General features: G+C 44.9%; 3 protein-coding genes across 3 annotated transcripts in view; 2 read left to right on the forward strand and 1 right to left on the reverse strand.

Moving 5' to 3' along the window:
• LOC308173959 (uncharacterized protein) overlaps window positions 1-6,094 on the forward strand; it is a gene marked incomplete at its 5' end in the record, with an annotated part of 11,517 nt that extends 5,423 nt beyond the window's left edge. Inside the window, 6 exons of the mRNA XM_080549012.1 lie at window positions 2,770-3,389; window positions 4,009-4,104; window positions 4,329-4,562; window positions 4,722-4,881; window positions 5,194-5,253; window positions 5,419-6,094. Coding sequence (XP_080405138.1) covers window positions 2,770-3,389; window positions 4,009-4,104; window positions 4,329-4,562; window positions 4,722-4,881; window positions 5,194-5,253; window positions 5,419-5,945 — 1,697 coding nt within the window. The 3' untranslated portion in view covers window positions 5,946-6,094. The remainder of the gene's footprint in view (window positions 1-2,769; window positions 3,390-4,008; window positions 4,105-4,328; window positions 4,563-4,721; window positions 4,882-5,193; window positions 5,254-5,418) is intronic.
• Window positions 6,095-27,798: 21,704 nt separating this feature from the next.
• Window positions 27,799-38,208, reverse strand: tnfaip3 (tumor necrosis factor, alpha-induced protein 3; the record flags this gene model as incomplete). Its single annotated transcript, XM_080548808.1, has 8 exons — window positions 27,799-28,065; window positions 28,400-28,608; window positions 29,127-30,265; window positions 30,676-30,856; window positions 31,353-31,523; window positions 32,039-32,180; window positions 32,658-32,848; window positions 37,905-38,208. The coding sequence occupies 8 exons, from the start codon at window positions 38,206-38,208 to the stop codon at window positions 27,799-27,801; spliced, it is 2,604 nt and encodes an 867-aa protein (XP_080404934.1).
• A 21,291-nt stretch (window positions 38,209-59,499) lies between these two features.
• olig3 (oligodendrocyte transcription factor 3) lies at window positions 59,500-60,291 on the forward strand (the record flags this gene model as incomplete). The annotated part of the gene is made up of 1 exon (XM_080548810.1): window positions 59,500-60,291. The coding sequence occupies one exon, from the start codon at window positions 59,500-59,502 to the stop codon at window positions 60,289-60,291; it is 792 nt and encodes a 263-aa protein (XP_080404936.1).
• Window positions 60,292-72,089: the final 11,798 nt, after the last annotated feature.

Below are 72,089 nucleotides of genomic sequence, written 5' to 3' on the forward strand. Positions count from 1 at the left end.
CTAACCCTACCATGTGCCTAACCCTACCATGTCCCTAACCCTAACCCTACCATGTCCCTAACCCTACCATGTGCCTGACCCTAACCCTACCATGTGCCTAACCCTAACCCTACCATGTACCTGACCCTAACCCTACCATGTGCCTAACCCTGACCCTACCATGTCCCTAACCCTAACCCTACCATGTGCCTAACCCTGACCCTACCATGTCCCTAACCCTAACCCTACCATGTCCCTAACCCTACCATGTGCCTGACCCTGACCCTACCATGTGCCTGACCCTACCATGTCCCTAACCCTAACCCTACCATGTACCTAACCCTAACCCTACCATGTGCCTGACCCTGACCCTACCATGTGCCTGACCCTAACCCTGACCCTACCATGTGCCTAACCCTGACCCTACCATGTGCCTAACCCTAACCCTACCATGTACCTGACCTGACCCTAACCCTACCATGTGCCTGACCCCAACCCTACCATGTGCCTGACCCTGACCCTACCATGTACCTAACCCTGACCCTACCATGTGCCTGACCCTAACCCTACCATGTCCCTAACCCCAACCCTACCATGTGCCTAACCCTGACCCTACCATGTGCCTAACCCTAACCCTACCATGTGCCTAACCCTGATCCTACCATGTACCTAACCCTACCATGTACCTAACCCTACCATGTACCTAACCCTAACCCTACCATGTACCTAACCCTGACCCTACCATGTCCCTAACCCTACCATGTACCTAACCCTAACCCTACCATGTACCTAACCCTGACCCTACCATGTCCCTAACCCTGACCCTACCATGTCCCTAACCCTACCATGTACCTAACCCTAACCCTACCATGTACCTAACCCTACCATGTGCCTGACCCTACCATGTACCTAACCCTAACCCTACCATGTACCTAACCCTAACCCTACCATGTACCTGACCCTACCATGTGCCTAACCCTGACCCTACCATGTCCCTAACCCTGACCCTACCATGTACCTGACCCTGACCCTACCATGTCCCTAACCCTGACCCTACCATGTACCTGACCCTGACCCTACCATGTCCCTAACCCTGACCCTACCATTTGCCTGACCCTAACCCTACCATGTGCCTAACCCTAACCCTACCATGTACCTGACCCTAACCCTACCATGTGCCTGACCCTGACCCTACCATGTACCTGACCCTAACCCTACCATGTCCCTAACCCTGACCCTACCATGTCCCTAACCCTGACCCTACCATGTGCCTGACCCTAACCCTACCATGTGCCTAACCCTAACCCTACCATGTGCCTAACCCTACCATGTGCCTGACCCTAACCCTACCATGTGCCCAACCCTACCATGTGCCTGACCCTAACCCTACCATGTGCCTAACCCTAACCCTACCATGTGCCTAACCCTAACCCTACCATGTACCTGACCCTGACCCTACCATGTACCTGACCCTGACCCTACCATGTACCTGACCCTGACCCTACCATGTACCTAACCCCAACCCTACCATGTGCCTGACCCTAACCCTACCATGTGCCTGACCCTGACCCTACCATGTGCCTGACCCTACCATGTACCTGACCCTAACCCTACCATGTACCATGTACCTGACCCTAACCCTACCATGTACCTGACCCTAACCCTACCATGTACCTAACCCTACCATGTACCTGACCCTGACCCTACCATGTACCTGACCCTGACCCTACCATGTACCTGACCCTGACCCTACCATGTACCTAACCCCAACCCTACCATGTGCCTGACCCTAACCCTACCATGTGCCTGACCCTGACCCTACCATGTGCCTGACCCTAACCCTACCATGTGCCTGACCCTGACCCTACCATGTGCCTGACCCTAACCCTACCATGTGCCTGACCCTACCATGTACCTGACCCTAACCCTACCATGTACCTGACCCTAACCCTACCATGTACCTGACCCTAACCCTACCATGTACCTAACCCTACCATGTACCTGACCCTGACCCTACCATGTACCTGACCCTGACCCTACCATGTACCTAACCCTGACATGTACCTAACCCTGACCCTACCATGTGCCTGACCCTGACCTTACCATGTACCTAACCCTACCATGTGCCTGACCCTAACCCTACCATGTACCTGACCCTGACCCTACCATGTACCTGACCCTAACCCTACCATGTGCCTGACCCTGACCCTACCATGTACCTGACCCTGACCCTACCATGTGCCTAACCCCAACCCTACCATGTGCCTAACCCTGACCCTACAATGTGCCTGACCCTAACCCTACCATGTGCCTGACCCTAACCCTGACCCTACCATGTGCCGAACCCTGACCATCAGCTGTTAAAGCACAGTAAAACACAGTAAAGCAGCACAGTGAAACACAAGGGAATAGCTGTGAGCTCCTCAGTGTAGTCTGCTAGGCCCTGTGTCCTGTGTTGTTTGTGCTTCAACACGTGTTGAACATACTTTTTTTTTTATTTTTTATATTATTTATTGCAAAACAGTACACATGAAAAACTCACATTATTACACCAAACAAAAGAAGTGTCTGTCCTGATTTTTTCCCCCCTTATCTTACTCCCCCCCCTAGGGGAACCCTGGTGGCTGCAGAAGGAAGTTGAATGAGTATTTCAATATAATACGTCAACACTGTTCTTGGTCTCTGTCCAACACCACTCCCTCTAGCTACAGGGCCACAGAACCAGGAAGTGTTCCCTCCCACAGAGCACTAAACACTTCTAGAGAAACGAAACGCTGTTCTGTCTGGCAGTGTTTGCAGCAAAAATGGCAGAGGGCATGGACTCCTTCAGTTGTCCGATCTGTCTGGATCTATTGAAGGATCCGGTGGCTATTAACTGTGGGCACAGCTACTGTATGGGCTGTATTAAAGGCTGCTGGGACCAGGATGATCAGAAGGGGGTCTACAGTTGCCCCATGTGCAAGGAAAGCTTTACTCCGAGGCCTGTTCTGAGGAAAAACACCATGTTGGCTGAATTGGTGGAGAAACTGAAGAAGACAGGACTCCAAGCTGCTCCTCCTGCTCACTGTTATGCTGGACCTGGAGATGTGGAGTGTGATTTCTGCACTGGGAGAAAGCAGAAAGCTCTCAAGTCCTGTCTGGTGTGCATGGCCTCTTACTGTGAGACTCACCTCCAACCTCACTATGAATCTCCTGCCTTTAAGAAGCACAAGCTGGTCGAAGCCTCCACACAGCTGCAGGAGAAGATCTGCTCCCATCATGACAAACTGCTGGAGGTTTTCTGTCGTACTGATCAGCAGTGTATCTGTTACCTGTGTACCATGGATGAACACAAAGGCCACGATACAGTCTCAGCTGCAGCAGAAAGGCCTGAGAAACAGGTAAGAACCAGAGCTGCTCGTCTGATAGAGGTAGAACTGACTGTGTCTTCCCACTCGCAGCTGATGAATGATGAATGATTGACAGAAAGGAGAGAAACTTCATGTTAGAAATGAAAGAGAGGAGAGATTGTGATTTTAGAAGCTCCCAATGGCTGTAGAAAAGTTATATTCATATACAGTTGTGAACACATACACTAAGATAGAAGATCCACCACTATTTACATGTTTCTTTAAACAAATTCATCCTTTATTGGGCTGGCGTGGAGCTGAAAGTCCATGTCACTAAAGTGAGTTAATGATTGAAATAATCATTTGACCAGGATTTTATGATCAGATCATTTTACTGTAATCTCTGTTTCAGTATTTTATGTAAATGTAAATATAATATATGTATATATATTATATTACTGTAAATATTATGTATTTCTATTTGCCTTAATGTACAGTACATGTATTCCATATGAGTTACACATTCCATGATATATTTAAATGAGTATTAATCACAAAAGTAAAATTATTGTTAGGTTTTTTCATCTGCAATTCTTTTAGGCATATTATTGGTGATGTGCACCAATGCCGAATGTCAGTATACTGTATATATACTGTATATATATTATAATCTGGCATTTATATCACTATTTGTCCACAGAGGCAGCTGGGGATGAGTCAGCAGAAGGTCCAGCAGAGACTCCAGGAGAGAGAGAAGGAACTGAAGGAGACCCAACAGGCTGTGGAGTCTCTCACAGTGAGTATTGACCAGAGGAGACGCACCATTACTGCTCTCCTCCAGTCAGCCATTCTCCACTTATTATTATTTTTTATTTCACTTTTATTTGATTTATGATGATTTATGCAATCCCACTGTGTGTGTGGTGTGTGTGTGTGGTGTGTGGTGTGTGTGTGTGTGTGTGTGCGTGCGTGTGCGTGTGTGTGTGTGTGTGTGTGTGTGTGTGTGTGTGTCTCTAACAGCGCTCTGCACAGGCAGCAGTGAAGGACAGTGAGAGGATCTTTACTGAGCTGATCCGCTCCATTGAGAGAAGGAGTTCTGAGGTGACGGAGCTGATCAGAGCCCAGCAGAAGGCAGCAGTGAGTCAGGCTGAAGGACTCCTGGAGCGACTGAAGCAGGAGATCGCTGAGCTGAGGAGGAGAGACGCTGAGCTGGGGCAGCTTTCACACACAGAGGACCACATCCATTTCCTCCAGGTAACTACACTGACCTTCCATCTGGAATACTGAGAGGACCTTACTGTTCAATTATTCATTTATTCTCTCTCTCTCTCTCCGTCCTCTCTCTCTCTCTCTCTCTCTCTCTCTCTCTCTCTCTCTCTCTCTCTCTCTCTCTCTCTCTCTCTCTCTCTACAGAGTTATGTCTCTCTCTCCAGTCCCAGTGTATCTTCAGACGTACCCAGCATCACCGTCCATCCTCTTCAGTACTTTGGAGATGTGACTGAGGCTGTGTCTATGCTGAGAGAGAAACTAGAGGACATCCTTAAGGGGGAGTGGCCTAAGATCTCAACTATAGGTGGGCTAAAAACTCTGTCTAGTCCCTTTATACAGGCAACTTCAGAACACAGTCCTAATCATCTCTTTGTATACAGTACAGCAGTGGAGGCTGGTGGAGGTAGAAATCGGAGGACAGGCTCATTGTAATGCATGGATTGTAATGAGGAATGATAAGCGTTTGACACCATTCCTCATTCCATGGATTACAATGAGCCTGTCCTCCGATTTCTACCTCCTCCAGTCTCCCCTGCAGTACATGTACTGTATGTGTAATATGATATGATGTGAATGTTCTCTTTCTCTCTCTCTGAATGTGTTTGTGTGTCTGTAGTTGATGCAGTGGATGTATTACTGTCACCAGAGCCCAAGACCAGAGCCCAGTTCTTACGATGTGAGTCTCTTTATCCAGAAGTAGCAAACAGTCTCCATTGATACTTTCTACAAACCATGAGATAGAACTAGAGAGCTCTAGGAGAGGGAGAGACTCATCAAAGACAGGTTAGATATCTGACTTCCATTATTTCTCTGATTTGGTTTCTGCTCTTCTCTCTCCCAGATTCCTGTCAGCTCACACTGGACCCAAACACAGCACACATAAACCTGTCTCTGTCTGAGGGGAACAGGAAGGTGACACTGGGACAAGCCCAGTCATATCCTGGTCATCCAGAGAGATTCACTAACCAGTATCAGGTGCTGTGTAGAGAGGGTCTGTCTGGACGCTCTTACTGGGAGGTTGAGTGGAGTGGTCATTATGTTACTGCAGCAGTCTCATATAAAGACATCAGCAGGTCAGGTGGTAAAAAGATTAGATTTGGATGCAATAATAAGTCCTGGAGGTTAGGTTACTGTGATGGTGGTTATAGTTTCTATCACAATAATGTTGGAACTAATGTATCAGGCCCTCAGTCTTCCAGAGTAGGAGTGTACCTGGATCACAGGGCAGGTGCTCTGTCCTTCTACAGCGTCTCCTCTGACACAATGACCCTCCTCCACAGAGTCCAGACCACATTCACTCAGCCCCTCTATCCTGGGTTTTGGATTAATTACTATAACAGCAGTGCTGAGCTGTGTCAGCTGGAGTAGAGGTCTCTGTTAGAGTGGTGCTTTATCATAACCTATTATTCTGTAGAAGGGTCATTTTTTTTATACGGTGCCATTTGGACTTCATAACTTGTGAAAAATAAATTGTTGATTTATCTATATTTTAATGTTCTATTATATAAAGGACATATCTAGCTTGCTGAAAAACATAGTGGTCGAGCTGGACATTTTGAGTTAAAGTTAGCCTTTAGCCTGCCTGTGTTAGCATAATGCCTAGAATGACCATGAATACTTGATGAGGAATCTAATTTGCACTAAATACTTTTTTTGAAATTATTCAATTTGATTGATCTCCTCAATATTTAGGCATAACAGGGTGGACATGTTATGGTCAACCACATTAAACTCACTGGATAAAAACATAAAAATCAGATGGTAAAAGAGGTAGAAAATCACACAGCTTACCACATTTGAAATCCCCTCCACTGATGTGATGTCACCTCATGAGAGTGATGTGATTGAGAAATATGGTTTTCTTTTAAAAGGGACATTAACACAGCATAACAGGGTGGACAGTGATCGCAGGGACAAGCAATATTGTAAGCAAAACCTTAATTTTTTTGTACAAAATAAAAATAAATGGATAAAAACTATATTTGATTTCAATAGATATTGATCAGGAAAATGAAATAATAATAACATATTTGGAAATGTATATGTTTTTGATAGTTATTTTTTGGATTGAAGTTGAATGAACAACACTGGGGACATCCCAAATTCCATGCAAAATCCAATTTACATATTTAACCAAAGCTTTTAAAATGTAGAAAACAACAACTTAGAAGCCCATATCATTGTATTCATAATAAATAACAATTGACTGTACATGAAAAACCTAATGGAATTAGTATTTGTCCAAATTTAGACAAAATACAACATGATTTAGTACTGGGGACGGAAAAGGCACCGTATAAAAAAAATGACCCAGAAACATCTTTCTCTGTGATTTTGTCTTTAGAGTTGTATCATCATCACATATTCAATATAACATGCTCTGTTCCAGAAATAATGTATGTTTAGATTGTTCCTTCTGTACTGATCACAGGTTATGAATGTGTTTCTGTGTTAGTATTCTGGGTCTTTGCTCCATGTGATAGGATCGCCAAGGTGTCAGCTCAGAGGGACACAACTATGTAGATGATCCAAGATGTCTCTCTGACTATTCAGAGATTCACTCACACATTCAAACGACTGTTTTTACTTTGAATGATTTGAAGGATTGTAGGAATGCCTCTGCGTTTTTAATCTGATGAATTGTACTGTCAAAAACGTTTCTGCCAAAATAAAAACGATTTCTATCTTTATGATCAGTGTGGTTTATGTCTAATGTTTCATTCGTTTAGTGCGGTCATGTGTGGAATGGATGTTGCATAATGTCCACCATCACCATTGCAGTGGCGGGCGGTGCATTTCACACCTAGGCCTTCAGTGATGTCCGACACATTCCTACCTGAATTATTCTACCTCTTAATACCATCGTTATGACGCCATGGCTCTAGAAACTAGACAGAAACACAGTATAACCGGGCGTTGCATCACCTTAACATAGTCAGACAAGTACAACAGAGTTATATTAATATTTCCTAAGCATTTTTAATCAATAAATCCGCATTTACAATGAAGAGTGTTAAACTAACATCTTTAAGATCGCTACATTACCCACGTCTGTCGTCTCGTCCACCATAATAGCGACAAAGGGTGCCTTTTTAATCTCCATTTTGATCTCTTCTTCCATCACTTCAGCAATAGCAAAAATCAGGTCGTTTTGTATTTTGCCTGACGTCCCAGTAAACACTTTGTTTGTGGACAGGTGGTAATGTAAATCTGGGTTGTTTTCAGCCAGAAAAGAAAGAAGCTCAACGTAGTTTCCTCTGTTTGTGGACTTGGCGCTTTCATTGTGTCCCCTAAATGAAAGTTATTGTTTACCCAAAAACAGGACACAATCGATCAGTATTATCGATCAGTCAACGAAAGCTTTCGTTGTGAGGCTCCGTTTCCCTGCGCACTTTCAAAAGTTTCACATCTACCGGCATAGTTCCGCATCTCAATAGTGAATATCAATAGTGCGTATCAATAGTGCGTAGCAATAGTGCGTATCCAATCAAAAGACGTGCTGGGTGCTGACATCATTGAGCCTTACAGCAGGCGCCGTTGTTGCTTTTGCTCGCATCTACGTAGGTTTACTAGGTACGCCACAGGTTTTCTCGTTCCAATGTTAAGTTACAGGTCGAATCCGCAGCACCGTTTAATGTGAAGGCGGGCAGATTTTTGAGCCCCCTAGCAACACATTTTGATTGGATAAAAGCTCTAACATAAAGGCCAGCCCTCCAAATCTCAATCGGAGACTGGAAGCAGCGCAACCAAGAGGAAAGCTATGAAATGAAGAGAATAGACTATGGGGAATCATTAATACATATTTGTGGAAAATATATATTAAAATAAAATGTATATTCTGATGATGTTTAGGCCAGCAGAGAAGGCCTTGCTGGCCCTGACGGCACACCACTGCACCATTGTAGGTCAAAGTGCAACGGAGTCTCTTCCTGACGATGTGAATGGAAGCTGGACCACTGCATTGATGAGTGCCTCTAAAACTGAACTCGTATTTTGAGGAAAAACTGAATTGTATTTTGAGAACTGAATTGTATTTAGAGAACTGAATTGTATTTTGAGAAAAAAAACTACTTGTATTTAGAGAAACTGAATTTGAAAACTGAATGAAAATAATGAAAACTGAATTGAATGCAATTCAATCTGTCAAATACAATTCAATTTCTGATGGCACTAAAATAGCTCCATACTCGCTCCCGCAGCGGCGCCGCTGGAAATCGCAACAGAAGAACGTTGACGTGGCTGCGCACGTCGTGTTTGGGGGAAAGCGTGCCCCGGAAGCGACGTGTAGTACCCGAGGTGGCTTCATGAACTGTGTTGGTGTGGGCAGGGCGATGGTTACCTGGGAGATGCACAACCAAGAGTTTAGCAACCAAAATAGCACATTTCTAAGCCTTTTCCACGCAGTGTGATCTTACAGTTCAACTTTCTTTTTAAAATGTCTAAACAACCGAATCACGTGACGACGTCCGAAAACCCAAATAAAAAGGACCACCGCCTGGGGAAGCTGCTGGACTCTGTCTTCATGCCGCAGATCAAGTTACACCGAGCAGGTTTGACCTACCATGTGCCTAACCCTAACCCTACCATGTGCCTGACCCTAACCCTAACCCTACCATGTGCCTGACCCCAACCCTACCATGTACCTAACCCTGACCCTACCATGTACCTAACCCTAACTAACCCTACCATGTACCTAACCCTACCATGTGCCTAACCCTGACCCTACCATGTACCTAACCCTGACCCTACCATGTCCCTAACCCTGACCCTACCATGTCCCTAACCCTGACCCTACCATATACCTAACCCTGACCCTACCATGTGCCTAACCCTGACCCTACCATGTGCCTAACCCTAACCCTACCATGTCCCTAACCCTGACCCTACCATGTGCCTGACCCTGACCCTACCATGTACCTAACCCTGACCCTACCATGTGCCTGACCCTGACCCTACCATGTCCCTAACCCTACCATGTCCCTAACCCTGACCCTACCATGTCCCTAACCCTGACCCTACCATGTACCTAACCCTGACCCTACCATGTGCCTGACCCTGACCCTACCATGTCCCTAACCCTGACCCTACCATGTACCTAACCCTACCATGTCCCTAACCCTGACCCTACCATGTACCTAACCCTGACCCTACCATGTCCCTAACCCTGACCCTACCATGTGCCTGACCCTACCATGTCCCTAACCCTGACCCTACCATGTCCCTAACCCTGACCCTACCATATACCTAACCCTGACCCTACCATGTGCCTAACCCTGACCCTACCATGTGCCTAACCCTAACCCTACCATGTCCCTAACCCTGACCCTACCATGTGCCTAACCCTACCATGTCCCTAACCCTAACCCTGCCATGTACCTAACCCTGACCCTACCATGTGCCTAACCCTGACCCTACCATGTACCTAACCCTGACCCTACCATGTGCCTAACCCTGACCCTACCATGTCCCTAACCCTAACCCTACCATGTGCCTAACCCTGACCCTACCATGTGCCTAACCCTGACCCTACCATGTGCCTGACCCTAACCCTGCCATGCACCTGACCCTGACCCTACCATGTGCCTGACCCTAACCCTACCATGTACCTAACCCTACCATGTGCCTAACCCTGACCCTACCATGTCCCTAACCCTACCATGAATGAATGAATTAATGAATGAATGAATGAATGAATGAATGAATGAATGAATGGTCTTTATTGTCATTGCTACAGTACAGGTACCAAACAACGAAATTTAAGAGGGGTGGCTCCCCTGGTGTTAGGAAAGAAAAAAAAAGAAAAGAAAAAAAAAACACAAGAAGGGAAGGAGCTGGTTTACATAAATAAAGGCTATGTACACTATCCACTATACTATACTGTACAGATAGACGACTAGGGTTGTCATATTGCACATAGTGTTATTGCACATTTATTTAAACCATGTGCCTAACCCTAACCCTACCATGTGCCTAACCCTAACCCTACCATGTGCCTGACCCTGACCCTACCATGTGCCTAACCCTGACCCTACCATGTGCCTAACCCTGACCCTACCATGTGCCTAACCCTGACCCTACCATGTGCCTGACCCTGACCCTACCATGTACCTAACCCTACCATGTGCCTAACCCTGACCCTACCATGTGCCTAACCCTGACCCTACCATGTGCCTAACCCTGACCCTACCATGTGCCTGACCCTAACCCTACCATGTGCCTGACCCTAACCCTACCATGTGCCTGACCCTAACCCTACCATGTGCCTGACCCTAACCCTACCATGTGCCTGACCCTAACCCTACCATGTGCCTAACCCTGACCCTACCATGTGCCTGACCCTGACCCTACCATGTGCCTGACCCTGACCCTACCATGTGCCTAACCCTGACCCTACCATGTACCTAACCCTGACCCTACCATGTGCCTGACCCTACCATGTGCCTAACCCTGACCCTACCATGTGCCTGACCCTACCATGTACCTAACCCTGACCCTACCATGTGCCTGACCCTGACCCTACCATGTACCTAACCCTAACCCTACCGTGTGCCTGACCCTGACCCTACCATGTGCCTGACCCTGACCCTACCATGTGCCTAACCCTAACCCTACCATGTGCCTGACCCTGACCCTACCATGTGCCTGACCCTAACCCTACCATGTGCCTGACCCTGACCCTACCATGTGCCTGACCCTGACCCTACCATGTGCCTAACCCTACCATGTACCTAACCCTGACCCTACCATGTGCCTAACCCTACCATGTGCCTAACCCTAACCCTACCATGTGCCTGACCCTACCATGTGCCTAACCCTAACCCTACCATGTGCCTAACCCTAACCCTACCATGTGCCTAACCCTAACCCTACCATGTGCCTAACCCTAACCCTACCATGTACCTAACCCTAACCCTACCATGTGCCTGACCCTGACCCTACCATGTGCCTGACCCTGACCCTACCATGTGCCTAACCCTACCATGTGCCTAACCCTAACCCTACCATGTGCCTGACCCTACCATGTGCCTAACCCTAACCCTACCATGTGCCTAACCCTGACCCTACCATGTGCCTGACCCTGACCCTACCATGTACCTAACCCTAACCCTACCATGTGCCTGACCCTAACCCTACCATGTGCCTGACCCTAACCCTACCATGTGCCTGACCCTGACCCTACCATGTGCCTAACCCTAACCCTACCATGTGCCTAACCCTGACCCTACCATGTGCCTGACCCTAACCCTACCATGTGCCTGACCCTAACCCTACCATGTGCCTGACCCTAACCCTACCATGTGCCTGACCCTAACCCTACCATGTGCCTAACCCTACCATGTGCCTGACCCTAACCCTACCATGTGCCTAACCCTACCATGTGCCTGACCCTGACCCTACCATGTGCCTGACCCTGACCCTACCATGTGCCTAACCCTACCATGTGCCTGACCCTGACCCTACCATGTGCCTGACCCTGACCCTACCATGTGCCTGACCCTAACCCTAACCCTACCATGTGCCTGACCCTACCATGTGCCTGACCCTGACCCTACCATGTGCCTGACCCCAACCATGTGCCTGACCCTACCATGTGCCTGACCCTACCATGTACCTAACCCTACCATGTACCTAACCCTAACCCTACCATGTGCCTGACCCTGACCCTACCATGTGCCTGACCCTGACCCTACCATGTGCCTAACCCTACCATGTGCCTAACCCTAACCCTACCATGTGCCTGACCCTACCATGTACCTAACCCTGACCCTACCATGTACCTAACCCTAACCCTACCATGTGCCTGACCCTGACCCTACCATGTACCTAACCCTAACCCTACCATGTGCCTGACCCTGACCCTACCATGTACCTAACCCTAACCCTACCATGTGCCTGACCCTAACCCTACCATGTACCTGACCCTAACCCTACCATGTGCCTGACCCTGACCCTACCATGTGCCTAACCCTGACCCTACCATGTGCCTGACCCTGACCCTACCATGTGCCTAACCCTAACCCTACCATGTGCCTAACCCTACCATGTGCCTAACCCTGACCCTACCATGTGCCTGACCCTACCATGTACCTAACCCTGACCCTACCATGTACCTAACCCTGACCATCAGCTGTTAAAGCACAGTAAAACACAGTAAAGCAGCACAGTGAAACACAAGGGAATAGCTGTGAGCTCCTCAGTGTAGTCTGCTAGGCCCTTTGTCCTGTGTTGTTTGTGCTTCAACATGTGTTGAACATACTGGTTGAAACAAAGGCAGAGGTAGACCTTACTAACTATACTATATATATACGGTACTGTATCTTACTGCAGACAGTTACTGTTTAGCTGGTTAGCTGCTCTTCATTGCATTGACCTAGCAAGCACAGACGGACCAGCCCGATACCGGCCAGATCAAGTCACATCACGACCAGGTCGTATCTAATATCACCCTATTTCAACTAAAATAGTAACTAAATGGTTGTAATCAAGGTTCGACCAGGACTTATTGTGTAACATCACTGCAACGTTTGCAGGAAAGGGTCTATACAAATAAAATGTATTATTATTATTATTATAATAACTTATTTGTATTATTATTATCGAAAACATCATTTGCTCTCCAACCCGTTTGAAAATGCGTTAACAAAACTCATTTTGATGATTTGTTCTGCTTGAAAGAGAAGAAGCCCGATAGCGGCCATGACTAGTCTGATCTGGCCCAGAATATCACCCTATTTCAACAAAAGAAATTCTTAGTGAAAATCATTTTGCCACTGAAATAACTAAATGGTTGTAATCGAGGTAAAAATATTTTCTGACCAGCACTTATTGTTTAACATCGGAATTTGCGCTGAATTACAAGCTGTTTGAAAATCCAGTAACGTCAATGTGTCACAGTCATGTTGATAATTTGTTCAGCTTGAAAGACAAATGTATTTAGGTGAATTGTGCATGGTCTAAACAATTTTCAATTGAGGCGTTCTATCAACTCCAACTGTTCGCCAAGTTAAATATGACAACACAACAACACATTTCCTGCACAAAGTGCATTTTATAGTCCAAAAATGCAACCAAAAGCAGTTCAAATGACTCATTCTGCAACATCATGCTCAACGTCTAGATCCCACAGAAGATGGGCCTTCAAATGTGAAGAGACCCAAGACCGCAGGTAAGCTCTTTGATCGTTTGGTAGTGTCTGATTGCAGCACATCACTTGATTTGAACACTGAGTGAAGGCTGTGAATACAATTTAAGTTTCTTTGTTTAGGCAAAAAGAATACACAAGAAGAGAGCTGGTCCAGCGGTGATGAAGGTAGTCCTATTGCAGTAGGTAGGGATGCACCGAAAGTTCGGACACCGAATGTATTCGGTCGAAAATAGCGAAAAAAGCACATTCGGTTTGCGGCCATTCAGTGTGAAAAGACTGAATGTTTACAGAATGCGAGACATTCTTTTTTTTATGACGCGATCATGGCCTCATTCATTTGAATGTGATCTTTGCATAGTGTACAATGTGTGAATAGGTGTGTTCATTGTTGGGCTATTTTTATTTGTTCTACTTCATTACACTACACTACACATTCTGCTTCGACTATAGTGAGGACACATGTCTATATTGACTATAGTGAGGACACATGTCTATATTGACTATAGCGAGGACACATGTCTATATTGACTATAGTGAGGACACATGTCTATATTGACTATAGTGAGGACACATGTCTATATTGACTATAGTGAGGACACATGTCTATATTGACTATAGTGAGGACACATGTCTATATTGACTATAGTGAGGACACATGTCTATATTGACTATAGTGAGGACACATGTCTATATTGACTATAGTGAGGACACATGTCTATATTGACTATAGTGAGGACACATGTCTATATTGACTATAGTGAGGACACATGTCTATATTGACTATAGTGAGGACACATGTCTATATTGACTATAGTGAGGACACATATCTATATTGTGAAAAGTTGGGCAGTTTGTTAATTATTGTACATTCCCCCCCCCCCACCCCTCCTTTCAAATGAAATGAAGCACCGACCATCCCGATGTCAGAAGAGAGTAAGTATGACCATGCCTAGACGATGAGATGAATGAATGTATTGTAATGGAATACTGTACTGTAATACTAGACTTTTTTAACACTAGAACATCCGTGTCTTTTTTACCTACTATAAGAGCCGCCTCGGGGGTCAAATGACCACAGTCTTTACAATGGAAAGCTGCTATTTACACACAACGACCACTAGTTGGCCGGCTTGTAAATTAGCCTGCCTCCTACGCTTTATACTAGCTTATCCTGATGGGATTTTGAAAATGTAAGGATACTGGGTGGTAGAACGCACATATCTAGGAAAAGTCATGAAAGGAGGGTCCTGAAATTTGATCGAGTGCTAAGATATAACATTTTATTTACTCACACCCAGTATGCTTCAATAAAAGTGATAAAAGCGATAACAGCTCAATTCAAACTGATATAAACAAATGTAGAAGCAGCAGAGTATTGTTCTAACGGTTAATGATATATTTAATAATAATGATATATTTAATAATAATGATATATTTAATAATAATGATATATTTAATAATAATAATAATGATATATTTATAATTTCAGAATTTCAGCGGAAAGTCCTCAAAAAGCTGATGGACCTTGAGGATCAGGTGAAGGAGCTGCGGGGAGACAAGGCCGGGGCCTTCACCCTGAGGACGATGGACTCCACCCGGGGAGACAAGGCCGGGGCCTTCACCCTGAGGACGATGGACTCCACCCGGGAGTTTCTAGAAATGGAAGACCGTCTGGCAGCAGACCCGGGACTCAAGAACAAGATGGTGCGTGTCTTCACTTTCTTCGTGTTCTTTCAATATATTTGCGAAGCCACACGAATTGTCTATATTGTCGATGTATAAGGTGTCTCTGAAATGGATCAACTGACATTCGACATTGATGTCCGCAGACGGCCCACCTGGCACGAGTGGGAGGGAAAGCGTTGAAGGACTGTGTCGCTAACATGATGGATCGGTGTGTACGAATGCGAACGCACCGACTTCTGCAGTTCCTTGATGCGAACGACACCCGCGACATTAAAACGATCAGTTTCCCCAGATCTCGCGGTGGTCACCCTGTTGCTTTCCTGCTGTTCTGTGTTTCATATCAGTTCTCTTCCTCCTGGTCTGTGTTTCATATCAGTTCTTTTCCTGCTGGCCTGTGTTTCATATCAGTTATCTTCCTCCTGTTTCAGGATGTTCACCAACGGTCTGATGGCACAGATGAACATGCGGGGGACCGGCATCAAGATGGGCTTTGTGCCTACAGACCTGTTCTCTGTACTTCTGGGTAATTACAACAACAACTAGTGCAGGAGCCCGTGGTGCAGCGGTGCCTAGGCGACACAGTCTGATCATTTGGTCCGCATGTCGGCCAACCCGATCAAAATGTTCAGACTTTTCTTTTGAAACACGGAACTACGTTTCGACGTTGTTGAGAATCACGACACAAACTCACTAGTCAAGCCAGAATACTGCGACGCAATGGATGGGGTGAGTAATCCCCACTGCTACCTAGTTAACTACAACACTACTTAACATTGTTGGCAGGCTCACAAAACAAGCTGTGTTAGTTGACTAGCGATGTGTGTCGTTGATTTTCAACAACGCGGAAACGTATTCACATTTTTCAGAAAGAAAAGTTCGATCATCACATCGGATCCCGACACGAGGACCAAAGCATTAGACAGTGACACATATGTGATGGCATGGCTCCTGTAAAACACTTGAGACAGACACGCGGTCTTGTTTAAAAAGCAAATATTGAACAGAGTACAATAGCATTGTTGTATTTTGTTCCTATGCAGCTTCCCATACAGAGACAGAGAGACATGAGAACTGCTCTAGTGTGTGTGTGTGTGTGTTGTAGAGGTGTGTGTGTGTGTGTGTGTGTGTGTGTGTGTTGTGGGTGTGTGTGGTGTGTGGTGTGTTGTGTGTGTGTATGTGTGTGTGTGTGTGTGTGTGTGTGTGTGTGTGTGTGTGTTGTGGGTGTGTGTGGTGTGTGGTGTGTTGTGTGTGTGTATGTGTGTGTGTGTGTGTGTGTGTGTATGTGTGTGTGTGTGTTGTAGAGGTGTGTGTGTGTGTGTGTGTGTTTCGTGCCTCTGCACAGTGCCTCTCTGGCAGCTGTTTCCAGGGTGTTGATTGGTCCAGGAAGGCCTCATGGTCCGCCTGCTCCTTCATTGATCCGTTTTAAAGTTTGTTTTATCTAAAAGTTTGTTTTTCAAGTTCTGACAACATGTTACTTATCTTCAATTACAGAAGCAGTGAAGCGGTGGGACAAGTCCGCAACTGACAGTGATGTGAAGTTAATAGCGGCGGCCTATCTTAAACACGCGCCCGCCAGGTCTGGTGGTGGGGGGCGCAAGCCCAGGAGTGCAGCCAACAAGTACGATACCCCATCCCCACCCCAGCATACCCCATCCCCACCCCATCATACCCCATCCCAATCACCCTTTCATATCTCATGATATGTACTGAAGAGTACTGCACGGCATTCAACCCTCAGCGTTTTGGAAGTGATGTCAGTCTCTCTGTTAATAATAATCTCTCTATATTGTTATCTTCTCTTGTTATCTTTCATACGTCTCTCTCTCTCTCTCTCTCTCTCTCTCTCTCTCTCTCTCTCTCTCTCTCTCTCTCTCGTGTTGAAAGGTTTTGTAACTGTTGTTGAAATAAATAAATAAATATTGAAGGTGTACGTTTTTTATTCCTCATTAGATCATTCTTCCAGTTTTTGGAATTGGAAGTTATTGTTCATAATTAAAACATGGTTGTACTACTGTAAATGACATGTTGTTGTTGTTGGCAAGGTTCATTAGTAAAAGGGAGCAGCAAGCCAGATGACGTGGTGATGACTTCTTTCAGAGACTCTTTTCCAGGTCATCTCAACAACTTTTTAATGACCTGAATACAACCGGCTGTTTTAGATCACCAAAAACTCCTTGAGATGACGTCATAAACACTGCCTTGATGATGTGATCTGGCCTATCACGGTGTCTTTATAACGTCTTTGTGGCTGGCTGGGAATGGCAAAGAAACAACTGTTTCACTACTAATGCAAGCCTAGCTATGATGCCGACATTTATTTATTTTTTAATCCGTTTCATTCTCTCTCCTTCATCCTCCTCTAGATATCAAGCTGCTTACTCTCTCTGTCTGTGAAGTGGGAGGACCGTCGTCACGACAATGTCACTGGGAGCAGGACGGGAGCTGCAGGCTGGGACAGGACGCCTCTGACCTCACACACAAAGAGGAGGAACATGAGCTCAGGATCGCCCCGGGGCCAGAGGAGCCACACTCATTCCAGCTCTCACACTTCCACCTTACCCAGACTGCACCTGGAAAGGGTGGCCGACAGTTACGGTCAGGGTTAAAGCCACTACGCACAAAGCGGATCCAGGTAAAGAAAGGACAAAATAAAGAAGCACCAGAGAAGAAGCCACAGATGGGGCAAACCGTATTAAATGGAAAGTGTTGGGAGGGCCGAAAAAAACCCAGTCAGCCGAAAGTAGCATTCGGGATCGGCGCAGGAGAGAAGCCACATAGGTGTTCCGTGTGCCTTCACGGGTTTACCACCAAGAGCGATTTAACGAAGCACATGAGATGTCACACGGGGGAGAAACCGTATCAGTGCGGCGTGTGCGGGAAATGTTTCGGCTATTCGGGAAGTCGGTCGAAGCACATGCGGATTCACTCTGGGGAGAAGCCGCACGTTTGCGAAGAATGCGGCCGGTCTTTCGCCGAGTTGCTCAGACTGAGAGAGCACGTGAGGCGCCACACCGGAGAGAAACCGTTCCGCTGTTCCGTTTGCACCAAATGTTTCGTTACCAAACCTTTTTTAGTGTTGCATCAAAGAGTTCACACGGGAGAGAAGCCGTACAGCTGCCGCCAATGCGGCAGCCGCTTCTCCCAGAAGGGTCACCTGACCACGCACGAGAGGATCCACACCGGGAAGAGGCCCTACCAGTGTTCCTTGTGCGAAAAGGCTTTTTTCGCAGCGAATCATCTAAAACGCCACCAGGAGAATCACACCGGAGAGAAGCCGTTCGGCTGCGACGAATGCGGCAAACGCTTTACTCAGAAGGAATTACTGAACCGGCATATGACCATTCACTCAGAGGAGAAACCGTTTTGCTGCAAAGACTGTGGCAGAGGCTTCAAACGGAAGGGAGCCCTGAAAATGCACGTGGGGAGTCACACAGGAGAGAGACCGTGTATATGTGCGTTGTGCGGAAAAGGCTTTGTTAGCCCAGGCAACCTCAGAGTGCACCAGAGAGTTCACACCAAAGAGAGGCCGTTTCGCTGCGACGATTGCGGCAAATGCTTCGGTACCAACGGAACTCTTAAAAAGCACCAGGAGATTCACAAGAGGGAGACACGTGATAAGTCTTGAATAAGACTTCAATAAGCAGCTTCAGAGAGGAAATGGAAAGGCATATAAAGGCATATAACTTGTAAGCTGACCTACCCCCTCAGTTAGTTAAACCGTTCACCTGTCTTGACCAGGGCTGCAATGTCATTTGAATAGATTTTTTTTTTTACTATTATCATCTTTGGCTTGCCTTATCATAATCTACCAGTCAATCTACCTATGATTTGTTCATTAGACTTTCTATAAATGAAATGCAAGTCTTTTACCTTGATGTTAGGCTACATTGATGTTATATTTTTTTATTTATTTTTTATAGTCTCCGACCTTGTGATCATTAGACTCCGGCTCTACCTCCTGAGCCACAGCCTCTACCTCCTGAGCCACAGCCTCTACCTCCTGAGCCACAGCCACCCCTGCACAGTTGACTGTGATGTAATCATAGACTGTAAAATGTGATGTAATGCATTATCACGTCTTTAGTTAGATGTGTTCACAATTAAAGCTCATCTTCACTAAATTTGTCCAGTTTGCTTCTGTGAGTAGAATAGTCAACGGGGAACAGGGATGGGTGTTACAGACTTGCATGTTTTGTGTTATGTCCTGTGTAGGTAGCGCCGGGTAAACCACTTCGAGCAGAGCTCCCCAATGGAGCGGAGTACCACGAAATAGAACCACTAGATGGCACCATTTAGATGATGTTGGTAAGTGTTGGAGGTAAAACCCATGGTAAAACCATTGGGTAAAACTATTAAACTAATTCACTGTGAAGTGTTTTCATATACCCTCTAAAAAAATGTTTTCGCTGGTGGTTTATGATGGTCTAGAAGACATACCATCTACACATACTGTATGTAAATCTGTTTTGTCTAAACAGTCTTGAGGAGTCAAGTCACTCTGAACATGTATAGGAAAAAACAACACATAATCTGATGCAATTGACATTTTAAAGGAAAGAAAGAAATTAAATAAATGTTCTACATGAGACAGGAACAATCAGTTAGATGGGAATAACTGCATAACAACTAGGTTACTACCATGGCAGGTAAATCCCTGATATACGCCATGTCTTTGGTAAATTCCTGGACTTCAGCATGATATTGTTAGATCATAGGCAACAGTACAAAGGTTCGTTTATTCTCTCTGTTAGAGGGTTGGGTTAGTTAATTCTGTCTGATAGAGGGTGTGGTTAGTTAATTTAGTTTGAGAGGTTTGGGTTAGTTAATTCTGTCTGTGAGAGGGTTGGCTAGTTCAGAGTGTCTGAGAGGGTTGGGTTAGATTCAAGTTTATTGTTACGTCACATTACTCAACAGTCAAATTCTTAGACTTCGGATCCTGACATTGCTTTGCAGCACAAGACATAGGGCAATAATAAACCAAGCATAATTCAAGATAAACATTTCAGTAGTACAGGACATAAGTGACAAAAAGTAATAGGCATAGTACTTAGTAAGATAAGGTGGCAATAGTGCAGGTAAGACAAAACAGGTTACACTAGTGGTGCCGCTAGTGATAATAGAGAGTTCACAGTAGTATAGTGGCTTGAGCTTAGGGTTACTGTAGTCCATGTACATGGGGTGAGCTAGGGGAAGATAGTCAATTGACTACAGTAGGCTTGTTCAAGAGCCTAATCGCCTGGGGGGAAGTAGTTTGTTAGTCTCTGAGTTTTGGCCCTGAGGCTCCGGAAGAGGCCTCGTCTTTTGGATGGCCTTGTTTCGAACAGACTGTGGTTGGGATGTTCTAGGGGTCTTTGATGATCCTCCGGGCTTTGCTGACACACTGTTTGTCGTATATATCCTGGATGGAGGGAAGCTTTACATCCGGTGATGCGCTCGGCCGTCCAGTTCAGACCGGCTGGGGCTGGATCATACATGAGACACTGTGACATATTATCACCCGCGGAAGTGAAAGGTTCTCCCTCAGTTCTCTTCATTGAGGATGTTACATCATGATACCCGGAACAGTTAATTTACATGGCATGGTGTTGCTTACACTTGTGAACATGTGCTACAAGCACAAGTGGCTTACAGTACAGCAAGTGCATTTTCTTGTATATGGTCCCAGCGGGTATCGAACCCCCAATCTACCAACTGAGTTACACAGGACAGTTTGAATAGGTTCTTTTGTTACAATGAGGTAGGATGTTCAAGTGATTTCAACCCACACCATGTCTTTCTATGAGATTAGAGAAGATAAGAAAAGAAGAGGGGAAAAAAAGAAGAAGAAATAGTAGTATGATTAAAAGTCTCTTTTTTTTTTTACCGAGACCTACTCAAAACGGTTGTGTGACTCGGGACAACCCCTTTTTTTTTTGTAATCAATTATTTATTGCAAAACAGTACGAGTATGAAAAACTCACATTATTACACCAAACAAAACAAGTGTCTGTCCTGATTTTTTTTCTCCCTTATCTTACCCCCCCCCCCTCCCACTATAAACACATGAGTAACCCCCCCGCCCCCCATGGCGATAACATCCCTTCCACCCACCCCCCCCCCCTGACTGGGGACAACCCCTGAGGTGAGCCGGCACGGGGCAGGCTGACAGAGAGGAGCGTAGTTTACGGGATCCATCCAGGTCCTCACGCTGTACCAAGAGTGAGTGAGTCAGTGAGTCATGGTTGATTCACATTTAAAACGGCCAGTAAATCTCACCTGGCTGCTCCCCGCCTCTCAGCTATGCTCTTATTCACACCAGGGGAGACTGGTGGAGGTCGAAGTCAGACTGGTTCAATGTGATGCATGGAATAGAATGAGGAATGCATCACAATGAACCTGTCCTCTAATTTCAACGTCCACCAGCCTTCACTGACTCATGTCTTCTTATACGTGGCCGCTTTTAGTTCGCCGGTTTGAAAATGTGAGCTCCAAGAAAGAAGTGGCCGGCCCACGGAAGACATACTGTACATCTATACACTTACTCTCATACTTCATTGTTTTTAATGTTGTTCATGTAAAGCGCATTGCAATGCATTTGTGTATGAATTGTTGTATATAAATGAAGTTTATCTGATTTGAATGTGAGAGTAATTAAAACATATATTTCTTTCTATTCGATACATCATTGTAGGGGGTACATCCTTTTTCACTTTGGTTTAAATGGCCATGACAATTGTGTGGTCCTTTGATATGCCTTGACTTCCTCAACTTGAAAGGGTTGGTGTGTTCAACACACTTGAAAAAATGTGTGTCGGTTTTCAGGGCACTGGATCACAAGGATTATATGAAAGAAATAAAAACCTGCACTCATAGGAATCACTGTTTGTAGTTTTAATTCATAATGATAACATTAATCAAAACAGAAGCCAAAACGCTGGGTTTTTCTTTTTCTTGTTTGATTTCCTCAGCGCCATGTTTGAGGGACAACACATTCATAAAGCGTATTTAGTCTTTTATCAATGCTGGGTCTTTGTACAATGGAGGAGTATAGTAAACTCCATCTTTCAGGTGGTTTCCAGAACCCTTCGGAATGACGTTCCCCTGGTTCCCCAGTTACCCCCCTGGTTCCCCTAGTGTTCCCCCTGGTTCCCCTAGTGTTCCCCCTGGTTCCCCTAGTGTTCTACATACTCATATTTAGATGAGGCCCATGTTCTGTAAAGTACGAGGCAGAAGAACTCCCTCTTACTTTCGGAACACAACAGCTAAATATGTCTCTAAAACACAGAAATCTACATAGATTGATAACTGTATTAGGGGGCGGGGCTGTTATTTCAGTTCAGAAGTGTAGAAATAGTCAAATCAATTTCGGACAGTAATGACTGGTAAAAATGTGGGGTTATTTTTGGCGTTGCATTTCAATTGCAGTGATATGCCGTACACACAGAATGTTCAAGTTTGTTCATGCTTCTTTTCTTTTTTGTTCAATTCAAGACGTTTCGGGCTCCTGCCTTTTTCAAGGAATGCTGCCTAAACAACTGACCACTAAGTCATCTTTCTGCTTGTTGTATTACACCCTTACCTGGGTCCCTTACCTGGGTCCCTTACCTGGGTCTTACCTGGGTCTTCATCCCTACTGGCCCTACAGCCTCTGCTGCATTCAAAGTTAGAATCCTTCCAAATGCTCTTTAGTCTCCACCTATACGTGAATAACAGGACTGTGCAGTTTAGGTTGGGTAATCTTACCACACCCTGAGATCATAAATGCACTTTACAACGGCCTCTCTCTCATTCACCCATTCACACACACACATTCACACACCAATGGCGACCATGCAAGCTACCATGCAAGGCGCCGGCCCGCTCATTGGGAGCAATTTAGGTTGTTCAGTGTCTTGCCCAAGGACACTTCGACATGTGGCCAGCCGGGGTTCAAACTGCCGATCTACTGACCTTCCGATTATTAGACACCGGCGCTACCTCCTGCGCCACAGCCGCCCCTCTGATGTCATGGTAATATTAAAGCTTCTGAACGACCGTGAATAATTAACAGTCTGCATTTGTCAGCCCCTTTGTCAAATATGCTGTCCACTCACCAACCAAAATGAAACATAGTAAAAACATAATAAACTACACATCACAGCCAAGACAACATTATTCAACCGTTTTTCAGACAGACCAGACACAGTATGACTCATATCCACACTCTCACATGATGTCAAATGAAACTCCCATAATAAAACCCCATGTGTGGCTGGGGACCAAAGGTTGCTCTCATCATAGACCTTGTGTCTAGTTCCACACAGACGGTGTCTGGCCTACCTAAAGTGAATATTGCAAGTACCTCTTGATAAGAGTGTCAAAAAAGTGCAAAAAAGAAAATGTATTAACTCCAAAAATAGCAGCTAATATGTAGTGTAATTCACTTTATTTTATTTTATAGTATAGGCATAGTTGCCAGTAAACTCATGTGTACTCATTTTATCCACCTTTTTACTTTTTACCTTTTTTTTCTGCTAGGTCAATGTTATTTGTATCAGGGTTTACGTTCGTTACTACTACATCACTGTGCATAGTACGTACTGTGGTACGTCTGTGGTATCCACATGTACGTCGACTGCGTTAAAATATGTCATGCACAGTTCTCCCAGGTGTTGTAACTAAGTTACCAACTTGTTTATTTTACCATTAAACGACTGAGTAAGCCTAACCACTTCCTGTTGCAAAACAGAACTTGCAGAGGAACTTCCCGTTTTGGAAGAGCATTTCGTAAGAGCGTCAACAAGAGAGAGAGTCCTCGGCTATCAACAGTCTCACCAGCAAGGCTGGGGAGGCAGAAAGGATAGGAGGATAGGAGGATAGGCGTATTGGAATGCATGGAACGGAATAAGGAATGGTATCAAACACACACGTTTGTAGTGTTGAAATGAAACAAGCCTGTCCTCTGATTCCTGCCTCCACCAGCCTCCCCTGTAACCCCATAGGCTGTCAGCTTTAACTTCACCATGTGTATCATGGATAGAAACAGTATTTTACCTATCACAGGACATGTGATAACAGCATGAAACTTTGCATGCTCGGGTTATTCTCAGGTAACCACAGCCGCCCACCGGTTTTGTCGAGGGGCTGTGAGTTGATCTAGCGCTCTCGCTAACATTGTCCCTCCCTTGCACTGCTGAAATGTCACCTCGGCCCTACAACAAATACCCAAATACCTCCTCCCTCTACAGGAAATACCCCCTCCCTCTACAGAAAATACCCCATTCTTCTAGACGATTACAGACATACCTCACACACACACAAAATATCCCCTCCCTCTGTGACAAATATCCCCCTACATCCTCAGCCGCCTGTGATGAAGTCTTTCCTCTCTTTGTTGTCAGTCAACTCTGAGGAAGCTTTCCAGGCACATCAGACAATGAGCCAATCATAGGCGAGCTTCACAGGGTGTGGGTTAAGTTCACTTTCACAATTAACATTGTTAGAAAGACAGAACCATAATGACTTGAGAAAACACCAAGTGGCACATCTTATTTCGAGGAGGGGACTGAGAGAGAGAGAGAGAGAGAGAGAGAGAGAGAGAGAGAGAGAGAGAGAGAGAGAGAGAGAGAGAGAGAGAGAGAGAGAGAGAGAGAGAGAGAGAGAGAGAGAGAGAGAGAGAGGAAGAGAAACTCAAGACAATGATAGCTAGTCATAAGAGTTGGCTCAAGCAAATGCAGCATGAAGCCAGGAAAAACTATTTACTCCAACAGGTCAGATTCAGAATGATATCTGTCTCACTTTGGCACAGACCAGCATGTGCGCTGTAGGAAACATCCTACACAAACACTCTGATGAAATCACTGCAAAAACAAAATGACTACCCGTCTTTAGAACACACCATTGAGCAACATACGTATGAGGATGAGGAAATATGAAGAAATATTAAAATTGTCAAGAGGATTTCGCACGTAGGCCTACATGCAGAGCTCTAGACACACACACACACACACACACACACACACACACACACACACACACACACACACACACACACAGATTATTAAATGTACAAATGAGAATGAAACTAGGCAGGTTTCAGATTTCTTTATAAAAATAATTCATTTCAGGACAACATATAAATAATCATTTAAACGCACAATACAGATAATATTTGATATGAATAAATACTTAACAAACAAAACAAAGCTTTTCATACAATACTGTATTATTGTAAGGTTACACAAAAAAACGATCTCACACCTTTTGCATGTTTTGTTACAACGTTGCTGTTGCTATCTGTCTACCGTTGGAATGTCCCTATGCATGTCAAAGTACCGTTCTAAATTCCAAAGCAGCTTAATAAATATTGTGCAAGTACGGTGATGATCGGTATCGAGTTGAGACCCATAACCAAAGAGAAGGTACTCTTTGAGCTGTTTTAACGAGCTAATTGCCCTTATGTGTGTGTATAAGATAATTAAAGCACAGATCGCTATCTAGACTGTGGTAAAGCCATAATCGGCATGTCGTCAGATCTCGACGCATTTGAACAGACACCAGATATGCATACCTACAGTAACATGTACTATTATTCCAGGATGATGTCTTATTAAAGGTATTGTGTGTACGTACATAGTCAGGTGATGGCACATGTTCTTGGCAGGAACAAAAACATGAATTTCAGTTCATATATATATATATATATATATATATGAAAAGAACACAGGAATGTCAGTTAGTTTTAGTTTGCGCATTTCAAACAATCTGTGAATAGTAGAGTGAGGCATCGCGTGAGCAAACTTTAGCGCAGACCCAGGGACCAGGGGAAGAACTGAACTGTCTGCAGCCCGCAGGTAGTGCAGCGCAGACATACTGCAGCCCAGGGCCGTAGCTGACGAGGCACCGTACTGCAGCTCAGAAGGTCTGCAGCTCAGAAGGTCTGCAGCTCAGAAGGTCTGCAGCTCAGAAGGGCTGCAGCTCCGAGAGCCAGAGTGTTGTTCAGAGCGTTGGCATAGCTACAAAAGAATGAGCCGGGGGTGTGTTTCTTCAATAGGCATGTTTACCTTCTCATCTCCTCCCAGTTTTACACAGGTGTGTGTGTGCGTGCGTGCGTGCGTGTGTGTCTGTGTGTGTGTGTATATATACTCTTACAAAGGGTGGACGAGCGTGAGGTGGCAGCACGAACGACGGGGATTTCACCTGTGCTTTTTTTTTCTTCTTTTCTTTCCTTCACTGGCAATCCCCTTCTTCCGGATGTACACTCTATCTATCAACTGAACTCTGCTCCCACCTGTCACTCATTAACTGCAAGAGCCCCAGTGAACCCAAACGAGCCTAGCGTCAACAAACAAGCCACATCTAGTACATATATAGTACATATCATAACGTGTAGGTAGGCTACATCTCTCAGGGCTAATAGCAGTAGTAATGTGTATTTCTACAGTAGTACAGACACAAAAAAGTGGTCAAACAGCAAACAAGAGCACAACCACGAAAGGCAACAGGTCTGTACTTTCAGCAGGCGGGCGGCTATGGGTGGACGTGGTGGAGTAGGAGGGGGGGGGGGGGGGGATGAGGTGAGGAGGAAGAGGTGGAATCCAGATCTAGTTGATCCAGATCTACAGAAAACTACTGTGTTCTCCAGACTGTCACAGAGTCACTGTGTTATTATTATATGACGTTTCTGTACAAGTAGCACCATACTGTCTGTCTCCCAGGGCCCAGCCCACGCGCTGTACGGTAGCGCTAGGTAGTAATATGTTCACACTAGCCTAAGACTTATATATGCCCTACACTAGCAGTCTAGGCTAAAAGACTAAAAAGGACTGTCTGGAACCAAAATGTCTACATCTAACCGACCTCTTTATTTTGGCAGGGCACAATGGCTTTGGCACCATTGCGCTTGTCAGAGCTTTGGTGGATGATGAGGTGGTAGGCAAACGCAGTGGTCAGTGGCGACGACATGAGAGAGAGAGAGAGAGTAGCTAGTAGCTGGTTGACAGGTTATTTCCGTGGCCGTATTCTAAAAAGCGACGTGTGTATTTTTGCACTTTTTTTTTTTTTTTTTCAGTCGACAACGTTACAATCATTTTGTCCAGCATGATACATTACGTACTCTAAATACCTACTGTACACATGTGTGGTGGTCAGTTTCCTGACAGATACAGGTCATCCCCCATACTGTACGTGTTATAATCATAATTGCACTAAGAGGTATTCTGTAGGCCATTCTACTGCCCCCCCCCCACCCCCCCATCTCCCTCTCCTCCCCCCTCTCCATACTCTTCAGGGGCACTTTGTCAAATGTTTTGTTGTGGCCGTGGTGTAACTACAGTATTATGAGAGTGGCGTCGGTGTGACACGGCGTGTCCACTCTGACTCTCTCACCTCCAACACCCACCCTGCTCCCCCACCCACCCACCCACCCGGGGCTCAACCCCGGTAGATCTGTTTAAAGTCGTCACATTCGTTGCAGTAGCCCTGCTTCTCCTGGTTGGCGTAGTGGTCGCAGCCCTGGGTCCGACAGCGCTGCTTGGACTTCTCCTTGGGGGCCTGCGCCCTGCGGCCCTCCCTGCCCTCCCTCTGGCCCCGCGTGTGGCACTCCGGGCACAGGTCCGTGCAGCCGGGGGAGGCGTTGCTGCAGCCGCTCCGTCTGCACTGGGTCTGGGTCTGGGTCTGGGTCTCGGTCTGCGTTTGCGTCTGGGTTTGGGTTTGGGTTTGCGTTTGCGTTTGCGACGGGTTCTGGGACTGGTTCTGGGACTGTCTTGGCTTAGCTGCTCTCTGTAAGGGGGAGAAGAGAACACAAGAGAAACAGATCATTCTATCAGATTCATTCTTAATTTGATTTAAGACTAATCAATCAATCAACCAATCAGGATAAAGTCAATAGGGAGTTGGGAGACAGGTTAGGAGAGGGAGAGGGGACACTCCCAGACCAGCCCAGAGGAGTGGTGGAGCCAGTCTGTTGTGGTGGAGGAGAAGGGGAGACAGGGAGTGGGGGGAGGGGAGGGGAGGGGGGAGGAGAGGTGCTCACCACGACAAGTGGGGGGGAATGAGGGGCTCTGTTGGCAGCCTGGTTAAGCCTGGCACTCTGCTCCTTGACGTAGCACTTGTTACAGTAGCCCTCCAGCATGGCCTTCCCCATGGCACTGCAGCCCGGGCCCCGGCAACGCACTGCGTTCTGAAACCCCGCCTCCGACGCGTGGCGACTCTGCACCGGAGCAGGGGGAGGAGGGGCTAACTCTGGAGAAGCGAAAGAGAAAAAACACATGTCAAACTGTCAACCTACACACGCACACGATGACAACAGGGTCATCCTCAGAGATGACAATAGCAACTCAACAGATACAACAGCAAATGACTTGGCTTGGCTTGGCGGGCTTGTAAATTAGCCTGCTTCCTACACCGAAAAACTGCGAAAATAGCTTTATACGGTACTAGCTTATCCTGATGTGATTTTGAAAATGTAAGGATAATGGGTGGTAGAACGCACATATCTAGGAAAAGTCATGAAAGGAGGGTCATGAAATTTGATCGAGTGCAGAGTTCAAGATATAACATTTCTTTTACTCACAGGGTCAACCCATGACCCCACCCATGGCTGTTCTAGTGTTAAATAGGAGAGCTGTGACTTTGAGGTCATCTGTTGATGAATCAAATACATTTAGGTGCTTTTCACTGTAAAAAAACAGTTTTCTGACTAAAAACCAGTTTTCTGACTAACCGACAGTTGAAGAGTGAAGAGTGAGCTGACTACTCACGGTGGTTGGTCTGATAGTCCACGTAACAGATGGTACAGAAGCCTAGCTTCTCCGCCGTCCCGAAGAACTGGCATCCCGACCTCTTGCAGGCCCGAGCCAAAGGAACCTGCCAGGTGTGGCCCGTGGTGTGTCCCGAGGTGAGGGCCGACGAGAGGGCCGAGCTACCGGAGGTGCCGGAGCTCTCGGGGTCCTGCGGCTGCTGTGTCCACCCCGACGACGAGGCCTCGGTCCTGGCCGCCGCGGGCTGCTGCTGACCGTCCTCCCTCTCCCCCCTCTCCCCCCCCCTCTCCCCCCTCTCCGCGGCAGTCCTCTGCATGCAGGGGGGACACAGTCCGTTAAATATCCTGAAGGCCTCCTGGTGGCACATGCTGCACCTCTCCGCCTCCGCCGCGTCCCGCGTCCCGCTCCACTGGGGCCAGCCGGGGTGGGGACAGGGGGGGCCGGGGTGGGGGTGAGGGGGCAGGGGGTGTCCCTGGGGGGCTCCGGGGCCGGAGGGGCTGGGCACGGGGGCGGGGGGCGTGGCGGCGGCGGAGGCGGCGGCGACGACGTTCTGCCTGGCGTTGAAGCAGCGCTCGCACAGGCCGTCGTGCTCCACGCTGAGGGTGAACAGGCAGCCCAGCGTTTTGCACTTCATGGCGTGGGTCTCGCTGTAGAGGCTGAGGCTGGGCGCGGTGGGCGGGGCCGAGCGGGGGCTGGATAACACCGCCCGCCCCCCCCCGGAGGGACTGGTCCTGCCCCTGCTGCTGCTGCTGCTGCTCTCTGTCTCTGACCCCCCAGCCTGCCCCCCGCCCTTAGTGGACCCCACCCCGAGCGCTATTACCCCCACCCCCACCCCCATCCCGACTCCTGGCCCCACCTCTGTCCTCTGTCCGTTGACCTGGTGCTTCTCGAAGCACTCGTGACAGTGGGGCTGCGTGTCCACGGAGACGTAGAAGGTGCACCGGGGCGTGGCGCAGCGGATCTCGATGAGGGAGAGCTGGGAGACGGAGAAGGGCGGGGGCCGGTGGTGGTGAGGGTTCTTGGGCTGCGCGGCCCACGCCTGCTCCTTGTCCTCCTGCCAGCGTTTGTACTCGTGGCTGACCAGCTGGAGGTAGTCCTCCATCAGGTTCATGTCCTCAGGAAGGTTCCCCTCGTCCAGCCTGCAAGGAAACATGGGTAATGTAGTCAGAACCGGGGGGGGGGGCTGTATAGTCTATACAAGTTCTTTGTTTGACGCAGGCAATACCAGAGCTAGGATACGTACTGTCTATAGAAAATATGAATACGTGTTCATTGCCAGGGCTATGGTTATACAACCAACATTATTCTGAATACAGCGTGGCCCTGATTCTATGTCACAATTACAAATACATAAATACATAAATACATAAATACAGGTCATCCTGGGCACCAGCACTTCATAGGAGAAGGGTTCGCCTTCTGTCAGATTCCGTCTGATTATCGACCGATCAATTATCATCAGAACTCTAAATGTCATGACGGCGAAACAGTGAACAGTGTTTCATGCATGCTCTCTCTCGTCGTTCTCCCTGCCTCTCCCATTGCCCACCTAGCAGCGCTGATGATGCGTGTGGTATCGTAGCCCAGCCCGATGACAGGGATCTCTATGAGCATCAGGTATTCCTTCAGCAGCCTGTCTCTCTGCTGCTGCTCCTTCTCCATCAGGAAGTGAACCGCAAGCTCCTCGAAGCCCCCCCGGCCCGGGTTGATCAGGGGCACCGCGCGGATCTCTGAGTAACACACACACACACACACACGCACATGTATACATATTAGTTGGATGTGCGTTCAATACTTCTCAACTGTTAGCTAACATACCTATACATTACTGTTGAACTGTTAGTTAGCGTACCTGTATGTGACTGTTGAACTGTTAGCTAACGTACCTATACATTACTGTTGAACTGTTAGCTAACATACCTGTACATTACTGATGAACTGTTAGTTAGCGTACCTGTACATTACTGTTGAACTGTTAGTTAGCGTACCTGTACATTACTGTTGAACTGTTAGTTAGCGTACCTGTACATTACTGTTGAACTGTTAGTTAGCGTACCTGTATGTGACTGTTGAACTGTTAGCTAACATACCTATACATTACTGTTGAACTGTTAGCTAACATACCTGTACATTACTGATGAACTGTTAGTTAGCGTACCTGTACATTACTGTTGAACTGTTAGTTAGCGTACCTGTACATTACTGTTGAACTGTTAGTTAGCGTACCTGGTCCGCTGTCTTTGATGGTTAAGAGGGGGGCGAAGTGCTGCGAGTCATAGCCGAGGACTATGGGATACTTGTAGCATTCCGTCGGAGACCAGTGCAGTGGCAGGTAGACTCCGCCCACGTTGAGCGGTGAGAAGGAAGAGCCTGACTTCATGCTCCGTAGCACCTGGTCTGTTAGAGCGGGGTCAAAGGTTAGATACTTACTGTAACGGTACTTACACTTACGGTAAATACGCAGGTTAGACAGGCAAATGTGGCTCAGGAGGTAGAGCCGGCACTAATGATCGCAAGGTCGGCGGTTCGATAGCTTGTCTCCATGGGTGTGTGAATGGGTGAATGAGAGGCAATTGTAAAGCGCTTCGGAATAAGGCGCTATATTAGTGCAGTCCATTTTCCCTTTAGTTACTGTAATACCACTCATTGACTGGTTCTATTGACCGTTAGAATGGAAATAGAGCCATAGAAAAGTAAACAGTGAGTAAATAAAGATACATAAACATATGGGGAGCCTGATGGAGGTAGACATTTGAGGACGGGCTCATTGTAATGCATGGAATGTCTACAAGAAATAAACATACCAAGGCACTTTTTCTGTGATCAAATCCAAGAATGTCTTGTTTTTTTGCTGCATAATACACAAAAGAAATTAGCCAATGAAAAGGCCCAGACTGAAATGTGTTCTGTACCTGCGATGACGATGATGGGCCTGCGGAGGATGTTGGAGAGGACGAAGATGTGGATGTCCTCCAGAGAGTCAAACTGCAGTCCATTGCTGCTGGATGCAGGTGAAGCCATCTTGACAATCTTCTCCCACTCCTCCTCCCAGTTCTGAAAGGAGACAAAACACACACACACACACACACACACACACACACACAAACACAAACAGAGTGAGTTAATAGGCTACTATGGACATAAAGGTCCAGTCCACAAATAACCGCCAGTCTATGAGAGGATTGGACGGGGCAGAGGTATGAAAGTATAATGATTGAATTTAGATTTGGTTAAAAAGTCTGGGAATGCACAGATCCCTTGTAAAAGAGACCATGGTCTCAATGTGACTCCCTCCCTTAAAAAAAGGCTAAATAAAACATTAAGGGCCGGTTTCACAGACAAGGCTTAAGCCTAATCCTAGACTAAAAAACATCTTCAATGGAGATTTTACATTGAAAGTGTGATTTAGTCCAGGATTAGGCTTAAGCCTTGTCTCTGAAACCGGCCCTAAAAGTCTTCAGGAAATGGCTCCATGCTGTCTTTTGCCTTCTGACAGAACTGTTGTCATGTGACTCCGGTCCCTGCTCTCACCATGGTGCTGTAACGCAGGCCGGTCTGGGTGAACTCCTGGGACTGGAGGAGCTCCGTCTGGAAGCGGGCTCTAAACGTCCCCGTGTCCGTCTCCTTCAGGACTCCGTGCAGCGCCTTCCTCAGGACCAAGTCTGTGTCCTGCACCCCCAACATGTACTGAGAGGCAGCGTGGAGCAGGCAGTTACCGTCTCCTACAAGAAACAGAAAGATAAGACATTGCATAATTAGTTGGTTCATTGATTGATCCTCTCTAACACGACTGCAATGAAAAACATTCCTAGAAATATGCCCCAGATTGTGTAGTTACATCCATTGCAGTGGCAATATGCCCAGAACTGTAAATAAATAAATAGAAATACAAACTACTATTGTACATACACAGCAAAGAGCTCTCCTGTTTCTGTCTGAGGTGAGGTTCTCAAATAAAAATACACTTCAAGTGCATACAGTATCTACAACACCTTTACTATCGTATCTCTATTGCAAGAGAGGCTGGTTGAGGGAGAAATTGAAGGATCTAAGAATGAATGAATGGTCTTTATTGTCATTGCTACAGTACAGGTACCAAACAACGAAATTTAGGAGGGGTGGCTCCCCTGGTGTTAGGAAAAAAAAAAAAAACTTTTACAAAAATCACAAGAAGGGAAGGAGCTGGTTTACATAAATAAAGGCTATGTACACTATCCACTATACTATACTGTACAGATAGACGACTAGGGTTGTCATATTGCACAATAGTGTTATTGCACATTTATTTAAAGTGTCGCAGTTTGCAGGCTTGAAATGTACATATTTGTGCCTCAGCACTACACCTGATTTTTTCAGTCCAGCAGCTGCCATCAATCCGTCCAGACTGTCCAGGGCCCAGAACTTAGGTCTACTTCCCCAAGCCTCCACTGCCCTATTGTATCCCTCATCATGAGTCAGGTACAGTATATGTGAAATATATCCTGCCCCTCCTAATACTGCACCGTCACAGGTACGATGTCTAAGCTAAAGGCTAAAGGCGTCTAAACTATCTACCTCAGACAAAGACCTGTGTCGTCAATGTAGAGAGTAGAGACAGGTGTAAAATGAGATGGGGATTTCCAGAGTGTTCTCTCTCAGCGCCGCGCAGCCGCTGAGGTCTTTAGGTAACCATCACAGGCTATCTGACCGTTTATCCGAGTGAGAGAAAACATGTAGAGGCCTGAAAAGGTTTGGTGTTAAAGCCTTTATCAACACTGGTGGTCAGGGGTGCAGCTTTCAATACTTTCAGTTTGCTATTTTTATTCTTTGAGAAGCTTTTAGAATGTAGAGTAGACAAACCTTTTCGGGAACGTACGCGAGTTAAGAATCAACATGCTTATCAACTGATGTGATACGTAATTGAGTTTAAGTAGGCAATCATCCAGTCCCTTGGCACTAAACCAAAAACCTAATATGAAAAATAGAGAAAAAACTATTTAAAAAAAAACAGACTTAGCTATGGTGAGGGTGACAGTGAGGCTAGATGAGTTGAATTCACGTTTAACAAGTCAATTAACTCTTCCAATAAAGTTCTGGAATTTTTTATTTTGTCTCCTATTGCAGATCTGGGTCTTTTTAATCATTGTGAAATATGTGCGTGTGTGTGTGTGTGTGTGTGTGTGTGTGTGTGTGTGTGTGTGTTCTGTGTGTGTGTTGAGGCCTAGTCTGAAATACCCTTCTGAACTGCAATACTAACCCCAGGAATTTCCCTGAGTGTGGTTCTGTACTCTGTGACTAAGAGTTGTGAGGTGAGGCAGCTATTCGACTCCATCTCTCTCACCCCCCCCTCCCCCCTCCGTCAGATCAGTCGACTCTGCTCCGGCAACATCACAGCCCTGTCAGAAGTGGCCCTGGACTTTCCAAAGGGGCGGGGCTTGGCTCTGCATGGAATGCTGCCTCTTTGCAGAGCTTCACAGACAAGACAACCGATAGAGCTCTAATAAATGGGACAACGTGTGTATTTATATGTACACAGGGATATTTCTCTTCCGAAAAAAAAGGGGAAGTTCTAGGTTTCTATGGAATGGAACACCTTCTTCTGTGTTTCCTCTTTCTCTGTTCCTCCAGATGTACACCTGTCTGGGCCTGTGTCCCCAGTCTGTCTGTCTGTCTGTCTGTCCAACCCTGTCTGTCTGCCTAACCTTGTGTCTGTATGTCCAACCCTTTGTCTGTCTGTCCAACCTTGTGTCTGTCTCTCACGCCTGCATAAATCCAGGTACGTCTTACTCAGATACAATCTCTTTGGTAAGAGAGATCAGTAGAGTCACATGTTGTTATTGTTATAATGAGCACCTCAGTACATCATTATTAATTATTTCATTATATCATTATTATTAATCCTTTATTTAACCAGGGTAGTCATATTGAGACAGTAGCCTCTTTTTTTCTCCAAATGAGCCCTGTACAAATAATGTACAGCACAGCACACACCTGCTGGCAATAGAGCTAGTTAAAGGGATATAGTTAAAGGGATAGTTCAGTGAAGATGTGTGGTTAAAGTCAACGATCCCTTTAACACAGCGATAAAGGGGACGGCACGTGATGAGCACACTTTACAGGTTGGACAAGTAAATGCTCTGAAGGACCAGACCACACCAACAGACAGGGACAAAACAGTCTACATCATGGTAAGTCATATATACAGTATGCGGCAACTGTTCCATTATTCTGTAACCATTCTAATGGACAAATAATGGGCTTAAAAGCAGCCATCCATTGTCGAAACAATATGACCTTGTGTCCTGAAAGCATGCCGTTCAGGATGGATGTCATGGTCCTCTCAGCGACCGTATGCAAGACAAATTTTAAAAAAGATAAAAGATAGTGTTCTGCCGGAACATAGGTACAGAAGTAAAAGCTTTCTCCTGCACACACAGAGGTTATCTTCATTATATTCCATCTCCATGTTGCATCACTCTGTACAAAAACATCTTTCTGATTAAAAAAAAACATAGTGACTGTGTCTTTTGACCATAGCCCCAGATCTTCTTATGCTGTATAGCCTAGTCCTACAGTCCAAATCATGCAACCCTTCAATCAAAGATGTCTGGCATGACAATCACACACTGATGTGATCAGCCCATCTTGATAGGTAAGTCAAAAGTTCCTGCAACAAGCAAAAAGTACATCATATACTGATATGGTCATATCCACCAAGCCTTCACTGTATGAGCTACACAGGCCCTGGTTGTTGAGTCTCTCTGGGGCGACGACTACCATGGGAAACACAGAAACTGTCCGCCACATAACACGCATGGGATAATTTATAATAGTTTGGGAAATACCCACGGAGGACACTCTAGTGTCTCACGATCACATCTGTGACCAAAGTGACAGGAATCTCAATTACACAGCTTTACAGTGTGCTTACATACACTAATGAGTAAGCAGCGTTGTGGGTGGCGACGGTCTCAAAGTGTCCCTTGTCTGTCTCTGTCTTTGTTGTCACTGGGTGAGCGTTCAAATGTGGTGGCTACAGATACAACTACAGAATGTCCTCCAGATAGAGATAGATAGTATGAAGCAGACGTGGCCTCCCTGCCATTGAGGACAGCGAATTGTGTAATCTACACTAGATATTTTCCATCTGCAATGTTTCAGAACCTTGTGTGCTCTTGAAAACGCGACTCTGACGACATCGGTCCCTGTGACTCAGCAGCCCTGCATCTGTACAGTCCTGACTGACTCAGGCCCTCTGCTTCCTATCTCATTCTGGATGTCCTCTACTTCCTGACTGACTCTGGACGTCCTCTGCTGAAAGTACAGCCTGTCTGTCTGTCTGTCTGTCTGTCTGTGTCATCCATAGGGGCCCTATGTTCCTCTATTTAATTCTCTCTGTATCTTTCACACTATTCTATAATGTTATGTATGAAAGGAGCTGAACGGCCACTTAATGGCACGTATGGCAAAGAGACAGCAACACAGTTTGATCCTGCTTCTGTTAGTTGGAAGTCTGAAAGTCATGCCTGGGTCATCAAGAGTCCTACAGTACCTACAGAGCCATATACTGTATATACAATCATATATACCGACATATATAATTAATATACGCTGTACAGCCACATACAGTTATATTTCACATACAAAACAGGCATAAAATATATATTCTGTATATCCAAATCATCATGTACCTCACTGCTTACTTTGCGTTAGGCACATAATACAGACATACATCGAGTATCCATAGAGTATATCCAGCTATACAGGCTCTGGTACTCTCATAGCTGTGTTCATTCAGAGGACAACTGTCATTCCTGTGGTCCAGCCCCTGGGCCCTCTGTGACTAGAATGAGGAAACTCCATGACAGGAAGGAAATCTGTGTCAAAAGCAGGGTCTCTTTCGGAGTAAGATAATTTACTGGAACACAAACCCCTCAAGATTACCCATCGTTTCATACACCATGTTACTGGAACATAGCAGTTTCAAAAACTAGAAAAAGTACAGCAAATGATTCATAATCTAGATACTGGAACTGTCGTAACTACATAAAACATTCAAAAGTAACTAGGGATGAGATGACATAGCTAATTTACAGTATGATACCTCCCTCATGTGTGAGCAGAGACAGGGGGTGGTGGTGGTGGTGGTGTGTGTGTGTGTGTGTGTGTGTGTGTGTGTGTGTGTGTGTGTGTGTGTGTGTGTGTGTGTTTGTGTGAGGGGGGAAGTGGGGTGCTGGCTGATGGTTTGTTAATGGAGGTCTAGTCATTAAGAGAGAGACAGAGGGGTATACCCTAACATTTGAAGCAACGCTCTTAACCAGACACGATGGGAAAAACTCAGCTCTACAGACTTTTCGAATACGTCAACAGAATTAATTGAGTCAATCAACGTGGTCTTCACGATGATGGAGACAAAATGTCCGATGTGACGCCATCGAATTTCCCTGTGAGGTTTTGATCAATAGTGAGCAGGGGCTGTTGTTAGAAGATCGCTACTATGGGATGTCCCAAATATGGGTCTATGACATCTTTACCCTAAATGTTATGAGTTGGGTATGCATTGAACTAAATAGGCCTTACTTTAGAGGCAATGTTTTGGTATCGGTAAAATCAAAGGCGGCTAATGATCATTTCTAGTCATTTAAGTTTCATTGTAATTTACCGTAACGTGAGTATGACTAATCTCTGAAGAGAGAGTCCTTTAAACTGCTTTTGACTCAAACAACCTTCTCACATTAGAGATACCAGAAGTGGAACAGAAAACCCTGGCGTAAAAAAACAACAACACAACAACATTACCATTGGTCCTCAAAGGCACCATCTTCTTCACCTCACGGCACCAGTTGAGCTTCTTTTCCTGCTCCAGGGAGGCCTGCATGGCCCTGTCCAAGATGGCCGCCTGGATCACCTCCCGGAAGGCCTGTGGGAACTGGCTCATGCGGATCATCTCCAGGGTGTAACGGTGCATCCCCCGCAGGTGGTGCATCAGACCGCCGCTCGCCGGCTTCACCACGTCGTTGGGGACACGCTCGCGAATCTTCACGGCCTTCAGCAGGTTGCTGACGAACAGGAACTTGGGCAGGAAGTTCTGGCCCTGGGACATCCTGTTGTTGTTGTCGTCGTCGTCGTCGTTGGTGTTGGTGTTGTTGACAATCGGTTTGAATGATGTGTATCACCAACGCGGAACTACGGAGGGAAGGAGATGACAGTTGGATTCGATGAGGCAGCAGAGGCGACTGATCACTGTACCAGTTTGAATAAGCCACTGCTGTCAGATTAACGTGGGCCAACGCAGAACTGAGAAGGGAAATAAAGGTGATCAATCAACCTAAAAATCGAATTCCATTTGTATAGCGCCTGCCCTCCCCCCCAAAAAAACGTATGTCACAAAGTGCTTAACAGTAATCCAAAAACTGAAATCCCCAAAGAGCAAGAAAAAGCACAGTGGAAAGAAAAACTCCCTGGTAGGAAGAAACCTTGAGAGGAACCAGGTTCTGGGGGTGGGGGGTCCTTATAGGAGATACATTCGTACTTTACTGTAACGGCCACACCGCTTCAGGCTATCAGGCTAACGGCTTAGAACAACAACAGTCTTTGTGTTCTTTTCCCAGTTAGAATTTCCCCACCGCCTCGGCCCTACCAGCCCTATGGGATCAGGGCACATGACACGACAGACTCCTTCTTCTACTACTAACTGATGGTGAATTCCAGACCCCAGTCCTAAAGGATCGCTATACGGTGGCAGGGGGATAGGAGGAATTAGGCCCACTCACACTCACACTGACCCACTATCATAACACAGAAATGACCTATGTCTTAATGACATGATGTTAGGGTTTCAGTGCTCAAGCAATGTGTTCAGGCTAGAATGGAGGGGCTTATAGAAACAGGAACTTGTTTCAGCAGTAAAGAGTGCTGACTTTCTTTTTAGTATTAAGAATAACTGACATCGCCCATTACATTAGGTTAGGAGTCATCACCTCTTTGTGGAAAAACAGTCATATGTGTTATACAACGTCTGATATCTGGGTAATATTGTTGTGATAGGCCACATAAAGGCATCATTGACAGTAATGCCATGCTATGGACATTGTTGTCATGTCATGTGAACCTTATCGCATCCTTCATCAAATGCACCTGGAAGAAGCACGTATTCAATAGCTAAACCACAGAATAACCTATGTATTACCAAACTGGCAGACATTGAAACGTTTGGGTTTCACAATGGTGGTCTCCACAAAAACACCAATAATAGGAGTCTATTGCTGACGGGAGGATTACGTAATTCATAATTCATAATGACAGCAAACGATCGCAACAATGTAACATTGTAAGCACGCGTGTAAGATCGCATCACACAGACAGTTACAATGCAACATGCATTATCCATTCCCACTGTGGTTAATGGCTTTTAATTGCTGGAGGAGGGGGGTCGGAGAGAGAGAGAGAGGGGGGGGGGGGGGTGACGTCTTCGTAAACAATGGGCTGTCAAAACGTGCACAACCTTACCTCTCCGTGCACCCTACGATCGCAACAATACTACTCATCCAAAGGGCTCTTGCAATGCATGTATATATTTTTGTTTTTGCAAAAATCATTCAAATGCTCATATGGAGATAAGACCATGCAGGATCTGTAATGAAATCCAAAGGCTCTTGCATGTATATATTTTTGTTTTCTTTACATCAAAATCATTCAAATGCTCATATGGAGATAAGACCATGCAGGATCTGTAAATGAGAAAGATTGGAAGTGAGTCGATCTTACCTGTGTGCAATATGTCGGTGGCCACCCTGACAAAGCCCTAAGGATGAGGGATCATCTTACGATCAACAGCGCCATTCAGTCCCTTCCTTCTTTCTTCTCAATCTAGATCTATTTTTGTGTGTTCGCTGGCAGTATAGGCAAGTCATAAGCACCTCCTTGATTTAGTTAATGTAAACGGAAAATCCGAGCCGAAAAGGGGATTTCCAGGATGAGGGACTTTCCATGTCTCTCTGACTCTCACAACCACCTCGGCTGTTTAGCCGCTAGGGGGCGTCTGGCCTAAGAACAGCGCCATGGCATTACGTTGTGTGTGTTGGGTGACGAATAGCGCATTGAGAGGCATCGTCGCACCCACTGTGCACAAAGGGAGGCGCGTCACTGATAACAGGGGGGGGGGAATAAATCATGACATTGGAATGAGGGGAGTCATTAAAAAATGTTGTCAAACCTGGACCCTGACTCAGGATGTGACTTTAGGATAGGAAAGCAAAAATAACTATAGAATAACATTCCTAGAATGACTTACTCATAGAGCCAGATATTATGTCAAACAGGGCCAGGGGAGGCTGGTGAAGGTAGAAATCCAGGGGAGCCCCCCCCCTCCCAAATTTCGTTGTTTGGTACCTGTACTATATCAATGACAATAAAGACCATTCATTCATTCATTGTAATACATGGAATGGAATGAGGAACAGCATCAAACTAATTAATAACGCATGAAATGGAATGAGGAACGTTATCAAACATACAGTTCCTCATTCCATGAGCCCATCGTTCTGAATTCTACCTCCACCAGCATCCCCTGATATCAAGGGAAACCACTAGCCAAGTGGTACCAGTAGGTACCAGTAGGCCGGACCGGTCCTAGAGAGCCTCAATACTACGGCTTGTTGTCCCAGCTCAGCAAATCAAGGTTTAGAAGATCAGTTGATGAGATCAATCAGGTGTAATAGCACTAGGCCGGGACCAGGATTGAGTATCAATGTACCAGGCAGTATGTTGCCATGGTAGGCTACCAGTGATGTCTTCGCTATCCAAAGAACCAGCTCATTGGCCCTATCCAAGACACCATTGAATCCTCAGTTCAAAGTACCAGTGTATCCTCTATCCAGGTTATACAGGTTAACAAACATTATAATATGTGTTTGCCAGGCAATCGAGTTAAGTAGTCGTTGTTATTGCTCCATAGGCCTACCTGTGCCTTTAGAAGTTTCCCAGATAGGAACACTGTATTAACATGTTGTCTGAAATAGGAACTGATAAGCCTACTTTATTACAATTGTGCAATAAGAAAAACTCCAGTCAAACACATAAGTACTATCAAGTTCTCAAACGATTACCAACAATAGAATTACGATTTAACCAGCTCATTGGCCTTGCGGTTAGAGTGTCCACCCTGAGATTGGGAGGTCTTGAGTTCGATCCCCTGGTTGAGTCATACCAAAGACTATAAAAATGGGTGGGGTTCACCGTTCAAACCTGGGTCTCTCACAAGAAGACACAAACGTCTACCATTAGGCCAAAAGGGACATTCTCAAGGACACTCAGGCAGGGCTAACCTCATCGCAAGATTGTGATTCTATTCTCCTCTGCTACATTATTTATTTGACATTTCTGTCATTTAGTAGATGATAGATTTATAGATTTATACAGAGCGACTTACAATAAATACATTTGTCTAAAGTATGTGAATCAACTATATACCATCACAAGTAACACTTTCCATAAGAATAAGGGCCAAAAGCAGTCACAATGCTAGAGAAAGGAAAGATATTATACACAAATATTTGTGTTGAGAAGTGCCAGAAATTGTGGTTTTGAAGTGGAGAGGTCTGGGGAGGTGGTGCCAAGGTGGTTTCTAAAGAGATGGGTCTTTTTATAGAAAATACACACAGAGCGTGATACAGCTGCACAGTACATGAAATTAAAACTAGTTAAGTGTTTCTGGGGGTTTCCCCTGTCTGATGAAGGCTAGAGGAAGTCAGAGAGTAACTCACCTGATTCACATGCACACTGCAGCAATAGGCTGGAATCAAGGTCACAAACTTAAAGCTACCACACATAAAAATGTGTACTATAGGGCTCTCATTTATATGCAGGATGGACATTAACAATACGTGTAACTGAATGAAGAAGGGAGAGGATGCATACTCATGATTGATTGATTGTTAAATCTGTTTATTGGGTTTTTATCAGGTATCCTATATATATATATATACATATATATATATACATATATATATATATATATATATATACAGTACAGGCCAAAAGTTTGGACACACCTTCTCATTCAATGCGTTTCCTTTATTTTCATGACTATTTGGTACATTGTAGATTCTCACTGAAGGCATCAAAACTATGAATGAACACATAGGAATTATGTATTTAACAATAAAGTGTGAAATAACTCTAAATATGTCTTATATTTTAGATTCCTCAAAGTAGCCACCCTTTGCTTTTTTGTTGTTAATAAAATATATTATAATAATATTAAATATAATATGTGTTAATAATATGTTATTATATATATATATATTTAATATTATTATAATATATTTTATTAACAACAAACATTTTTTTTATTAACAACAAAAAAGCAAAGGGTGGCTACTTAGAGGAATCTAAAATATAAGACATATTTAGAGTTATTTCACACTTTTTTGTTAAGTACATCATTCCACATGTGTTCATTCATAGTTTTGATGCCTTCAGTGAGAATCTACAATGTAAATAGTCATGAAAATAAAGGAAACACATTGCATGAGAAGGTGTGTCCAAACTTTTGGCCTGTACTGTATATATATATATATATATATATATATATATATATATAATGTGTGTATATATATATATATATAAGGATACCTCGATATTAAAGATGTCTTTTTTTTTTTTTTTTGTACGGTGTACTGTGATAATATCCTTTCATGAAAGCCTCTTTAAAATGATAGTATGAAACAGCAGAAGCAGCAGCGGTCTCTATCGGATTACAAATGTACAGCATTTACTCTTATAATTATTTTGACATTTCAGTGCGCCATATTGACCACAAGGGGGCAGACATGTTCCATGAGAAATGTAGCTCAGAAGTCAAACATTTAGTGGCATACCCACAAGCAGATGCTGCTGCATATTCTGATACGGTTTAGATACTCTATGAAAGTGTAGAAGACAGATGGTCCGACAACAATATCTCACTCAGAAACAGAGCGCAACATTATGAACTAAAACTGGGGACACAGATGTGTCTGGAATCTCAATGATAGGATCCCATCACTATCAAGTGGATTAACTAAAGAACTGTTATTAATAATTTTGGTGTGTACTAGTTGTAAAGCACATTCTACTGTGTATGTGTTATATATGTTATGGTACATGTGGGAAAACTAGGGTTAGGGTTAGGTGCTAGGGTGCTAGGGTTAAGGTTAGGGTTAGGGTTAGGGGTAGGGGTAGGGTTAGGGTTAGGGTTAGACATGCCAGCATGTACCAAGTCGACGTAGTACCAAAACCCTAGTTTTCCCACATGTACCGTATTCCCACATGTACCGTAACATATACACTCACCGAACACTTAGGGACACCTGTACACCTTCTCATTCATTCAGGTGGTGTAATGGTGTGGGGAATGTTTTCTTGGCACACTTTGGACCTGTTAATACCAATCAATCATCACTTGAATGCCACAGCTTATTTGAGTATTGTTGGTGACCATGTTCGTCCCTTCGTGGCCACAATGTACCCATCTTCTAATGGCTACTTCCAGTACCATAATGCACCATGTCACAAAGCAAAAGTTGTCTCAAACTGGTTTCATGAACATGACAATGAGTTCAGTGTTCTTCAGTGGCCTTCCCAGTCACCAGATCTGAATCCAATAGAACACCTTTGGATGTGGTAGAACGGGAGATTCACAGCTTGAAATGTTTCAACATCTTGTGGATTCAATGCCACAATGAATTAACACTGTTTTGACAGCAAAGGGAGGCCCCACTATAGTGTTCCTAATAAAGTGTCAGGTGAGTGTAGATATAGTTTGATTTTGAACTAATCCATGATTAATTTGTCCAAAATAAAGAAAAAACGACATTGATTGGTATAGGTTAGAGTGAGGGGAGCAGGGCTTGGTGAATGGAACTGTACCTATGAGAAATGTAACCAAGGTAACACATCAACAATATATCACTTTCATGGTAATTACATCAACGATATAATATTTGCTTCATAGCATAACATCAATAGCATAACATCAACAGTATAACATCAACCAAATAACATCAGCTTAATAACGTCAACAAAATAACATCAACAACAGGGGGGGGGGGTATTCCATCAACGTCGCTAAAACAGAAGTCTCGCGAGACTTATCAACATTATGTCAGATTTTATTTTGATAAATCTCGCGGGATTTATAAAAATATGCCTGTATTGTCTTTTAGGGACGTTGATGGAATACCCCCCAGCAGCTCGGCATAACATCAGCTTCACATCACGTCTCCAGTGAGGAGGAGAAAGTTTAGTATCGTAAACATAAAGTGAATCACTGTGTTGCGATATATTATGACCACATCCCTTGACATTTAGCCTAGATTTTAAAGTGCAGTAAATGCATTTTTAAACGCAAAAGGAAGAAACATAATCGTAAAATATCATATTTATGAACATCCTACTGCCTATTGTATTTTCTTCTGCCCGGTTTTATATAATCTGATGTGTGTGTGTGTGTGTGTGTGTGTGTGTGTGTGTGTGTGTGTGTGTGTGTGTGTGTGTGTGTGTGCGCGCGCGGCGTGCGTGCGTGTGTCTGTGTGTGTGTGTGTGTGTGTGTGTGTGTGTGTGTGTGTGTGTGTGTGTGTGTGTGTGTATGTATCTGTGACACCTGCTATATCTATATTTGCATGATAAAACACAGGCATGTCGGCCTCGCAATGGAAGCCACTGATTGCCTGTTGAACCCGCACCTGAGGGGTTAGAATCTAACGGTCCACGTGGCAATTACAAGAAAAATCACCGGCGAATCGTTCGCGATCTCGCTCCATCCTTCAGTCAGAAATGCGGTGGGCAGATCTTTATGAAAGCTGGGTGAGTCTATAAACACGCGCCTTTTGATCTCCTCACCGGCAGTTTACCACTAAAACATTTTTATAATCAGGCTTTATTGTTCTGCCGCTCCTTGTGGGAGCGACGCCCGTGTTCATTCTTTTAAAAGGCCAAATCAGCCATAATTCAGTTTATAAACTGCAGAATGCCTGGATGAATATTCATGAGCCTCGTCGCGCAAGCTGCCACGCACGGTGATTCATTAGGCATATGTAAATATCACTCACTTTAATTGCCCCTAAACTGACTCGACATAATGTTGTCATTAGCAAATTATTACTTATTTGTGGAACTAATGGTACAGTATGGCTTGCATGTTAAAAAAGCTACACATATATGATTGCAATTATATCCCTCTTATTCAGCGGCTCGCCGTGCCATCCTTCAGGGCAACTGATGGATCGGTGACCGGGGCGATGTGACGGTAACGACTGAGTTACGGAGGAGGGAGGGTTAGTGCATGTGCCTGCTCTGTTGATATGCAATGACAATTAGACGCACTGACACTTATGGGTATAGGTTTGTCTTCCTTTCCCAGGCCTAACACACACACACACACACACACACACACACACACACACACACACACACACACACACACGCACACACACACACACACACACACACGCACAGACACACACACACACACACACACACACACACACACACACACGCACAGACACACACACACACACACACACACACACACACACACACACACACACACACGCACAGACACACACACTGCTTCTCTCCTATCTCTCCCCTCGTTAGCAGAGATTATGGGGAGAATTATTCTGACGGAGGGTTTATAGAGAGGGATGCTTCTTTTAGGCAGGAGTACAACTTCTTTCGTTCAATAGGCCTACAGTTGCAGCTAACACTAATATTACATCTTTTTGATATATAGGTATATTTAACAGATTAATTTTTTTACTCAGTCTATTACAACAATCTCTGTTCATTGATAGGATAACACACTTCCACATTATACAAACACGTCTTCACCAATTAACCTAATTAATTGTTAAATTGAGTATTCATTAACTACCCATAGGCCTACAAATGGGATACAGTAGTTTCATCATGGTGTTCAGAAAACATCATATACTGATTCAAATAAAGTTGAATTACAATCATGCCCGATTCAAAAGTTGAGATATTGGATATGATTTCGGTGGAGCACTTGAAATTTGCCTTCCCACTTCACTTACATTGACAATGCGGACCACAAACATAAAAGTAACCAATGTTTAAATCTCACCGATGCCCAGAAATAGGCAACAAAAACACACATGGGTATGTTTTTACATTGGTTTCAGTGAATATCTTATTGTGGAGCATATTATAGGGGAATATGGAGCTTCTTTTTACAGCTGAACATGAAGTCTATATTTTGGCCAATGCCCTTTTATGAATCATGAACTGTAACAAAGGCATTTCTTAATCAACATGATTATAACATATATAATATAGACTAGGCCTACCAGTTTGTGATGTGAATGCATACATACATTGAAATCGCATAGGCACATCTTTATAAGAACGTGTCCAGGGTCAGTTGTCTGTATTAACCTCTTATACGTAGGGCCGCGCTTCTGATCAATCAATTATGCTTTGATCGATACATATTACTCTCCACTTCAAGATGAACTTCACGAACGTTTGAGTTACCAGCTGATTTGGGAAAGTCCTTCATTAAGTCCTTCGTGAAACTCAAAGATCAATCGTTATCGGGAAACTCACCCCAATGTTACTATCCCATGTCCCTGGGATGTGCACAATGCACAAATTAGAAATAATTAATTCAGAATTGAGCGAAATATGAATAAATTAAACTATTATTAATTAACTGTAAAGGTAACTGTACAGCATGTGCCTATGTGATCACTATCATGAATTTTCCTTAACACTTATTCTATATGAATTCTAAATCGCATTCATATTTTGACTTTTCAATATTTTTATTTATTTAAACTAAAACTCAAAACATAGGCTAATGATCAATATGAAATCTAAGGGAAATATGAATGTTTTATACACATTAATTCCAGTTTCTCGTTGCGTCGTTTTCCTAAACAGAATAATAAACCGCAAGCAATACTGTTAGTGTGAAAATGTCATTCAAAATCTATCCACCATTCTCATGATTCTCATGACGTGCCGACCCTAACCCTAACCCTAACCCTAACCCTAACCCTAATCAATGGTGGACATATTTTAAAGATGTCAAGGCTGTCGTTGTCAGCCCTCAGAGCACACATTTAACATTCTAACTGTTAATTGGGGGTGTTAATGATATCCTTGTTAGACTAGTTAACTGTATAATCTGGTGTGAAAATAGAGACTGTAGTAGCTCAGGCCAGGCATGTAGAAGTTCATGATGACTGAACTGTCATGGATCCTATCAGACCCCCCCCCCCCCCTCCCCTCAAGAAAATCAGCTCCCTCATATCCCCAACTCTGGGCGTCACAAACATGCACGTTTTTACAACCCGGCGATTAAGCTGTTCCGAGTTCTTTATAGGGCCAGTTGGGCTTGGCACAACAACCATGAAATACCAGGCTAACAAAACAATAAGACCAGAAAGAGAGAGAGGGAGAGAGAGAGAGAGAGAGAGAGAGAGAGAGAGAGAGAGAGAGAGAGAGAGAGAGAGAGACAGAGAGAGAGAGAGAGACAGAGAGAGAGAGGAGGGGGGGATAATAGGAAGAGTGGAGTGGGAGAGAGAGAGAAATAGGTACAGAGAAAGAGATGAGCAGTGAGAAATGAAGAAGGGAGAGAGAGAGGAAAGAAAGAAAGAAGAAGGGAGAGGCAGAAAAAAGAGAGAGAGGGAAAGAGAGAAAGCTAATAAACTAATGTGATGGATGATCTCCCGTTCCCAGTGGACCCCAACACCATGTAAATTGGCCCAGACAATGCATTATGGATAAGGCAGTTGAGATTATAGCTTGTTAATGTGTCCCACCCTCCCTCCCTCTCTCCCTCCTTCACTCCCCCTTCCCTCCCCTCGTAGCCCCTCTGCTTCTGTGCAGGCAGTGACATGGTCACCTCATTGTGGGGGCATGTGGGTCTTTAGTGCAGATGGAGAGGGAGGTGGGGAGGGAGGGAGGTGGAGAGGAAGGGGGGCGGGGGGGGGGGGGCTCTGCTGCAGTCTGCCAGAAGCTGAGAGAGAGTGTCAGAGAGATTAAGAGAGAGAGAGAGAGAGCGAGACTGAGGAGAGAGAGAGAGGGGGTGCGGGGAGTGGAGAGACTGGCCGTGAGACAGACAGGCAGGCAGGCAGGCAGGCAGGCAGGCAGGCAGGCAGGCAGGCGGCAGGGGACAGGGTTGGGGCCATATGCCTCTGTTCTCCTCTCTGCTGCTGCACCCCCTTCCCCCACCCCCCTCCCATCCCTCCTCTGGTGACCCAGTGTGGTCCATACCACCCCCCCTCCACACACACACACACACACATACAACCCCCACTGGTCCATACAGGACTCCTGTCCAGGGACATCAGCCCATCTGTTGGAGGAAGTTGAGGGGGGGCGGGGGGGGGCGGTTATCCTGATGTGGGATTTGATCTGAGGAGGCCTAGTCTGTGCTGACTAGAGCTGTCTGTAACTAAGCCTGCTACCAGGGCTGTGCCCCTGGTGGGTGGTACTCTGGTCATTATCTCGGGTCATTTCCATCATTCGGCATTTTCACGGTTAAAGTGGTGGTGGGGGATTAGTAGGGGAGAGAAGAATAGCTGGGCCCGGAGACGGAGACTCTCTCAACAGGTTGAGATTAAACGTAAACACATGTGCAATGTCAGCGAAGGCTGGCGGACACACGTGTTTATTCCGTTCCTGTTCCATTTCGTGCATTACAATATTCTTAAGATTGTTGTCTTTATTTGCACTTATGACACCACGGACCTCATTGTCTCTTAGCTTGTTTTATAGCATTTTTTGCTTTTTAATTTGTCTAGTGTGTAGTATTTGTCGTTTTTCTGTTTATGCACCTTCAGAAGAACCACTACAATTTCATTGTATAGGAAACTGTACAAGGACAATAAAGTGTATTCTATTCTATTCTATTCTAATAAGGCTGTTTTCGGTGTTCTACCTCCACCTGCCTCCCCTGTACAGTATATGCAGAGCTGTTGGTTGTGGTGCAGTGGTGAGTGGACAATCTTACAAATTGAAAGGTTACGCATTCTATTACTCCCAATTGCATATTTGTCACTAAAACTCAATGTTTCGGCACACAGCGATGTGCTGTTGTGTAAATTAAAAAAACATCTATGACATAAAAACATCTCTGTATCAACGTCTGATATTTTCCCCCAGGCTCAAGAACAATGACATGTTTCAGTCTTTCATACCATTGTTATAGTAAGTAACTTTGCAAAGTAATAGAGTACATCATTTGTGTGATTTTCTATCCAACTCAGCCTCAATAACTATTAACCTTCCATCATGAACATTATAATGAAAACACCTGCGACTACTGTCACAGCACCAGCAGTTTTATCATCAACAATCATAATAACAAGAACGACCAACAACAGCAAAAGACTATAATCACTTTCCTCTCGCAGAGATGATGAAATATGATATGATTTAGTGACTGGAGTCACAACAATTAAACTCAGTGAATCCTAGATGAATTGAACATTAGCAGCAAAGTTCCACTGTGTTTACCATTAAACAGAGAAGTATGAACCGAACTCCCATCTCTCTCCCTCACAGAGATGGACAAGCAGGCTGTAGATTTTAAAGAGGGACATTTAGCAGTGTTGCTCAACGTCGTAAAGAGACTGTTAAAGCAATAGTTTTAAAATCCGTCTGCTTCTCCGGACACTTCCAGATCACGTTAGGATTGTGTTGGTGTGAGTGAATTTGTGCACCATATGCTGCTAGTGCCAGGAACCTTAGTTTACACTGGCAGTAATACCGCAGGTCTTAATGGCCGCATCATTTTAGCTTGTTTATCTAATGTGCCTGTTAATGTTATTTATAGAGCTGTTGGCTGGGCTCATTGCACCGCAGCATGCTAAGGAGACAGACATAAGATATGCAAATGCTAACGTCGGCCCAACTTTGCTGCAGTAAAAACAAAGCATTTGCATGTGAAATAGCGCATAATAAACTGGACTATTAGCATTTTAAATACGTCAAACCCAACTTGAAAGATGTGGGGTGTGTGTGGTTGGGTTTTTATGGCATCCAGCTCACACACACACACACACACACATGCACACATGCACACACTCACGCACACATGCACACACTCACGCACACATGCACGAACGCACGCACGTGCACACACACACACACGCACACACACTCTTTCTCTCTTCTCTCTCTCTCTCATTAATACTTTTCACAGAGGGATTCTCCTTAGACAGAGAGGATGGATTTGCTTTGACAAGAAACAGACAAATGATTAGACTAATAGCAGCTTCTAGAACAGTTCCATTAGTGATTCATAATGGGCCCAGATTCAAACAAACACGGCCTTGAATGGATCTGTGTGGCTCAGTTGGCCGGTTCTTTCTCTTATTGACGGGCCAGTCTCAGGACCATCTGAGAGGGAGTTGAGTTATCCAGAAGCTTTCACCTGCCACATCTGTCTCCCTCTCTGATAGATGACTCTGGGAATATACGATGGTTTGGATATTTTGGATATTAAACTCACTGTTTGATTATCCAAATGTCCTTTCACTTACAACGGTCAGACAGGTATTCTAGGACATTTCAAACATTTGTGATCATTTTCAATCTAGCTAGCAGTAGCAGTTTTCTCACCCATACAGTCCATCTCTTATGTCAGTAGCTTAGTGATCGGCCTAAAGCAGAGCTGCTCTGATTCGTCAAAAAAAGCTCTCATCTCTCAGATGATTGGTTGCTCCCTGTCTGACTTGTGTCTTTAATTAAGTATCAGTTGAACTGTAACCCTACCCCCCGCCCCCCCACCCCCCCAGCCCCCCAGCCCCCCCCCCCCCCTCCCCCCCGCGCGACAGAACTGGAGGCCGTACCTGGAGGAGTAACAAGGAGTAACAACTCTGGACATGAGAAGGTTAACGAGGTGTGCTGCCTCTGTGGTGGGGCTGGTTCCCTTGGGACGCAGGAGGACAGGGAGGTGAAGGAGAGGGGGGGGCGAAAGAGAAAGGGAGAGGTGCTCTGTTTCATGTGAAGGTTCATTAGTTCTACATGATCCCAGCTAATAGTCCTCAGGGTCCCGCCCTCTTAATAATAATGATTGACAGGCGGAGGCAACAAGAGGTCTTATGCTCTTTTAAAGACACATCCCTCCCACACAGCCTCCCCCAACACACAACCCGATAACCATCAGACAACCGTCGGACAACACACTGATAATTCTACGGGGTAAAAGAAAAATAGTGGTTATACAATATATTTCATAAATAAGATATTTTATAACTTAATTGTTCCCAATTAACACACTTATTCGATGAAGACCTGAATTGCGTTTCCCACCCACTGTTACACATCAAGAGATCAATAAACCGGTAATGAATGATCCACAACAACACTCGGTGTCCCATTAGTGGGTGTGAGAGCAGCTCACTAATAAAGAGTGACCATAAAGACATTCCTAAGTGAACAGCTGTAAAGCAGGTCCCCTCCCACACACTTTTACAGGCTTCTTTCTGGAGAGGAGGTGAGGAGAGGGGCGGTCATGGTTAGTAAAAGAAAGTTCCCCTCCTTTTCCACCGTTGAATACTACTGATGAAGGATCTCTAAAGCTAATAAGAGACAACGATAACTAAATGGGGCTGTCCCTTATTAGGGCTCAGTTCCTGCTGCCTCTGTCTGTGTTATGGCGTCTCTAGTGTAGATCTGCTCTGCCCTATGGAAGCCCGGAAGAGTCTCTGGGGCTTTAGTGGAGGAGTGTTAAAGTATGGCGGTAGATCCCGAGCAAGGTGGTTACAAAGAGCCTGTGGAACAGGTCATTTACAGCTTACGAGGGACGCGGACAATGCCGCGAGTAGGGCCACCATGATCCCGGGGCTGAGAAAGAGAGCGAGGAGATGAGGAGGAGGAAACTAGAGGACAAGAGAACCCCCCACACACTCACACACACCACCCTCCATCTTTTTACTAAAGACGGCAAGGTCATTTTGGTTCAACATGCCCTTTTCGACAGGATCGAGTTTTTTTTCCTTCTCCCAAGCCATGTTTTTTGTCACACACACACACACACACACACACACACACACGCACGCAATCTGCATTCTCCTCCTTAGCTCCTTACCTCCCACCTTGCCTGTATAGCTAATGTGTAATTAATGAAACAACCTCTCTCAGATTGACCCAAACAATGGCTGCCAGGCCCTCCTCCAGCAGTCCTGCTGGCCATCACTGCCAGGACCAGCCCCCTTATTTTCCCTACATGTAACCCGACTCTAACACAATACCAGCCCTCCTCTGGTCCAGCTTATCTGCCAGGTTTACATACTAATCTGGTACCCCCCCTTCTCCGCTTCTGGGGGAGCCCCCCATGCAAACGACATTTTCTGGTCATGTGCACCCATTGGGAGGGGGCGAACCAGACACAAAGTGACATAAAAAGCAGAATAGGGGCTACCAGGCTGAAACGGAGCCTGAAAGGGGGCCATGGGACTGGGACAATTGTCACCAGTGAAAGGGACAGTTAAAAGAAGGCGGTGAGAGGCTGTTGGCAACCATGGAGTCCCCAAGTCCCCAGACTTGATGACAGTGAGTGGGGCTAGTAGGGGTACTACTGCTGCTCTACCTGGGATCAGACTAATCCCTGGAACAGAAACACTCCACGGATATTCCGTGTTTGCATATATAATGTAAAAACAGGTGTATAAATGTGGTTTTCACACATTTCTTGATGATCAGAAGTGCGAGGTTAGAGAAAAAAAGCATGTTTCAAAAGTGTAACTTTGGTTTGCTGGTGTTTGAGGCCATTCCATGGAACAGAAATGTTCTATTCCATTCCAGCCATTAGACTGTCCCCACTACCTGATGGACTGACAGCCATGTTAACACGAACCCTTGAGCAGATCTTGGGGACCATCTGGCTTCTTGAGAGTAGGCGTACAGCATCCTGAGGGTTTGAGAGGGTGGAGGTCGACTTGTGTCTCTGAGATCTGTGCATGTATTACAACCAGGTCATTACTATTGTGCTAACCTTATTGAGATGTTGTACGTACCAAAACAAAAATAAAAACATCACTCCATTATCACATAGCTATCACATCGTTTCTTAATAAATACTGGGTGAATACCATTTGAAACAGGGCTGTAAAATAAACGATTAGAATTTGTATATCTTCACAAGAAACACACCATACAAACGCAAACCATAAAAATCAACAGGTCATAGTTTTCAATTTTAATCATAAAGGTTAAAGGAGCTGGGTATAATATGTTGGAAATCTGCCGCCTCTGGTCACCGCAGCAAAATAAAGGTTTGACGTTCCAAACAACTACATCATCCCTAATAATAATATAACCCCCGAAATGGACTTGCAGTGTCAGATATTAGCTGATGTGTTTCTGCATTTGCACACAAATTGAAAATAGGGCGTCCACTCACCTAGAACACCCTTGACCAGTAACATGTTTACTAACCAAGTGTCGGGTAGGAAACTAAATTTTAGAAAGGATCAGAACAGCATTCGGAAATTAACTATTTCTTCCAAGGGATCTCATCCCCTGATCACTACTGATTACATATATTCATTACAACCATTTGAAAGCTTAAGAAAGCTTGAATATTACATATTGCACCTTTGGTCATTTAATTGTCTTGAAACATGATCATCTTTTAATCATATCAGCAGTGGAATGAGGCCTGTCATTGGACTCAGAACCAGATAGGACAGGAAACACTATGGCTTCTTCAAGCACATTTTCAAAACTCAATATGAAATAATCAAGATATGATTTGACAGTTTTCAAAGTGTTTTCTTGAAGGCAATTTTTATATTTGAAACAACTGCAAACGAGCCAGTACAGGGTTTGGAGATAATTTGAGCTTTGAGAACCCAGCAACGCTGAATGCCTCAGACAGGCTTCAGAAAGGGGAATTTGTTTCTGAACTATTCCATTTCACAGAGAACATGAAGGTGCACATTTAGCCCTGAAATGTTAATTTCTCTTGTTTTTGACTAATTAATGTGAATGTCTCCTTAGAACAAAACAACCCTCCAAATATTAATTAGAAGCCACATATTCATGGTTGCGAGCTCCTTCTGAGCAGTGTAATTAGGGAGCTTTTATTGTTTGATCATAATGTTAATGAGATATTTCTAATGTGAAGGTTTTGTTTATTTTGTCAATTAACTGAATGTAGAAACAAGCAACGTAAAGCCTTATTGATATCCTTATTCACCCAAGAACCCCTGGATATCTGGATTGGAGAAGTCTTCTAAGTTTCAAAACAATGTCTTGAATGAAATCTTTCTTCAAATATGAGTCTTACTTCAATGTGTTGCAGATAAAGTAATAAATATTTCTGAAATATTTCTGCATTTAGAGTAACAATGGACTTAACTTTTCTCAAAATACCTTCTGCTTTGTGGAGGTAGAAATCGGAGGACAGGTTCATTGTGATGCACGGAATTGGAATGAGGAATAGTATCAATCATTGGTGTTTGAAACCATTCCGTATTCCATTCCATGCATTACAACACCATAACACCCTCTAAAAGACATTGCTCTGACCTTGACCCCTGTGTCAGCTTGTATAGACATGCAGGCCTAGCTGATGTCTAGCTCGCTGTCGTTTCCCACCAAGAGTTGAGCCTTTCAGACCAGGGAGATGTCCAACTCCTACTGTCTGTCTCTCAATGATGACACGATGGCTCCATACAATGGCGGCTGCTCACTCTAACATCCTGAGTATTGCTGATTCATTCAGACTTTACTGCTGTTGGGCGTTGAAGGGTTGCGGGTCCACACTGGCCACCCTGGAGGAGCTGAAAGCTGCATGTTGTTGAGCTGCTAATTGTATTGTGTCTCTGGTGAATGGATGCTCTTAAAGGCTGGTGTTTCAGCGCGAGCTGAGAGCAGGATATAATGTGGACAGGATGCATGGCTGAATGTCGTTTCTGTTTCAACTTGAGAACACTCACATTCGAGGGCTTGAGAATTGGTTGAAATTAGCAACAAATACTTTTATGGACTTAGGATCTCAAAAGGGAGATTATGAGAAGAAGAATGCTGTACTGTAAGGTATATGAATAGATTAGATTAGATTAGATCTATTAGATTGAATAGATATTGCTGGTTAAGACAGCCCTTCTTTAAACAAGAACAAGGCCTGTGTACTCCATAAACCAAAGTGTTTGAGAGAGAGAGAAAGTGAGTGAGAGAGCGAGAGAGAGAGAGAGCGAGAGAGAGAGAGAGAGAGAGAGAGAGAGAGAGAGAGAGAGAGAGAGAAGGAGAGAAGTGTGGGAGTAGGAATAATGAAAGAGCTGAGGGCTTAAGAAATGAATGGAGCACATTAGATGCGACCTGCTGGGACTGCATAGGAGTGTACTGCTGATTAAGACTGAATAAACCCCCCCATTAAGACCAATGTCAAAGTGGTAGGGAGGTACCTCATGGGCCCTAGTCTCTAGCTGGAGGGTAGGAGAGGAGCGGAGGAGAGGAGAGGAGAAGAGAGGAGAGGAGGGAGGGGAGGAACAGCTGTTTAATGGAGCGGTCGAGGTTTTGAGTAGGTGAGCCGCCCCCCCCCCACACCATCTCTCACCCCCTACAACCACCATGACACCTTCCTTTCACCTCCTTGTGCCCTGGTGCAGCATCTCTCCCCTCCTCTTTTCCCACTCCCCTCCTCTCCCCTGCTATCCCCCACTCTCCTCTGCCCTCTCCCCCATCTCACCTCCTCTCTCCTCCCCTGTGCTCTCTCTCCTCTCCTGTGCTCCCCACTGCTCTCTCCTCCTTCTCCCCTCCTCTCCCCTGCTCTCCCCCAATCTTCTCCCCCCCTCCTCTTCCCTCCCTTCTCCCCTCTTCTCTCTCCTCCTCTGCTCTCTCGTTCACTGACCCCTCCCCTCCCCTCCCCAACCCCTCTCCCTCATCTCTCCCTAACCTACCCTCCTCTCCCTACTTTCTCCCTTCCTCTCTCTCCTCCTCTCTCCCCCTCTGCTCTCTCATTCACTGACCCCTCCCCTCCCCAACCCCTCTCCCTCATCTCTCCCTAACCTACCCTCTCCCTACTCTCTCCCTTCCTCCCTTCCTCCCCTCTCTCCCCCTCTGCTCTCTCATTCACTGACCCCTCCCCTCCCCAACCCCTCTCCCTCATCTCTCCCTAACCTACCCTCTCCCTACTCTCTCCCTTCCTCCCTTCCTCCCCTCTCTCCCCCTCTGCTCTCTCGTTCACTGACCCCTCCCCTCCCCTCCCCAACCCCTCTCCCTCATCTCTCCCTAACCTACCCCTCTCCCTACTCTCTCCCTTCCTCCCCTGCCTCCCCTCTCTCCCCCTCTGCTCTCTCATTCTCTCTTCCCTCCACATTGGGTGGATTAGGAACACTTTCACTTAGATCTATGTGGTTGCCCCACACACAAAGAAACACTTGGGGACTGGATTAGTAGGATTAAAAGGGATTCACATATGTCCAGTTCAAGCAATTGGTATTCAAAGCTTTACACGTTCAAATGCCACCAAGAGAGAGCAAAGACGTCCTGCGCTTTTTCCTTGGACTGCAGCACCTTTATGAGGAACGGCTCCCTTTCTGCTCAAACAATGATGTGGTGAATACACACATACTCACTTTTTGGGGGGGCATTTTATTGCAGTGGATTGGAACACCAAGTAGAATGTGAGATGGAGTTGTATGGACTATACGGGACGGAGAATGAAGCCCTCCATTTACCTCTCCTCTATTATTTATCTCTCTCCTTTTCTCTGAACACTTGAAATTGAGTAACTACATCCTTCTCAAACAAAATTCTCTTTGTTTTTTGGGGGGTTTGTTTTTTTTACACATCATCAATATTTGTCATAGGCCATCCCATATCTTATGAAAGGGTGACAGTTCAAATTCTACAACTTTATAGTCATTTATTGTAATATACATTATACATATTAATAATATTTCTTGACCTCAAGTATAAAGTTATTTATTTTTATTTTTTCCTGGCAATATTTATTAAAACCTCATAATGAATTTCCCCTGCAAGCAATGATTGTGCACAGCTTAGTTTCACATTAACTTAATTCAGTTTTGATTAAGATTCTCAGTGACCTCCAACTTGTCCTTTTAAAACGATCGTTTCTTAACTAAATTAGTATTTTAAAAAAGAAGCAAATTTGCTAAATGCGATTATGATGATGATGATGATGATTATTATTATGATTATTATGATTATTATAATTATTAAAATTGATGCGTTGACACTACCTCTAATGAGCTACTTGTATCGCCAGAAATGGCAATAGAGTGAATGAGTATCCTTGTTGCCTAAGACCACATGGCAAACATGGTGTGTAGGCTGAAGGCCTAAGTGGTTTATTGATTTGCTATGGGAAGTTGCAGCTCCCTGTTGCAGTGTGTTACATTCCTTTGATGTTCCCTCTCATGTTGACCGTTAATAGTGGGACAGTAACTGATATTGATAATAACATGTTCATTATAATTTTATTAATTCAGAGAAATTATCTGGATCTTTATTGAACTATATTTCTCAGGACAAGAGTCAATAGCCTAACATATTTCCTGAAATGTCTTTAGTACGAATGTAATTGTTTTGTAAAGAATGTAGCGTATATATATATATATATATATATATATATATATATATATATATATATATATATACACACCATACAGCCATGAGAGTCCGCATAGCAACTGGTTGAGAACAAAACTTTGACACAAATGCTGATTGATTAATTTAGCCGAGATGAGTTTCCCGAAACATTCAAGCACAGATCATCTTTCGTCTATAGTTATAGTAGAAAATGATTATCTTTCTGAATAGTGCTATAGTTTCCTTTTATAGGGTGAATTCGGGTAAACTGGGACATTAGGTAATGTGGGACACCTAAACTCCAGTGTGTATATTTCCTGTTCTAACATCTACTTCAGTCACATCCATGCTAAACCTAGTAAAAATGTAAAAAACATTTTGTTAGAACAGGAAATAAAGACACCGTGTCATATACCCAATGTCCCAGATTACCCAAATTCACACGCAAAAAATATCACTAGATACATTTCTTCATATACAGATTATATGCCACATATGAAGATGGCCTGGCCCACGCAGCATGCAGAAACAGTTTGTTTAGGAGACATCGAAAACGTCTTCAACTCCTGTGCAGTTTAATACGTGTGTGTGTCCCCCCCCTTCTTCCTCTCTACACTTGTGAGGCGTTATATATACTGCCGATACATAAAGAATGCGTCTATATACCATTGCAATATTCTATACAGTTAAATGTCAATGGATTTAAATAAAAACATATTCCAAAGCAAGATGGCCACATTGTATGATAAGCAGTGTTGCCCTATTGTAGTTATTTAAATACGAATTTTATCATAACAATAATACATATTATTATATTATTTTGTATATTATTATTAAATAGTAACGATATTTAATAATTATTATAGTAATTACTATTATTATTATTATTATTATTATTATTATTATTATTAGTAGTAGTAGTAGTAGTAGTAGTAGTAGTAGTAGTAGTAGTAGTAGTAGTAGTAGTAGTAGTAGTAATAGTAGTAGTAGTAGTAGTAGTAGTAGTAGTAGTGGTAGTAGTAGTATTAATTGTACAGTATTATTATTATTAATATTATTATTATTATTATTATTATAATTATTATTATAATTATAATTAGACTTCCAGAAACATCTCTGAAGAAGGAATAGTCTTTAGGTGTCTATACCCCAACACACAACAGTAACACACGATGCAAGTATAGCCTACAGTAGCCTAATTGCAGTTTTCTATAGCATTTAAGTGTAACATAACAGTGTCATCAACATGTTTAATAAGAAATACAGTTGAAAGTGGATCAAGTGCAATCAAAGAATAATTTCAAAACTAACCCTGTTTTTTTATTTCTAGGGAGCTAGTCCTCCGAGTGTTTTCAAGTTGCCTAGGTGTCGGATGCTGCAGGAGTGTGGAGTGTCCCCCACGGTGGCGTGACAATGACTATGAATAGGCTGCCCCTCTGGTCAATGGGACAGTCACAGCGCACCTCCCCTACCGAAGTGGCGCGTCATCATCCTAACCAGACCGTTATGAATAGGAGGGCTCCTTTTGTGTCCCCTCTCTCTCTCGTGCGCCTCTATAAATACTGCCAGATCGTTTTTGCCTGGCGACAGAGCAAGAGGTGCACCCGTGAGATCACATTTACAATTTACACCACAGCAGCCGGCCCACATGCCCACATGCCCGACTTATTTAGATAGAAAGAAAAAACGTACACCTCCTTTCCCCCCCGCAAAAAAACAGGGGGACGGAACTCCAACGACAACATCAGGTGATCGAGGAGTGTGACTTCAAGACAGAGGCAGGCAGAGACAGCGAGGGAACCGAACTGATAAAATGAATTCCGACTCCGGTTCGAGCAGAGCCTCCTCACCTGACATGGAGAGAATTTACCACCATCACCACTCCGTCTCCTCCTCCCAGAACGAACTCCTGAGCAAAATGACCACCGAGGCCCTCCAAGAGCTGGCTATGTGCACCAGCGGCGGGGACAGGACACCTGGAGGCAGCAGCAAGTACAAACTCAAGAAGCAGGTCACCGAGCAGGAGGTGCAACAGCTCCGGTTGAAGATCAACGGGCGCGAGCGCAAACGGATGCACGACCTGAACCTGGCCATGGACGGCCTCCGGGAGGTCATGCCGTACGCGCACGGACCCTCGGTGCGTAAACTCTCCAAGATCGCCACTCTCCTCTTGGCGAGAAACTACATCCTGATGCTCACCAGCTCCCTGGACGAGATGAAGCGGCTGGTCGGAGAGATCTACGGCGGGCATCACTCTGCCTTCCACTGCGGGACGGTGCAGGCGCACTCCGGTGGCCATCACCACCCCGGTGGCCCGGGACACCCGGTGGTGCACCCTCTCCTCGGCGGCGTGTTGTCCGCATCCACGCCCACGTCGCTGGCATCGTCGTTACCGGGACTTACCTCCATCAGGGGCCCGACTCACTCTTTGATGAAGAGCGCCCCCCATGCACCCCCGCTCCAGCTCGGCAGCGGGTTCCAACACTGGGCCGGTTTACCGTGCCCGTGCACCATATGCCAGGTGCCCCCGGGACACCCCCATATCCCCCTCTCCTCCGCCGGGATCACGCGACTCACGAGCGAACACAAGGACGTGATGAAGTGATCACTGGAAGGGTGCTGAGACAGACTGACAGACTGTAACATGTAAATAGAGTGAACTGGATGGACATGAGGATATGAAATTAACCCCACATGTGCATGCGTTGTTTGTCCTGTGTTTGCGCAAAGAAAGTTCCTCATTGTACCAAGAATCCTGTAAAAAAAATACTTTGCGTAAAAGGTCAAAGTTGGCTGGGTATTTGGTGTCATCCAAGATGCATCATAATGTACATACAGTATGTTTCTTAAAAAACAATGTTCTGTATAAAGAATACAATTAAAATAAATAGGTCTACAGTTATGCGAAATTAGATATGACGGAAGATATGATGTCTGAATGTAATCTATCATGTTTGGAGTTAAATGACCTGTTGACCTGAGAGGAAAGCAAAGTTGCATGGTAGTTTAACTTTGTTTTCAGGCGTCATTTGTGAAAACGAAGAATGCCCTGTGTTCCTTGTAACAAGGATGGTGAAATCGCATTCTACGGTGTATATGAACATTGTATGATTATATTATTTAGTTCAAAAAGGAGATGACATGTAATGGCTCTTGACGACTCCATGGAATTATTCTCCAAATTAGTTCTATTCTGTGTGATGTCCATTTGTAATTTGGATTCTCTTAGCATGGCTTCTGCGGTGAAGACAACTACAAAGCATGATTGTTTTGCTGGAAAATACTTTGTTATGCCCAGAGACCCTGCGTCTTTATTTTTGTACATTCTTGATTATCAATGAAATATTTATTATTGCCCAGTGTTCCTGGATGACATTTCAATAAAACGGATATAATGAAACATACTTTGCTACTGTTGTGTCTGTTCATACAATATCAATTGCCCCCTCCATTATGGTTGTTGAGCTTTGTGAGTTGATTATGCCACTCATGATTTAATGACGGGCACAAACAAGGGGCTAGAGTACTACTAAAGGCTTTGAGTGACTAGACGTGACGTTAGAATTATAAGGTTCTATCTCCATTTTTGTCGAAATTGAGTTTTTTACATAATCTGATCCATTAGGTGTTTATTAATGCCTGTGTGGTGTTATTTTTAAAATGTTGACATTTTTGAGTTAGTAATTCATAAAATACAAAGGTTCCATCTCACAAAACATAATGGAATGTAAAAACGTTGATGCTCAATATCTCTGAACCACCCTAAACGGAAACCTTATAAGCTCACGAAGAATCATACAGGCTGTGATAGGTCTATCATCCTAGATCTAAAACGCATTATTGGTTTATATATCATGTAACTGTATTTTATGTGGTCAGATGTGTCATGTTCGAAATAATTATTACTTAACTATAATTTAATTGTGGCACATGTAGGCTATACTGTTCGTTTTGGTGGCAATGGTATGTCATCTATAACAGGCCTAAATAAGATTTTAAAGTTGCATGACATATGAAAAGACAAGACAATACACACAGTAGATATAGCTATGCAGTTTAGCCACACATTAAGCTATATTATCAATCTAAATTAAAACACTCAACATAGAATATAAAAGTAGTCCTAGCCACTATATAGGCCTAATTTATGGAGGTTAACTCAATCGATTAAAGTTAATCTTGACACAGAATCACCTAAAACACTTGACATAACAAAACAAAACAACATGATAGCAGTTTATTGAAGACATCTCTGAAGTTCATGAGAAGAACGTCCCATTGAGGTCTTTCCGCAAAGCAGGCCTACTTTTAACACGTGATATTGAAGGGGGAGTGCACAGAAACTAAAAGGATGATAGAAAATAGGATGGAACACCTATCCATTAAGGTCTTTTTGCAAGGTGGCCTACCTGAACAGTTTTGTTTGGCAAAAAGAGATCTTTAAAATAACACTTGATATTGAAGCGGGAGTGCACAAGACATTTATCCTAAAAGGATAGTAAAAATATGATGGAACATCTATCCTATTGTTGGTATACCTGTTATCATGATAGTCTATACACACAATTCCACCCTACTCCTGTTACTATTTCTTCTTATAATAGCCTAACAATATTTATACAAACAACAAACAATATATAAACAATATAGGCTATAAACAATTATAACAAAGAATAATACTCACATTATGATACACATTATAAAAACAACCATTAGGCTTATTGTAACAATACTCTAATATCATATTCGGATGATTACAAACAAGATAAAAGTCTACACAATTTCAAGTGAAGAATAATTATCATAAAATAAATCGAAATATATCTGACCATGCAAAAAATACTACAATTATGTATTAATTACATGCAGGATATGGAACAGTCTAGTGTTAAACAGCATTCTACATGAACCACCAAAGCGGCCCCAGAGGCCCCCAGAGGCCCTTTCACAGATCAGATAGGCAGCAACAGAATGGATGTTTGTGGAGATTACAAGTTAATTGTTCATGGGGGACCAGGGAGAGGGACACATCAGAAGAAACCAGTCGGGATTACAGGATCGTAAATGCATGAAGATTATGCATTCAATTCCCATTCTCCATGTATGTAAATGAGGGCCGTGCGGATTAAAAAACAGCCTTTTGTAACTTTCTGGTTGGGAAGCTCAAGTTCTTTCCTCCGAGGAAACTGGTGTAGGTTGAGGGAAGTGAAAGGGAAAGTTCATCTCACACTTTGTCTTTAGGATACAAACAGTTATGGTTGGAGCGTCTGAGGCAGATGGGCTTTAAATAGGAGGCTTCTAAACATGATGTCTGGCAGTTATCTATTTAACATTCATTAGAGATGCTAATCGTTTAAAGTTTGTCATGCAGTATAGCTACAAACAAAGAAAATGGACTACAACCAATGGTTCGAGAAATAGTTGTTAATTATTTATAGTAAAAAAATAAAAAATAAAAAATAATAACATAGGGACAACCAACCCCATAGTGTGTGACAACCAACCCCACAATGGGGATGGTTGTCACAAGTGCACAACACGTATTTGACGGTCCACATCTTCTGAACAGAATAATCTTAAGGAGAGTAAGGGCACTCCATTACCTGACACTTCAGACTTCCTTTACACGGGAAATGGAATCTATAAAGGATACAGTTTGTGAGGGATTCAAATAACAGTAAAAAGTGTGACGACCAACCCCGTCCTCCCCTATGAGGTAGTCTCTGAAAAGGCATTTTAACACCGTGATATTGCTGATTGACCCTGGATTAAATTATTGACTGTCTTAATATTAGCAGGTGTATTGTTATTACTATGTTATAAACAATAATCTAATATATGTCCAAATCTGCTAATATCACCATTCTTAACTATTTTATAAACACTTAATAGCATACTGCATGTGTCCAAATAGGCTATATACCAATCAATAATGCATGCAACATTCAAATAAATATCATGAATTTTTTGCAACAAGCTTGAAGATTTGGCCTGAGTGCGGCACACATTTTGTTGGACTGATCGGTGTTATTCTTTTGTCATGTTTTACTATCTCTGTGTAGGCATGGAGGTAGGCTACAGTAATGTAGGTAATTACAGAAGCCCAATGCAATTGCCGTTGTTTCCTGTAATTACATATCTGCAGCTTATAAACACCTTCTCGGCATGGAGCTTCATCAGGTATGCTGATTGTCATGACAACCAACTCCTTGATAAACAACTTAGTATTTATTTTCCTTTTTCTTTTTCCTCACAACAGATATGTAAAGTTTTTGAGCTGTTGGAACGGGTTCAAAATGCATCACATCTAATCACCCTTGTGTGATACTGTCTTGAACGATACCTGAACAAAAACAAACAAACACAAAAACGCTGCACTATAATAATCTCTATAAAACTGTAATATACAGGAGAGACTACTTAAAATGTCTTTAAAGCAACCCAATGGCTGCAGTATGATGTCATCAAATATAACATTTAAACTCAAAAGTGCTTAAACTAAAAGTGAATCAATGAAGTCAGTCAGGACTTGATTATGAAGGCCATTAGAGTGAGAGAGAGATACAGATTTACAACACCATAGCTATTCTATTAAAGTTTATTCAGGACAGGACAGATTGCTAGTCTTAAAACGATACTAAGGGTTAACCAGACAACCAATGAGAAGGTTTTTCACGCTCCTATAAGTCATTTCTTGATGGGGCCAACAGGCGAAAAAGACAAGCCTGCTAAGTAGCCCTCCTCCTTTCACTGTTGACAAATGGCCGGTCATCTTCAGTGGACACACCTGTTACTAGAAAACACTTGAGATTTTACACTCTTGAGAAGTGGCCTTGTTAAGATGCGATTCCCCTCAGAGGCCCGACACAATGGACACGGGATGCTAACAATGCTATCAATGCCCGTAGCCCAGAGCTAAAGCTGCCTGAGTCAAAGCCTCGGGCTTGTGCCGGCCTGGGCCAACACTGGGGGATGCAATTGAAAATACATTTCTGTTGAATACCAGGCAGTGGCTGCATCGTCGGGGCTGCTGCCGGGGCCCTGTAGAACAAAAGCCGTTGCGGGATAAGTTATGGACTGGCCTGACAGGATGAAAGCAGTTCATTATTACCAGCCTGTTCCTCTGCTCTCTCTCTCTCTCTCTCTCTCTCTCTCTCTCTCTCTCTCTCTCTCTCTCTCTCTCTCTCTCTCTCTCTCTCTCTCTCTCTCTCTCTCCCTCTCTCTCTCTCTCTCTCTCTCACGCGCCGTGTCCTGGTCTGAATTAGGTGGCAGGTGCAACAACCATCACACCACCCCGCCGCTGCCTGTCCCCTACCCTCACCCCTCCTGCCCCCCAGGGAAATGCCCCCGGCCGTCATCAGCTGATTTCATAGACAAATGTTTGTCCCATATAGCCAAAACAGAAAGCATATTTCCATCATAAGAGCGTTTTGCTACAGCCATTAGTGAGAGGCACCTCATTTGCATGTTAATTGTGCAGTGAGAGTGGTAATGCTGACATCTCCTTTTGTCCAGGTTTTGGTGGAATACAAATAGGGAAATAGAGATTTTGTTTCCTGTTTTACTATTGTTGGGTTTGTTTATGATCATTTGTTCAGGACGAGGGGGGGGGGGGGGGGTTCTATGTGATAGCAAAGAGTAAGGTAAATATGATTTAAAGTTCTATAGACTTTAAGGAGGATTATAATTGTTCCACATTTGCATAACTACCATAATATTCCACATGTACCTAATATAAGGTACAATAGGATCATTTATTAACATCAACTCCATCAATTTCCAGAGTAGGAATTATCACCTCTTTCAAACACGCAGATCAGAGACATGGACCAGACAGACTGCTGACAGAATAACAAGGCTGTTTACACTCTTCCAACCCCACATCCAAGTCAGCTTTGATCTCAGTGTTTTTGTAAATACAGAAGAAAGAGAGAGAGAGAGAGAGAGAGACAGAGAGAGAGAGAGAGACAGAGAGAGAGAGAGAGAGCAAGGGAGAAAGAGAGCGTGAGAGAGGGGGAAGGAGAGAGAGAGGGAGAGAGAGAGAGAGAAATCAAGCTATAATTTGTGTGAGCAGTAATGTCCTCCTAGCATGTATGACAGATGGCATTCACTAGTTGGCCATAAATGGCTGTCAGAGACTGTTTGTCTGCCTGCCAGTAGCCCATGGTTAGGGAGTCCCAGAGAGAAGGTTACTGTCCTGACACCGCCCAAAACCAACTGTCCTTGGTTGTCAGCCACAGACGAGCACAGCCCTCGCATGGCCCTCACGCGGCCCCTGTGCCATCCCCACGCCACCTCGCGCCACCCCAACCTTCTGGCAGGGTAGGGTCGGCTGGGGAGCAGGTGCTAGAGGAGAGATATATCTATTTAAATCACTGGCCGCCACATGCTTCGAATCTGCCATGAATAAAGTCACTCTGCATGACGGTACGGGTGAACAGAAGTCGGGAAGTTTTTTTACTACAGAAATACTGTGTGTTTGCAATCAAGCGACACAGTGTGAAGGAGAGTGAAGAAGTGACAGTATTTCTTTTCTGGGTAGTAAAACCAGCAACTTCCCCAGGTTTTTTATGATATCATAGTTTATACTTTGTGTCAAATGTTGCATGTTTATTCTACATTGCTGTTATGTGTACGTTCTTCATTCTTCATTCCATTGCGTGCATTACAATATAGAAATATATTTTCGACCTACACCAGGAGAGGAGGAGAGGGGGAGAGGAGGAGAGGGGGATGGGGAGGCAGTGAAAGATGATGTGAGATGAGAGACGGAGAAGAGGAGTGAGGGACTGGAAGAGATGGAAGAGTAAGAGAGGGAGAGCGGGAGAGAGGGGAGATGGAGAGGAGAGGCAGAGAAGAGCAGATGAGGTGAGAGGAGAGGAAGAGTTAAGGGAGTGGAAGAAAGGGATGACTAAGAGAGAGGAGAGGGGGAGAGAGAGGAGATAGAGAGGGTAGGAGAGGGGGAGAGAGGGGAGAGAGGGGAGAGAGAGGAGATAGAGAGGGGGTAGGAGAGGGGGAGAGAGGGGAGATAGAGAGGGTAGGAGAGGGGGAGAGAGGGGAGAGAGAGGAGATAGAGAGGGGGTAGGAGAGTGGGAGAGAGGGGAGATAGAGAGGGTAGGAGAGGGGGAGAGAGGGGAGAGAGAGGAGATAGAGAGGGGGTAGGAGAGTGGGAGAGAGGGGAGATAGAGAGGGTAGGAGAGGGGGAGAGAGGGGAGAGAGAGGAGATAGAGAGGGGGTAGGAGAGGGGGAGAGAGGGGAGATAGAGAGGGTAGGAGAGGGGGAGAGAGGGGAGATAGAGAGGGTAGGAGAGGGGGAGAGAGGGGAGATAGAGAGGGTAGGAGAGGGGGAGAGAGGGGAGATAGAGAGGGTAGGAGAGGGGGAGAGAGAGGAGATAGAGAGGGTAGGAGAGGGGGAGAGAGGGGAGATAGAGAGGGTATGAGAGGGGGAGAGAGGGGAGATAGAGAGGGTAGGAGAGGGGGAGAGAGGGGAGATAGAGAGGGTAGGAGAGGGGGAGAGAGAGGAGATAGAGAGGGTATGAGAGGGGGAGAGAGGGGAGATAGAGAGGGTAGGAGAGGGGGAGAGAGGGGAGATAGAGAGGGTAGGAGAGGGGGAGAGAGGAGATAGAGGGTAGGAGAGGTGGAGAGAGAGGAGATAGAGAGGGTAGGAGAGGGGGAGAGAGGGGAGATAGAGAGGGTAGGAGAGTTGGAGATGGAGAGGGGGTAGGAGAGGTGGAGAGAGGGGAGATAGAGGGGGTAGGAGAGGGGGAGAGATGAGATAGAGGGTAGGAGTAGTGGAGAGGGGGAGAGAGGAGATGGAGAGGGTAGGAGAGGGGGAGATGGAGAGGGGGTAGGAGAGGTGGAGATGGAGAGGGGGTAGGAGTAGTGGAGAGGGGGAGAGAGGAGATGGAGAGGGTAGGAGAGGTGGAGAGGGGGAGAGAGGGTCTGGATGGACTGGAGGAGCCTGTGGGTGGTGGGGTGTGTGCCAGCTCTGAGGCTGGCATCCTGGCAGAGGGCACCATGTCTCTGCCCCTCCCAGCAGGAGGAGCCGGGTGACAAAGTGAAACATGGACGTGAAGAGAGGAGAAAGAGACATCACCAAAATGTGTCCAAAATTGGAAGAGCAGAGTAGACAGTGACACTACATACACACACACACACACAACTGTCTCTGGAGTCTCTTTCTACATGGTATTTATTATACAGGGGAAATGGAACAGAATGTAATGAAGTAGTTTAAAGAATGGGATATTACTTGTCAATTATGTGTGATTTGGATTAATTTTCCCACCACTATTGGATGGGGAAAATTTGATACTTCTTAACAATAGAATTAATCAGAACTCATTCATATTCATCATACTGTATCATTGGAGGTGATTGTAACAAACTGGAGGTAGTCGCCTTATGAGTAGAGGGCTGCAAGGGAATCTTCCTGGATACACAGTGTACAGGTTTTTCACTCTTGTTTGCTTGCGTTTTCTGTCGTCATGTGGTTTTAAATGTCCATCTCAGTTATTGCTTTATCTTCTTTGCTCTCTGTGAAGCGCATTTGGTCACATTTTGTGAGAAATGTGCTATGCAAATAACATTTGATTTGATTTGATTGTTGCAACGCATTCTCCTAATTAAACTGTGTACCAATACAAGACAGTATGCATTCCCAGTTGTGTGTCCTGATTGATGCATTAGAGAGATTGTTGGACAATAGATCAAAAACTAAAGATATGCTACTTGAGGGTAAGTGAATTTGCAAGAATTACGTACATAAGAAGGTCAAATGTATTCACTTGGAATTGTGTGTCTGTTAGGCAGTATGAGGCATTAACTTCAAGAGTTGGGGTAAGGGTAAGTTGTCAGGAATATTGTTGTCCATAGCGTGATTCGAACAAGTGACGTGCAGGTTGCCAGGCAAGCTATTTAACCCCCCCCCCCCCCACCAGCCTCCTCAGATGGCAGAAGTATCCACCCCCCCCCCACCAGCCCCACCCCCCACCAGCCTCCACCCCCCACCAGCCTCCACCCCTCCACCAGCCTCCACCCCTCCACCAGCCTCCACCCCTCCACCAGCCTCCACCCCTCCACCCCCCGACTAGCCTCCACCCCCCACCAGCCTCCACCCCTCCACCCCTCCACCAGCCTCCACCCCCCCACCAGCCTCCACCCCCCGACTAGCCTCCACCCCCCACCAGCCTCCACCCTCCACCAGCCTCCACCCCCCCACCAATCTCCACACACCCACCATCCTCCTTATACAGCGGAAGCCTTCCGTATTCATCGGTCAATATAGCTAAAAGCATCAACCTGGTCACGGAATTAGGAATGTGTACTATCGTGTATAGGTACACGATTTGAATAGCCTCTCATATCCACAGTAGGAGAAGGCTGGGGTGCATGGCACGCTCAGTGACTTTTCAACAGTCCTGAGTAGAATAAAGGCCTGTAACTATCATCTCCTAAGACATCATCATCAGCCCAGCTCTGCAGGGCTCCCTCCTCCTCTTCCTCCTTCTTCCTCCTCCTCTTTGTCCTCCACCCCTCCTCCTCCTCCCCCTCCTCCTCCTTTGCTGGGGCTCCAACAAGGCTGGTGATGCAAACAGGCTCAACTGATCAGGAAGGCTAGCTCTTAATTTTGTGTTGAGGTCGTAGGAAAGGCTTCTTTCTGGCAACTCTGCCATGTAGGTCTTTGTTGTTTAAGGTACGCTGTATTGTTGTCCTGTGAACGACTAGACCGGTGTGTGCTACTCCTTTTGCAGCTCTTTTGCAGTGATGTGTGGGTTCTTCTGAGCATTTCTCACCAGATCTCGGGCCATTCTATCAGAAATTTTCTTGGTCTTCCAGATCTTGTCTTGACTTGAATGGAATTGTTCCATTTATTTTCCATTTTCTGATGATGTTTTTTGTAGCCTTCTCCTTGATGGTGGTAAGTAACTATCTTGATTCTGACATCCTTGGACAAGTCTGGTGAACATTTCTGGTGAAAATTTCACTTGAATAGGCTCATTGGAAATACATTTACTGGACAAAATATTGATCAATACTTCCCCCACTGTATGTCCAAAACTCCTCACCCGCACTAAACCTTGGCAGAACATCATCCCCACCCTGCAACAACTTCACTGTCTTCCCTTAAGATACTTTAAGGCACCTTTACGGCTTGGCTCCTACCTACCTAACTGACCTACTCCGCCTCTACACCCCTGCATGTGGTCTCCAATCCTCCAACACTGCCTCCTCATCATACCCTGCACTAGGCGAAGCACACTTGGCGACCGTGCCTTTTACACACACACACACACACACACACACACACACACACACACACACACACAGCCTGGTCTGAGGCTCCTACAGGGGGGCCCTGCAGCGCGGTCCTAGTGTAGCTCTCTCGGCTGACACATGTGATCAGCTGCAGTAATGGGGAAGCTGTTTAGCAGCGCGACGGCTGATGCGCTGACAGCTTGGCTAAATGTGCTCGCCGTGGCGCCACATGATGCTTATGGAAATGAGATGGATGCAGATGGGACCGCCAGGGCCGCTGGTCCAGCAACCAAACACACAGAGAGGGATGGGAGGGGAGGAGAAGGGGGGACGGGGGGACGGGAGACTTCAGGTAAGAGAGAGAGAGCTGTTTAGTTCGGTCACAGGACTCAGATAGGACAGTGGTCATTCACTATCTATTCACTAACTGGCTGTTGTGCACAGGTCAGAAGTAGGGCTCTTTTTTAACAAACCCAAAATCACTGAGCCTCTAACCTCTTAAACCTTAATTATGGACAAATACCTCATACCCCTCCCCACCCCCCCCCAAAAAATAAAATATATATTAATAATAATTTGGAAGATTTCTGTAAATGTGTCTTTTGTAGAACGGCCTTCTAGTTAATACTTTACTATCCCTTGTGCGCCAAGCCCAGCGTCCGCCCTTCTGACCCTACCCTCCTCTCACCCAGTTCACCCTGCTCCCTCTCCCCAGTCTCCTGGCAGAGCATCAGTTGGCATGGCCACCGTGCCATCGCGCCACCACGCCACCACGCCACGCTGCCAACGCCACTCTGTCACAGTTGGTGGTTCTGATCAATCTCAACTTAAACAACTGAGAGACAGCTTGCTGCTAAAACAAACATGTAAATATATGTAAACAACACGTCTCAATGAACCGGACAGACTGTTTTTAAAGAGGGGGAGAGGCACTAGAACGATACAGAATTACATTCACTACTAAATATCTGAATTACAGTATATTGTATATTGATTTTATATCTTCATCTTTGTTTAGTCACTAAACGGCACACTCTAGGGAACAAGATTGTTCGGCCCATAGCCCATGTACTGTACATCCCTACGAAACCTTAGCCCAGGTACAGCACAGGCCCAGGGTCCCCTCAGCCCGTAGCGTCCCCCTTTCAACCCTCTTCCCCCCATACGTCCCTATAAAGCCTGAGTGTGGAGGGACATCGCTAGAGAACAGAGATAATTACTGGCAGAAATTACCAGAGGTGTGGAACCAGAAGTGACAACTTCACACACACACACACACACGCACGCACACATGCACGCAGGCACGCACGCAGGCACGCACACACACGCACGCACTCGCACACACACACACACACACACACACACACTCACACACACACACACACACACACACACACACACACACACACACACACACACACACACACACACCCTCCCGTCTGTATGGGCCAGAGTCATCATATGGACAAATCACAACTGATCTGGCTCTGTAATGGCTGCCAGATGTTAACGCTTTGTACCAAATGACTCTCCAGGGACCTCACCCAATCAGAGAGAAGACATTGCTGGGGGGGTGTGTGTGTGTGTGAGAGAGAGAGAGAGAGAGAGAGAGAGAGAGAGAGAGAGAGAGAGAGAGAGAGAGAGAGAGAGAGAGAGAGAGAGAGAGAGAGGGGGAGAAAGAGAGGGAGAGAGAGTGGGAGAGAGATACAAAATTAAGGTCATGGGGTCAGAATCCGACGGACACTGAGTTAGGATTGTTTAATGACTTTGTTTGTTACTTCTAATGTTTTTTGTTGATGTTGACAACCCCCGCCCATGTCGAAGCACGAAGCTATCTGGCTGTGAGTTTACAAAGAGGAAAATTCATTCTTGTTCTGAGCAATTTCAGTGTTGATTTTGACACTGTAATTATTTATATTTTCTATAGTATGCACATCAAAAAGTCCTTTCAAGTGTAACTCGCAAATAAACTTTCTTTGACGTTTCTTTCACAAGATTATGGCAGGTTGTTTAAATGATGATAACTGATTTCTGCAAAATAACACTTAAAGTGTAAAATCATTACATATTTTGGTATTTAACAGTAGTATTTTCATTTAAAAAAGAATGTGTTACTGTAAAACAATTTGTGGCACACGTCTGCTAT

The sequence above is a fragment of the Nansenia antarctica genome (genome assembly GCF_963989245.1).
Source record: "Nansenia antarctica genome assembly, chromosome: 19".
Lineage (NCBI taxonomy): Eukaryota > Metazoa > Chordata > Actinopteri > Argentiniformes > Microstomatidae > Nansenia > Nansenia antarctica.